The sequence below is a fragment of the Lipophrys pholis genome (assembly GCF_963383615.2).
Source record: "Lipophrys pholis genome assembly, chromosome: 14".
In the NCBI taxonomy this organism is placed as follows: Eukaryota; Metazoa; Chordata; class Actinopteri; order Blenniiformes; family Blenniidae; genus Lipophrys; species Lipophrys pholis.
Window position 1 is genome coordinate 12238995 of NC_137633.1, and position 70698 is coordinate 12309692.

The following is a 70698-nucleotide window of genomic DNA, read 5'->3' on the forward strand; positions in this document are numbered from 1 at the left end:
TACAGAAAGGCCAACCGACTTGACCCAGGGATAAAGCGATGAGGCCAGAGTATGAGCCAATCATGGCTTTTCACCAATTTATCACTAGAAAATTGCTCAATAAGATCATTTATTTCTTGAGCTCATTTCTGAAAGGTTGCTTAAAGGTTTCTGCTCCTCCAGTATCTTCTCTTAGGATTTAGTTTTCACTTCTCCTGTCAAACATATCGACCCAGTCTCGGAGTCTGAATGACATTCGGTGATTGACTGTGACAGGTTGGGCTTCTGGATTTATTCAGCCTGATGACATTTATTGAGACAGGTGGAAAAACAGAACCCCACCCCCCATACAATCAGGATTGAGCCTTTGGATTTTGAAACGTCTAATATAGTTAGTTTCTCTTCAATTAAGAGGTTGAGAGCTCCTCCCACCGCAGCTCAAACATCTGGCCTTATCGTTCAGTTACGCACAGTAAAGACCCTCGGCCCACTCCCACCTCCGCCCTCTCCATCCATCCTCCCTCTGGAGTGACATCAGGCGGTTCACAGCTGACACTGACACCCCACCTACACCGCTAGCTGTTTCTTCCCACCCCGCCCCACCGGGACCCGGTGCCAGCGCGCGCCCCCCCCCCCCCCCCCCCCCCTCCCTCCCGAGCGGAGGACGCAGCCATGCCGCGCGGTGACACTCAGCAGCCGGACCGCCGCCACCTCGCCTCGTCCATCTCCAGCGCTTCACGCAGCGGCGGGAGGATGCCATGAGATTTCCCACAGGCCCCCACTGGAAGCTGGCTGTGAGTGGACCGGGGGGAACGAGGGGATAACCGACGGCGGCGGATAATGACGTGATGGTTCCGGTTGTAGAGCGAGCGCAGCGGGGCTCCGGGCGCCTTTAATGACCGGAGCTGGAGGAGAAAAAACACTGGACTTTAGTGGAGCTGCGTTCAGGAGCACACCGACTGCAGATATAGAAGAAAAAGAAAAGATAAAGAAAGAGTCTCTCTAACAGGTTGCAGAGGTTTTCTTCAGTGGAAGGTAAGGTGATCATGCGCGCGCTCCTCATCGGCTTTGCGCACCTATTCGCCCGCTTAATTGACTGAAAATAAGGAAGATCAGTGATGTAACAGCGGATAAATTGACCTCTACCAGCCAATTCACTTCAGTCATGAGCTTAGAAAAGTATTGATTAAAGATTTTGAACCGTTTCCAAGCATAGTAGTTCGCATTACTTGTGGATCGACTGTATTCAGGTGTAACCTCAATCTTTACGATTTCAATTAGGCTGTATGCTGTATAAGAGGAAGACCAGTACTCAAGCTGCAAGCATGCTTTAATGTACACCATAAAAATCTCTTCTATCCTGGATGATTGTGGGCACTTTCACATTAGAGTACCTGAGCACTGAGAGTAAAAATAGGTGTGAGGACATGAATAAATGCAGTCGTAAAAGTGATGAATGAGTGGATTTATGATGTGAATGAAGATAGATTCACTGCCTGCCTTTCAGCCCCCACTACCATACAAAGGGGCTTATTTACTGTGGCTGCAGTGCTGACCACATCACTGCTGCTGGGGCCCCGGGCACCTCTTGAAATCACAGTTATAACTGATGTCATGTCTCTCGTTTATTTATTTATTTCATTGTTTGTTTATTGCTTTCCCAGAGGGCTTTGCCACACGCTGGAGGATGCCATTCCTCACATGGTGACTTCTACAAGCAAGGTGTGTTTTCCTGCATGTATATATGAATGATAACTCTTTCACACACTGTCTTTGTACCCGGTCAAAGGGAAAACTGCTCCAAAGCTTTTGCCACAAGGTTGTTCATATGGTGTCTCACATCCCACGTCTGCACCTCGGGGATCTTGCTTTGGGCAAACTGTGTAAGATAAAGTGTTCACTTGTGTCTCACCTCTTATTTCTTCAACTGGGATCTCAGCAGCTCAGTAGGATTTCAGCGAGTTCCCTATTATTGGCATACGCTGCACAAATGTCAACCTCGGCGAAGTTCGCCAACCCAGTTCCCATCTATTCGAGCAGAAATGATCCAAAATAAATCTCACCTTGGTAATTAGGACACATGATCACTGTCCCAACCACAGATAGAAACCAGGTAAAGTGTTCGTATTCTCAGTCAAATGGAAAAAGAAATGGATGACTGAATTCCGTTTAGAGTATTTCAAAATGAAATCTGCCACTTTCCCTCCCCCTTTTTTCTCCCACTCCTCGCTGCCTTTTGTTCCCTCCTGCTCCGGTTAGTGGGTGTCTCTGTCCTAGATGTGGATGTGTTCCTCTCCTCACACGCCGTGGTGAGTGCTTTCAGAGGCGGATGAGGCAGAAAAGTCCCGATTTCACTACTTGGCTAAATTGCCCTGTGATGGAAAAATATTGTTAAAGGAATGATACTTGAATAATTGAAGCCCCAGGGCTTTAAAATTGCAGTGACTCGCCTTGATTTTCAGCCACAAAGTTGGAGGCCACCTCAACGAAATATTCATATCATTATTTAAGAGTGGATGTATGAAGGAGCCACTCAGGTGCTGCCACCCTCTCCTGCATGAGCTCTTTCCATTCTTCTTTTAGTTTCAATTTAATTTAATGATTCAGGATTAAACAATTACTTTAAGTTGCAGGTTATAATGTTGCAAACCTTTCTTGCATAATTATGTTCTTTTTATCTGCTGTAAAATGCTACAGGATTAGATGATTTCTGAAGGGAATTTAAAGAATAGACACAACAGTATATAGAATATATTAGAAATACAAGTGGACAACACATAGCCACTTAACAACCCCTGAGCAGAAATCCAAAGATTTTAATAGTTTTTTGTTTCATTTCATAGTAAGATGCATACTTTTGTTTTTTGAGCTGGTATTAATACATTTTAAGGTTTATTTTTACCCCCTGGATAAAATGATTGTGAATTATATGTCCATGTTAAAAATATCTTTGTTTTACTGCAGGATAGAATTTAAGTCGAACTTTTGAGTGAATCACACCACAGATAATCGTGTTATTTATCATGTTTAACACATGACCACAGTGACTTTCAGTACAGATAGCAAGAGTGGCCAATGGTGAGAGGACGAAAAGGTAAAGTCTGGAGAAGGGAATAACTTTATTCTGAAAGAGCAACATGTCATCTGTTAGAATTGGTAAAACTGGCAGTTGTGAATTAATGTCAGCAGAGAGGTGATCATCATCAGTGAGGCTCTTCACAAAATGATTCCACTTCAATTTTAATGAGGAGCTGTTCTGCAGGCCCTGGTGTGCAGAGAAGAACTGTGAGGGGGAAAAAAAACAAATAAAAAAAAAGGAGCCGACAAGTAAACTTTGGGCACGTGTTGTAATAGAAAATGCACAAATTGACTATATGACCTGCTTTTATATTGCATGCTTGCTATAACTCATTGTTTCAGACCTACATGGAATCACACAAATGAATCAGCGATATGTGTTGACAGTCCATCCGTCCAACATGAGGTTTAATTACTTGCAGTTCTTAATGACGCCCAGTTGATTCTAAAGATTATGAGCCCATTGCCAAGTAACTTCAAGATGACACCAACAGGTCTCTGCTCTGCAACTTGTTGATATGAACCTTTAGATTTTGAAAGAATTTAACCAGATTAGAAATAATTATTTAGATATAGAACTGTGAATAATTAGTTTTACATTTGGTAGTCTGACTCTAGTTTTCTCTCTTTTATTTCCTACAAAGATGATCTGATTCTGGAAGTAGCTTCTTAATAGCTGAACAGATCTGGCATCACGTTGCTCTGAGTCTTAATTCCAGTGAGCCGATCCTTCAAACTGTAACACTGCTGCTTTACCTCACAGCTTTGGGTCCCCTCATTAAATTCTCCCTTCAAAGCTTCTCTAATTTCCACTGTTCACTCAGGTGTCACCTGGGAGGAAAAAAGCTCCTAATTTCAAAACGCAAATCTTCACCGTTTCATCCCACACAAAACTTCTGAAGGAAGCAGAGTTTTCTTTTTTTGTTTTTTTGTTTTTTTAACCACTTCAGTGTTCGATCTGGGATGTGTTTGGCCGTGGACGTGTGTGTGTGTGTGTGTGTGTGTGTGTGTGTGTGTGTGTGTGTGTGTGTGTGTGTGTGTGTGTGTGTGTGTGTGTGTGTGTGTGTGTGTGTGTGTGTGTGTGTGTGTGTGTGTGTGTGTGTGTGTGTGTGTGTGTGTGTGTGTGTGTGTGTGTGTGTGTGTGTGTGTGTGTGTGTGTCTCTGCGTGCGCGTGCAATTAGTGTTTGTGCACACGCACGCGCGCATGTGTTGTGGTGCATTTGCATTTAGCTGACTGCGAGGATCGTTTCATTTCCCACTGAGAAAACGAATTAAAATGTGACACCTCTCTCTCCTGCCTCTCATCTCCTACTTTTCACTGTCAAGAGATGACAAAAATGCTAAATATAGTCCTGCAAGTGGAGCGTGAAACCTCTCCACCTCTCTTAACAGCTCCAACTTTATGGAGGTCGAAGTAAGAGCATTTTGTGGTAACCCGAACAAAGATTTAATCATCTCACTGATGAGCTCTTCATGCGCATTTTGTATGTAAAGGAGAGTGAGGGAGGACTTTCCAAACAGCGTGTGTACTGTACACCAGCACAGTGAGGTAATTTGGTAGTCGTATGAAAGATATTAAAACCACTGCAAATACAGTTCAATGTAATAAACTACTCTCAGACTTTATTGTCAATATAGCAACACCAGCTCATGCATAAATGAACAGAGCTCTAAATTTTATTTTATGAGTACAGGTTGGATCATATCGGCTTTGTTCGTGAGGAGTCTCCTCTCTGGTGGACGGCTCTAAATACTTAATGAACTTCAGCCGCCATCCCTTTGAACAGGTGGCCAGAAACTGAAGCAACTTTTTTTTTTTAGTTTTAGTCATTATTTTCACGCTATAGGTTTTAGATTTGTCTTGTGTGGCACTGAATCTATTCCAGCTGCGAGATGTCTTGAAGCGTTGTAAACTCGAGGTGGCCGATGTGGTGCCCACATGTGCCCAGCAGTCCGCTGGCACCTTGTGAGTAGCCTCCGGGGCATGGTCTGAAAATGTCAGTACAAATCACGTAGTTTGAAGCTCAAATAGTTTGGGATTTGTGAAACAAGTAGCTTTAGCGGAAAACTCTATCTTCGCCTTATTGTTTGGTGCCACAGGAAACCTTTGTGAGAGTGTGCATAACTGATCGACACAGTTTATGATGTCACTCCTCCGCTTTAATAAAAGCATTGAGCACACTGTTTTCGATGGAGACCTGTGTCTATCCTCTCTGTATTGATTCTCAGTCTGTGCAGAGATGCATTTTAAAGATGGATGCTAGAACAATACTAGATTTTTGAGATTCCTCATCTGACTGGAATAGGGATATTTCCCTACCATGATGCTCAGTACCAATGAAGTAGCTCCCAGTTTCAAAAAAGCTGAGGACCCCTGTTGTAAAGTTAATCTGGACTATATTTCTTGTCAACATGCCCCCTGGAAAGCATAACTATTCAATGATACTTAATCAATTCCTTGTCAAACTGTAAATAACTGGATTCATCTATAAATATTAAAAATGTCAGACGATTATATAAATTGCAGCAAAGTACAAGATCTTGGCATCCGAGTATGTATTCTGATTAATGCCGTGTTGCTCAGTCATAAAGGTGGAACTTCATTATCGATCATGCACTGTGAAGGAAAGTAGAAAGAAATTCTCAGATTTGAAAAGGACAGAATTATTCTGCAGTGAGAGTTCTCACTCCGCTCATCTACACCCCGCGATTGTGACCGACTGGATCAGCTGATACTTGGCAAAAGGTGGGATACACACCTTACCTTCTATAAGCTAAAAGTTATTTAAAGTTTGGCAGTTTATTAGGTTCGTGGCATGTGACCTCAGTCATAATAATGCAGTTTCAAATGAGCGAGCGAGAAGAAACATTATTCTATACGGGCATGGATTACAAGCTTTCCTTCTATAACAGCAACCCAACACTTGTTGGTGCAAAGCGCTACACTGCCTTTTCACTTTCTGTCGAATTGTGTTCAGTGTCCGACGACTTGACGGGGTTTTCACATGTATTTAGCTTTCTGTATGTCTCCGTTTCACTAATTGCAGCTCTGACCTAAGATATCAACTTTAATGATACCTGAAACACATACATCTGAAAGGACGTCAACATTTTTTTTAATGAGAATCTGAATCTAGAAATAATAATGACAGAAAAAAGAAACCGCAAGCAGAATTTTGTGGTGTTTCTTACGTTTAATTGATTCATCAAGTAAATAATTTACCAATCAATTGACATGATTTTTGATTGTGGGCCAAATTGAACGGACTCGTTCAACACTGTTGTACAATCTCTAACATAAGAGTGGTGGAGGCAGAGGGTCTGTTATGCTCTCCTAGACAAAACACTTCACATCATCCCTCAAAACTCTCCGAATCTCAAGGATGCGGCGCATCGTTCGCCCGTCTCTCGTACTTTGAGGAAAAGGATCCTTTTACGTATTTGGGCTGAAGCTTCCTTGACAGTTACACATTGTGTAACTAAAGTCTGCTGGTCACCTGGGACCGGTACAATTTAATGACATCAAGGAGGTTTTGTGCTGTGGAAATCAGACGCCTGTTGTCTCCACTGAGACTCGCTTATCCCCCTTCAACCCCTTTCACTTGTCCACGTCGGCAGCTCATGGGGTTTCTGGTAGCGTATGTCAGGCCACCGTTAGATCTGAGGGTTTTATGCATAAGATTGTGTGTGTGTGTGTGTGTGTGTGTGTGTGTGTGTGTGTGTGTGTGTGTGTGTGTGTGTGTGTGTGTGTGTGTGTGTGTGTGTGTGTGTGTGTGTTTGTGTTTGCTCCTGCTGGTGTGTGTGTGTGTGTGTTTTTGGGTTGAATCAGACAGCTCTGAACCCGCTGGGAGTCACACATGAGCGGGGCTGGATAAGATACCCTGACAGCGTTAGAGTGGAATCTTCCAACCTCTGTCACTTGGTGTCTTTGTTTCTCCAGTCTGTTGGAAACTCACTAATCTGAGGCTTTACCTCGACGCTACCCTTTCTAGCATAATTTGGCTGCATGTTAGTCAAAATCTTTTTATTTTCGCTTCCAGAAAAACCCCATTGTTTTGTCTGTGTGGATATACATCAGAGGAGGGCATAAATCCTGCATTAAATGTGCCACGGCAACTTTGAAGAGGGTTTTTTTTTTTTAAAACCGATAAAACGGGAGATGCGATGTACAGTGTGGTTGAACAAGTGAACGAGAGGTGCACAAAGAGAAGTAAAAAAGAGATGGCAAGCATAAAGAGGATGAGGAGACATAAGGTAGTGAGCTACGGAGTGAGGAGATGGAGAAATGGGGAGCAGGAAAGGACTTCACATCGCTTTTAACGACATTATCGTGGCCCGTGGTGTATATAATTTAGTACTATGACGCAATGGAAGATAGTGCAGCAAGTGAGCTGTCTGAGTGCAAGGCTCGCATGCTGATTTCAACACACACGAGCAGGGAGAAGTATTTCTTCTGATGATGGGACCAGAGAGCCAAAGGTTTTTTTTTCATGTATTATAATGTGGTGGTTTTGAAGGGGCATCATCGCTCTATAGGAGGCTCTTTTAGAAACTCACACCAAAGCACAGATAATAAGAAAGAAGCAGCCTTTTAATTGGCTTGATTTAATGTTTGTTTGTTTGTTTTCTTGTTAAAAACATCAATATGTAGGAGAAATCTGTTTGCTATTTTAATTCAAACAATGAATAACTCTGCCAGAAATCCAGAAATACTGTATTAGGGTAAATTATTGTCACATTGCATTTTCATTCTCTCTGAGTGTATTCGATTGTATATTCCTGTCATTAGGTGTTTATTTGGCTTTTTATTTACGACTGCCGGTGTCAAGAAATGAAAGCCCATAACAAATATATATCCCATATATCTCCTGCAAGCAGCTAATTTATTGCTTTCTGTCAGATAGACTAGTTAATAAGGAGGCCTGTTTGAGGCTCGATGATGCGTTTTCAGTGTGCATTGGGGTAATTACGTGAGTGTATGTCTTGATTTCTGTTCACTTGCTCCTCTGTGACTCTGTGCCAATCAGAGTTTTTTGTTTGATTTTATTTACCTGCACATTGAATAAATCGCCAGAGAAATGTTTAGACCTCCTTGCAGGTAATTTTTAATGTGAGCGGCGTACTATGTTCGTACATATACAGTATATATAATATATATACTGTATATGCACGTTTGCGTGCGTGCATTCACCTGTGCGTGCATGTAGTGATAGTATGTGACAGAGAGACTAGGCAATAAATTCCATGATGGCAATTATCCCTGCAGCTGTAAGAGGTGCCTTTGTATCAGTCCCAGCGAACTCAAATGACAGTAGAAACATGTGCACATCACATTTATTATGCTGAACCTGCATTGCAGTTATGCATATAACATAATGGCCATATGGCCACTGTGCACAGTAGGTGTTGCTGCATTCAGCATGGTAATCTATTCACCCCCGAGTGTTTGTTTCTCATCCAAAAGCAGTCCTTTTGGAATTCTGCTCACAATTGTTGCTCATAAACGGCCTGGAAATAAATGTCTGCGCATTGCACCCTTGCTTTTTATGGATCTTACTGCAGGACCTGATTTTATGTCACATGAAACAGCAGGTGGGAGGCATCCAGTTGATTAATCTGACATTTTGGTTCGTCAGTATTGTAATTAGTTTTGTGTAAATCCAACACGCGAGTTAGAATTCCTCAAACGTCAGTGTTCACTGCCTTATTTTTTTTTTTTTAAATATATATAATTTCAGTGTCAACTAAGACTGCACAGTATGAGGAAAAACATGCAGTGTGAGTGTGGCGATAATGACATTGTGAGAGGGTGTGGTGTTGATTTCCCCTGCTTTGGATTTGTACTTCAACTGACAGATGTGTGTTTTCTCAAAGACATAAGTTCGTCTTCAGCCACATTTTCCTGGATCATCCATGTTGCTTCAGCTGTGACACTCACTACGCTCTCTCTCTACACGCACATCCACACTGAGGCAGGCGTCAAGGTCAATCGTCCTCCTTCTCACATGCAAAACATGAGCGCATAGTGCAACATACAGTTCATTGCAGCTCACTCAGTCTTTTGTGATTTTCACAACAACCGCTGCCCCTCACAGTGGCTTTCAGTGGAGTAGTGGTTAACACAGTGGGATTATCCCTGGTTTGATGCCTTCTCTCTGTACAGACCCGTTCTCTGGTTTCACACCGTTAAGGTCAGTGGTGACTTAAAAGTTACAGACTCAAGATTGCAAGTGGAAGGCTGCTGATTCGAATCTCTTGGGTCAATCAAACATGTGGACGTCTCAGTCCAGTTAGTTGTTGTTAGTAATGTGTCCCTGTGTTTGGATCTGTTCGCTATGTGCTCTAAACCTTTTGCCCGCCGTAAGCTGGGACTGACTCCAGCCCCAACAGACAGCTGAATACTACTGAGTGTTTGGCAATCACCTCAAACTAACTATACACAAATATGCTCTGTGTGTTGCAAGCATGCTTGTTCAAACAGGAAAAAACAAAGTAATTGCTCATGGAACTAATATTTTTCTCAGTATTTTTCTCTTGCTAACCATTTAACCTTCTTTCTCCACCTGCAGGAGCTCCAGTGAGACGAGGTTTTAAGGGAAACAGTCCACAGACCTGTCATGTTTTTCTATCCTCTCACATTCCTCCACCTCCTCACTGCCCGCTGTCTTCTAATGTAAGTTTTCATCTCAGTTATTAAAGGTCAATCCCCATTGTACTTTTAGAAGATGATTTTTTTATATATATTTTTTTTTTACTCAAACGATATAGGTGGGTAACTTCCTATAATTCTGAAAAATGAGCCTCATGCTGAGCTGCAGCTGGTTAGCAATTCGCATTAAGACTGGGGGAATTCTAACCTGGCCCTGCAATGACTTTAAATTTAGTTTTAATTGCGCTTATGACTCTTTTTAAAACTATCATTTCCATTTTGTCTGAAATGTGAAAGATATTATTTCTGCTATTAAGAGAGTTATATTCCATAGGTGCTTTAATGTCAGTGTGCTAATTAGTTAGCTTTAGAGGTGTTTAGAGGCACCTGAGAGAGAGACTTGTTTTCTGTTTCATCCACCTTTCAGTCCTAATGAGTCCCTCCAGGATCTCACAAACTTTTTGGGGATTACAGTTGTAAAAAAATCCAACTTTATTTTGCGCACTGATGTAGAATTACTTACTAATCGCAGTGCAATCTGTGGTGTTTGTGATTTGTTTAATAGTAATTTGCGGGGGGAAAAAAAGTCAAATCAAGGACAAAACCTGCAATTTCTCTGAATTGTCTATTTGAAATAAATGTTCCACTTTTTGATGAGCTGAAAAACAAACACAGGATCTAGTAAAAAATCCTGGGCAATCATTCGAGCTATATTTTCAGGAAACAAACCACAGCACAGCTCCATTCATGGTTATTTGTTGCTGTCCAAGCTGCTCAATGAAACCATTTTTTTATGCTTCGAAGTGAAAAGGTGTCCATTCAGAGAGAATCCCTGCTTGTTTCACTGCAATGGTGCACAGACTGCTGAATAGTTTCCTCCACTTTCGAGAGAAGCACAAGTAAACTGTTATACTTGTCAGCCGGATAAGAGCTTTTTTTTTCCGTATAGTAATTCTAAGACGTCATAATCCCAACAATAACAACAGCTATCGATTAATTTAGTAATCCAGTATTCAATGACAGCCCTGCAAAATGTTTAAAATCCCAAAACTGGACTTGAATGAGGTTGTGCATCTCTCCAGTGGAAAACTAGTTTAGTCAATTATTTTTTCTCGGAGTTCAAGTGACCGCAGACTAAAGTGCAAAATGAAAGTATAAAAACAGTAATTTTGCTCATTTCATCCTTGCAGGCCTCTATTCTGTACATCAGGGTATCCTTTATGCAGTCACGTAGTGTTGACGCTGCTCAAACGATGTTACGTAACGTCTGCAAAGAGTTTATTCATGATCAACACAGTTCAAGTAAATATGGAGATATTATATAACTCAACACAATCGACAAAAGACAATGACAAAGAGCAAAACAAGCATTACAAAGTACAACAAACATATAAAACACACCAGTGTTGTACTATGAAACCAGAGCGAGAGAGGAAGGTGCTTATCCTCATCGCCCCTTTGGAGTCTCATGGACTCGTGCAGAATCCCATTAAAGCTGCTCTGCAGGTTTGTGGTGGACCAACGCTTTTCTGAAACACAATGTAATTACTCATCTCTATCGGTGAGCACAGAAACCACTCATCGGTTTTAAATAGCGGCCGCATGATGAACCAGTTACAGCAGATTTCATCAGTTTCTGTTACATCACAGTTGTAAAGGAACAGACTAATTCAGCATACATTGGATGTCTTTTCAGGCATTATAGATACCTTTGTGGGATGCAAGTGCAATTTCTTGTGTCAGATTTCCTCTTTCCATTGTTCCCTCTCTCTCTGTATTTTCCCCTCTGAAGGGTTTGATGGAGAGCTGGTCGAATGTCAGCAGGAACTATTGTTATAACCGGAGGAATTCTCGCCGGAGTGATACTGCTGTGCATTGTAGCAGTTCTCTGTTACTGTAGACTCCAGGTATGGCTACGTGTTTCTGCTATGTGATATGTTTGCTCAGTGATCTTTGACTGACTTCCTTAGAACCTTTTTGTTTAATGCTACAAATGACTTATAATCTGAATTAGTCACAAATCTCCTTTAATTTGTAATTCCATTCATCTTTTGTTGTATTGCTATTTTGTATCATAAATGATCATCATTACTGTGAAATTGATGAAATCATTGTTTTTCCAGGAAGACACACACGCATTCAACAAGACCAATCACAGATTTCTGATGTCCACCAAAGGTTGACCTGGACTCAGAAATTTTTTTCTACTAAATATTACAACTTGGCATGAGACAAACCGGTTGGTTAGAGGGGCTCGTCCTCCCACGTTAAATAGTTTAAGTTGGTGTTAGTTTCAGTCAAAAGCAGGAAGAAATTTGCCTAATTTAACACAGAGCAGGAGAAACCTGAAAAACGAGCACTTCTAGACGGTGAAAAAAAAATCTTATTGCCAGGTGAAATTTGGAAGAAATTTCCTGTGTGTGCTATAGCTCAGTTTCCATTGACATGTACACATAGAGGTCCATATACAGCCACTCAATCAAACAAGAAAATGTGTTTTACTCACATCACTGAATAAACAGATTTTAAGCATTGATTAATGAGCATGGGAGCTATCGGCCGGACTTGTCTTAACCTTTGATTTGCATGCAACATCAAATTCTAATTAAAATCTTTTAATTATAGTCTTTTAGCCTTTAAATATCATGTAGGTCCAAATTTCTCATTTACACAATGAGTCCTTTATAATGAGTTAACGTGTCATTTATCCTGATCTACTTAACACCGTATTCCTGATAAGTTTCAGGACACTTGGTTTTTCAGTCGTGTGCACTTTGTTGTAGCGTTGGGAGATTTTGCCTGGTTGCAAGCACAGCAAGTTTTATGTGGGCGATTGTAAAGATGCTTTTCCTCCTTCCATAACTTGCTGTGGGCTGTCTCTCGAACAAACAAACATGACAGTAGTATCAATATCTCATCGACCACCCCTGGGCAAGAAGATTAATAAGTTCAATTCCCACAGTGCTAAATTGTTCCTTTAATATCCTCGATGTCGGCTCTACAGTATTTTATACCAAATACTGAGCTCTTTTTCTCCCTTTGTGTCTCTCCTCTGATGTCCTCCTGCAGTATTACTGCTGTAAGAAAAATGATTCTGAGGTGGACGTGGGCTCGGTGGTGGGAGCGGACCCTCTCTCTCACTTCCCCTGTAACGCCTGCAACGCCCTGGCCATGGACGGCACGGCCATCACCCCGGTATCTCTGGATCAGCTGGACTCGGGCTCTCACCACAACCACTGCCCCTCTTGTTCACCCTACCCGGTTCGTGCTGGACTCACAGACGAGCTGCGTAACGGAGGGGAGCGGCTGGGCTTCCACACGTACTACGAGAACCCGTCTGCGTCGCTCCCCCTGTCCGCCAACCCGCCGGGCTCCGCTCCTCTGAGTTACTATAACCCCCCGGACATGTTTCCTCCCCCACCGCGCCCCTACAGCACCCAGGTCTGACCTCTGCTTCATCACAGACACACACACACATGTATAGGCATAGTTATAGACCCTTATCCAGCACACTCCCTTTTGTTTGGGGAAGAAATTCAGGTAACAAATCACGATACAGCACAACTACACGACCATGCTCAGTCCAGTCACATACCCAGGGATGTGACCCATAAACTGAGAGCACTAATTGAGTCCCTGTGTGTGTGTAACAAATCCTTCCAGAAGCCCTGGATGAGGTCCAACAGCAATTAGATCAGCGGGGAAATGGTAATTACAAAGTACAACCTCAGTTTGGTTCACCCAGGACCAAACCACACAAGGTACTTTTGTTCTTGTGGTGGCTGGATCACATATATGTTCAAGTGTAGGCGCCAAGTGCAAATAAATTATTGTAGGCATTCAGGCCACATAAGAACCAGGGACACATGCAGATGTATTAAGAGGGTTGCTCGGCACAATAAATAGCAGTTAATGTAACATGCAGGTGGTTGGAGTTGCACATTTTGAGCAATCCCTGCAGGCAGTGGTCCTGGGGATTCCCTGTGCGGCCTGGTTTTGGTCTCCTCCTGCTGCAACACACTTGATTACAATGAGCGGCTCCTTATTGGGCTTTCTTAGGAGCTTGTGACGACGTCATCACTGAATTCAGGTGTTTTGAAGCAGAGAAATGTCTCAAACATCAGGAAATCATGATTTTTTAAATCTTTTTTGGTTGTTTAAATTTCTGAAATGATTTCAGTTCTTTCAGCAATTATTCTTTTTCAGTGTTCTTTGTTTTGTGTGTATTATGTAATTTAGGAAACAATTAAAAACAGCCAGTGATCCCAGCACTTAGCAAACCCTGTGAAGGATTTTCACGGAATCATAAAAGAAAAGTTTTGTAAAGTAATTTGTAAATTATGGTCTTATACACCATTGACGGATTTATTTGTATATGTCCAATACTGTAACAGAAAAGGTTAGGACAAGGCACTTTTATAAGATTTATAGTAGATTAATGTCTTTACATTATCTATTTGAAAATTTACCCTATTGGTCCCTATACAAGAAAAGATTTTAAGACGGTCGCCATTTTTACAAGGCTCAGAGATCTAAAAAAAAATAATTAAAAAGTTGTGCAGAACAAATCTTATTTATATGAATACATTTATTTAATTTTGTCATCTAAATCTCATAAAAAACGTGGGAATAAACATGTTGTTCACATTGATAATGGACCACAATAAACACTTGGTCACACCAGTGAGCAGAAACACAATTAACATGGCAACAGTTTTCTCATTAATTACAGTTTTTTATCCAGTTTCCAGTGTCTTCAGCCTATTCCTCACACAGAACTCCTGCCTCGCATTTAAGACGCAGCATTTTAAAAGTCTTTTTAAGCTCCGTTTGCACGACAACGTTTCAAGTGGAAATGCATTGTTTTTTTCGTTATCATTTCAGAAAGGTTTTGCGTTTACACTGCAGCGTTTTTAAAAACTGTGTCCGTTGACACAGAAATGGCAGAACCGCTAAAAACAATATAGTTTTTTATTTTTATGTTGGACCACTAGTGGGTGTTGTTGTTTGTTTATGTAATGAAATCACCCAGACATAAGCGTAGAGAACGTTATAATTAATAACAATGGCGGGTACACACGACTCATCTGTGACGGGGAGTCCTGCCACTATGGAAGCCACTCGTATTGTTATTGGCCGTCTACTCACATATGTGCAGAAAAACTATTTACTACGGCTGTGGCGCGCCTGCTCAGTAGCGGCATTACCGAAAAGTTGCATTTTCCCACCTTTCCACAGAGATGAAGTTGGAACGTTTTCGAAAAGGCTCAGAGCGTCACTGTTATGCAAACCCACAACCTAAAACTCAACGAAAGTTTTGCCTTTTCACTTGAAAACGTTGACGTGTTAAACACGGCCTTAAAATCTTGTTATCATTGTCAAGCACCTGCCGCTGATGGTCCACCCAGCAGATCGCATACAGCATGCTCCTCTTTTTTTTCTACTTCTCTAAAAAAAAACGCCCGTCTTATATTCGGATCAATACGGTTATTATGACCAATTAACTTTGATTGTCAAATGTTAATGAGAAAAACAACATAAACTAACAGAAATTCAATTGTTGCTACTCTTTTCAGATCATTTAAAAATAGATCGCTTTGAGTTAAACAGCCTTTCTGTTGTTAATAAACTAAATGTGGTTCTCCAAATCTGATCACACTCTAATAACATTTAAAATGAGGTCTGTTAGGAGCTGCACAAGTTGTATATCGGCGTGTTTGATAAAGCGCTATTACCCACTACACCATGTTTGTTCTTAATGCAAAGGTTGGCGGTTCAATCCCCCAAGTTTCTCCCAATAGTGTTGCGAGCACCTTGCATGGCAGCAATCACCATTGGTGTGCGTGTGTGTGCGTGTGTGTGTGTGTGTGTGTATGCGTGTGCGTGTGTTCGATTGTGATGGATCATGTAAAGTGCAATGCGACTGCTCAGTGTGTGCTATAAATGTGAAGTGAAGTCGTTTTACCGACGTTAATCTCCCTCCCCGCCTCCCTGGGTTTACCTGAAAGGGCCAAGTGATTTAGTGAACCTGCTCACCCTCCGTCTCCTCCAGCTTACATGAGGGCTAACTGTTTTTCTATTGGTTGATATTTGTCAGCTGTCAAATCTGAGAGATTCACACGAGGCGAGAGGGAGCAGAAATACCACGTTTCTAAGCCATTTTTGTGCATCTGGCATTTGTGCGAAGGAGTCTGATTCCAGCCAGGAAGGTGTAAATGTCTTGTGCTCTCTCGCTTAACTGTAATGAAACCAGTAGAGTAAAAAGGGAGGTTTGTCCTGCAGTGTCTTCCATATAAGTTGATATATTGAACTTTTTCATGTTTACAGACTGAGATGTTAAAAGGATGAAGTTGGTGTGATAAAATAAAATACCATGTACCATATTTTACTGATCTGGAAGCTTACGTTTTGTATCTATAAGCCATCATATCTGCTACAGTACAGTGATAAGATGCAGTGTAATTACACAGTATATGCCTGAAACTATATATATATTTTTAAGGAGTAGTGTAGTTTTGTGGGAGATGTCAGGGTTTAGGTTTGTTGTAGTGAGTTGAGGTTTTTTTTTTTTTTCCTTCCATCTTGGTGTTCCTGTGTGTTACTGACAGTTATAACACAACAAATGAACACAATGAAAAGAGACTGGAAATGTGTGTTTTGAAATAGAAATCCACTTTAAAATGTAAAAAAAAAATATATATATATATAACAATGTTGAGTAATATCAATCGAATATGATTGTTTAATGACATAAAAGATATTTATTCACTATAAGATCACATTATTTTGTTTCCACTGAGCTGTGAGTTTCATCACATCTCCTTCTTCACCCCACGTCCTCTTGTGGTTCACGAGTAAGTGCTAATATGTAATTGTAAAATGCCCTGATGTTTCTTAATTTCTTTAATTTCACTCAGCGTTGGTGTTCATGGCCTCTTTGCCAATGTGACCTAACTCAACAAATCTGATTTTCATTCTCTGATAAAAGAGGCTTCGTTTTCGTGCTCACCAGTTTGTTGCACCACAAAGATCACGACAGCTGTATCAGAACCGAAGTGTGCGCCTTTTTTTTCTCTCTCTCTCTCTCCTTCTTAAGGTCCTGTTACTTGTTCTGATCGTTAAAAATTGTATTTTTACTGTATGAATAGAATATGTTTTCTTATACTCTGATACAGTGATGACAAAAATCCACCGTGTTTCACAAAATGTTCCTTTTTTTTGAGGAGGAATAAATGTTTATTTATCTGACTGGAGTTTTTCTTGCAAGTGTTTTTCCCACGGTGACGTCGATACACATGATGTGGAAATCACAGTTTCTGGTGAAATTGGAAGAAAATCCCGGCCACGTGATGAGACGGTGAATGTGGAGGAAACAGTAAGGGGGTCACAGAGGGGAAAATCAGTGGAAAAACAGGGAAATGAAACTTGGAGGAAACGCGAAACCAAACTATCTTCAAGAGTGAGAAAGCAAAAAAAAAAAAAAAAAAGACTCATGACTTGAATGGATAAAATTAAGAAAAACTGCCTTCTTGATTTGAGAATATGTGTGTAGAAATGTGGGTGACATCTTTCGAATTTGTTATTGCGCCTTCATGCTTTCATTTTTATGACCTGACCTGCTCAACTTGTTTCCCTCGTCTGGCTGCTCCGCCTTCGACAATAACACGGTGACAACTCTGTGTCACGCCAACAGCCCGAGGTGAAACATCACACAAACGCCACATCATTTGCTCCTTCCTCACATAGGCAGGGATTAGTTAGCAGTCTGGCAGCTTCGCACAGCATCTGTGCTAAAGAAGGTGAGACTGTAATCAAAGAAAATCTGAAGAAATGTCTTAAAATTGAAGCGTATGGCAATCAAACAGGCTTTTGTGAGCTCATTAAATCAGAGTGAAGCAGGTGTCTTGAGTCATTAGAGAGGTGTAGTTGTCTCGGCTGTGAAACAGGTATTGCCTTTGTGTGTGTGTGTGTGTGTGTGTGTGTGTGTGTGTGTGTGTGTGTGTGTGTGTGTGTGTGTGTGTGTGTGTGTGTGTGTGTGTGTGTGTGTGTGTGTGTGTGTGTGTGTGTGTGTGTGTGTGTGTGTGTGTGTGTGTGTGTGTGTGTGAGCGAAAGAGAAAGAGTGGACAGGTGAGGTGACATGGGAAGGTGAGAGCTTGTGGGTGTGTTTGAGTCTCCTTACATAAGTTCTCCCAGGCCTGCGTAAACCCCGTCGGACCTGTTGCTGTCCACACACCTGAAACTTCACCCGACACTGGAAGACGCTCTGCCACTTATTCTGTCTTGAGTGCGTCTCAGCAAAGCCGCACCGTACCTGGGGGAGTATCTCTCTCAGTCATTCACCTTTGGACCATACACAATTTCTTCCTATCCGGAAGACTTGGACTTTCATCTGCATTTTCCTGTTGACACACACACACACACACACACACACACACACACACACACACACACACACACACACACACACACACACACACACACGCACGCTGGACTTACTGCTCGACTTCACCACAGCGAGTGAAAATAACCCGACTGCAAGCTTTCGAATTGAAGCCTCGTCTGTGATTTACATGTAAATTCTGGGACTGTTGGAGTGGGTGAAAGCAGCTTCTGCAGCTGCATATCAAGGCAAGATGATGGAGGAGGTCTCTATGAATATGGCCCTTGATGCCCATGCTGTTGAACAGATGAGCGAGGAGGAGATCTTTGCCTGTCTAGAGGCTGAACAAGGACCTAAATTCACAGTAAGGCCTGCTCGTGCATTGCTTCCTTTCGTTATATAAGGTTTCCCTCTTGTTTTGAAGCGTCGCACCTCTTTGTGGCATCAACAACTGAGCCACTGCCCCATTAATATTCAACAGTGGTGCCATGCAACTAAATATTTTCAATCAAGTACTGAATACGGGCTGTTTTGTGCTGCCACTGCTGAGTATTTCATTGTACATTTCAGAGGGGCGTACTGATGAAAAGTAGGAGAACGGCACAAAACACATTTTTCTGACAGATTGTAGTGTGCATTTTAGATGTTTGAGATATGGAGATTTTCATTTTACGTTTTAAGAGAGGCCTTTCCTGCTGTTATTATTCCTCCATGCATGCTAAATTGTAATTTCCCTCTGTGCTCAGCTCTATCTTATCTAGGTTTTATCCCTATCTGGATCTCTTTCGGGGGCCTGTTGTTGATTTGTTGCGCTTATCCACCATCCGGCGCAATATCTCTTTAGAGGAGATAGCTTTCCTCAGCTCAGACTAATGTGTCAGTTTTCCACATTGCTGTGTTGATAGGCCTTAACTTTCTCCCTTCAGGTTCCAACAAAAAAAGCTAAACGGAAAGAAAGCCTGCTTCAGATAATGGAGGACAAGGAAGAAGAAGACCCTCTGGATAAATACCTGGTCAGAAATCATTTATGAAACTTTTTAAAGCCCCTTTGTTCATTCAGAGAAGTTTAAAGCTGCACAATTGTTTCCTTTTTTTTTTTTTTTACTTCATTTCCATACATTTAGCTTTTCGTTTGCGTGCTGGAGTTTAATTCCATAGAGCCTGACAGATTTTGTTGTGGGTTGCAGAAGGAAAACCGTCGGCTTCAGCAGGTCAGCCACCGTCTGGAGCAGGAAAATGACAATTTGGCTCACAGACTGATCAGCGGCAAAGTGGAACTGAGGAGAGCTCTGGATAAGGTACGTTTAACCTCACACACATTCACCGGTTTGTAATAATTGTACATTAAGTAAACAATTCTGCTGGATGTGGCAGACACTTGCTGCCTCTCAGTGAGAATCTCTGGTTTAAATGTGGTTTGGACGTGTCTGCGTGGAGGTTGCATCAGCATCAGGTTGCCTTGTTTATGCCGAATGCTACATTTCTTTCACAGTGATGTCGTAGCATCAGTCTGGAAACACACAGACAAAACAAATGCGAGCTGGACCAACACAGCAATCTCCAAAATATGATGGGTGTAGCCAAAGATACACGAATCAGGACACGTTAAAAAAAAAAAAAAAAAAAAAAAAGTTTAAAAACCAACTTGAAAGCCTTGTTCTCCCTGTGCTTGTGTTGGTTCTGTCCGGGCATTCAACTTTCCACCCACAGTCAAAACACAAGCTTGTTATGTTAACTAGCTATGATAGGTGTGTGTGTGTGTGTGGGTGTGTGTTTGCCCTGTGATAACCTGGCGGCCCTGCCTTTTTAAACTATTGAAAGTTGTGATTATCACGAGTGTATAATTAAATGACTGAATCAAGCAAGAATGGGCACCGTATGCGTATTCATGTGCCATTGTGTACAGTGCAGTTTGTTTTGTGTCAGTAATAGAGGCATAGCTGTTCCTGTATTCTTCGAGTTTGCACCCACAGGCAAAAAACATCAGTTTGTATTTGCAATAGAAATCCTAATTTGTTCAAATGTATGAATGTATCACATTATGAGTTTACCTGAGGGGCTGCGTGGTGAGGTAGTGGTGAACACATTCACGTCACAGCGACATCTGGGCTCGGGTGCCTTTCTGTGGAGTTTGCATGTTCTCCCTGCGCACGTTTCCTCCCCCAGTTCAGCTTCTTAAGGAAAACAATGTGTTAATCATGTCAAAATAGAGGAATAAAACAGGAAAACAAAGAAATCGTAAGCCATTTGACTTGCTCACAAGATTACCAACTTGGCTTTACTGTCATTTCTTCAACTCACTTGCCATATTTCTGATGCTATTGTCTGACACATGAAGAGTTAATTGGTGGCCTGTAGGAGTCAATGGGAGTTCTGCCGTCGACCTCAGACCGGTGGGATCAACTCCAGCCCCCGGCCACCCTGAGGTGGATAAAGCCGCGTGGAACTCTACGCACGCCAGAACAACATCTTGATCCTGCTGAATTTTGTATTTGCAGGCAGAGGAAAAAGTGTTTGAGCTATCCAGAGACCTTCTGCAGAGCAGCAAACAGCTGCAGGCAACCGAGGAAGAGAAAATATTGAACGAGGAGGAAACTGCAATGGTAACAATTAAGATTTATAGCTGAACGGTGGAATCATACCTCACAGCCAGGTGTAATAGCTATTGATATGTAATTGGAGGCATGTAGAGGTAAAAGATGTTTTCTCCTCTTGTAGCTGAAGGACGTGTTTCGGAGAGAGCTGGAGAAAGCGGAGCAGCGAGTCAAAAGGTCATCGGGCATCGTTGAGGACTATAAACAGGTACAGATGTGTATATATATATATAAGTGTGATGTAGCTGTAATAGGAGGTATTGCTGCTGATTATGTTTTGCTTAATGATGCTCAATTCAGACTCCTTTCCTCTCAGATCTGCTCTCAGCTGACAAACCGCCTGGAGAGGCAACAGGCCGCCCACAGAGAGGAGGCAGACTCACTCAAGGTGAATGTGGAGCTTGACTGTCATCTGTCCTACTTATACCTCCGCCACGCTTCTTCTTGAATAGCATTGTTTTAACGATCATTTTCTTAAAGCTCTCTCAAAACCGGTGTCACTTATTTTAATGTCTCATCAGATTATGCAAAACAGCGGGCAGATGCTGGTTTGTGTTTGTCTCATTTTCTGCTTGTTGTGCTGTTTTTTTTTCCTTTGCAGAGTGCAATGAAGTCCTGCGATCACTGTCGCCGCGCTGTCGAATTGAGCGCACCGTCCTCTGCAGAAGAACAAGTGACGACCGAGAACGGTTTGGAGGGGAACAGCACAAGGCCGACGCAGGGAGAGCAGAGGAGGGACGACGGGGAGAAGGAGTCCCTCAGGGCTCAGATTGGGAAGCTGGAACGGGATCTGGCCCAGACCAAACTCCTGATGGTGGAGGCCAAGTGCAAGATCCAGGTGAGAACCAACCATTCATTACGTGCAGGACACATCTTAACGAGTTTATGGGACAATTATTAACACTCCCTTTTCAGCATTGTTGCTCTGTTTCTGGTACCAATTCTGTATTATCACATAAAATAAAAATAATTACAATAAAATGTTAAAACGTGTGTTACCTACATTTTCAATATTGGATATTTGAATATATTTTGCATGTCCTCATTCATTATATTCAGTGGCAGGGGAGCAAAAGTGTCTCTTTAAATCATGACGTTTGCAGGGCCCTGAAGAAGAGAAAGATAGATTTGGCAATTCATTTATTTACTGTATGCTCTGATATTCTGTGTTGTACCGATCTGAAACAATAACTATTCTACGGTACAGTTGTAGAATATTATAGCTCTTAAAATTCGTAACTTTTTACAGTACAGTTTTCAAGTTATCTTTATAAGACTGACTTGTATAAAGCTACTATTTCTGGGCCTGTGCCAGCGAACACTAAAACAAGACATATGGCTCAAATTACAGAAATGGACATGAGATAGTTTATAATCCTTATCTGACCATGTAGTTTATCCACCGGAGAACCCTGACAAGTTGATTTTACTCTACAAAATATCTCGTCATTTCAGTTGTTGGCCGTAGTTAAATGAAATCACCAAAACAAACACAATCGTCTGCATTTTGAACTTATTTTAACTCATCATTCCTCTGAAATCTTAAGGATCTGCAAAAGTATTGAGGGAAAAAAACCAAACCCTGACCTCTACCCTGAGAAACTATTAGCTGTGACGACTTGCCCCAGTTGAAATTTATTAGTGGGCGATCAGTTTGAAGTGTCTGACCGAGGCTTTGCCTGTTAACACGCAGCATCTTCAGTGAGCATAATCCGGTGAAGATCGGAGATAGGGCGGTGTTTGAGGAGAGCGGGTTTGACAGCGCCGTAAAAAAGGAAGTGACAAAGAAGATTAGTTCAGGAAGACACTGCAGACATTTACTCAGAAAATAACAGAGGCAACATATGAGTGGGGAGATTTCACTTGGTGACTTCCTCACGGATTTTCCCTTCCTCTATTTTTAAACTAAATCTTAAATGACAGCACAAATCTGACTCTCTGCCGTCCCAACTATGGAGGTTTTCATGAAACCTTTCCTTTTTTCTTTTTTTTTTTTAACAAAAGTATTGAAGCATAATGTCCCATAATGTGCTTGAATGTAACAGCAGTATGTCTTGTTTTTCTAATATAATACCAAACTATTCATAATCAGTACATTTAAATTATGCTTTGATCAAACTTAAAAAAAAAAAAAAAAAGCATTTTACAGGCTTATACACATTATAATCCTCAGTGAATTCATTTTTTTTAAATGTGTTTATTAATTTAGCACATTCAAACAAAAATAAATATCACAATTCAATAAATGGCTCAGTGCCAGAGAAACTCTTACGATTATTTCGAGAGTGTATCCCTCAGCTACAGTGCAGACTTACAAGTTAAATCATGTATATGCATTATGTATATCTAGTAAAGTACACAGTTTACTTAGCTAATTTTAATTATCATGCATCATTTAATCGACACTTAAAATGATTTAACTACTGGCTCATAATCATAAAGCTGAGCAAATGTATTATGTATATTTAAAAAAAACAAAAAACCCTGATATATTAAAAGTACATTCAATAATAGATCTAGGAGAGTGAGTTTTACCTCATATTCAATTTTAGTTTCAGAGCATCGCGAGTGTGAAACGCAGAAACATGGCGGATGCACAAGTACTGGAGGACATTTGGACTCCTGCTGTATTTGCCCTCATGCATCCTTGTTCTTCCTGCAGGACCTGGAGCACCAGAATGGGATCCTGGCTAATGATCTGCAGGAAGCCAAGAACAACTGGATCAGTAAGGCCTTCACCTCCCTGCGGACCTCCAGTGGGGGGGTTTACAGCCTCGGCCTACCCAAAAACGCGGCTCCCACAGCCAGTTGGAACCTCCACAGCGCCGCCTTCTCCAAGAAGCTGTCCTGGCCTCACAGTCACAATCCAAAAGTGTCTGACGACGTGGACTCTTGACATAAAACTGGAAGATGCATTGAGGCGTGAGCTCAATCGGTCCTTGTGCACACAGTGCACTAGGTGGCAGTACAGAGCACAACCTGAACCGAGGGAAGCGCCTGAGAGCAGATAGGTGATCTCACAAATGGGCCTTTTCTTTCCTCTTTACAGTGGACTGTTTTAAAAATCTGCAAATTGTTTATTGTTTGTTTGGCTGTTTTTTTTGTTAATAAAAGTATTCCCCTAATATGTGCTATAGATTTAACTTTCATTTGTAAAGGGATATGTGGCAACATTACCACAAGTGAGACACAAACTTCTTGTCGATGACGTCAGGAAACCTGACACAACAACAGAAACACATCGGTTCCTTCTTCATGAGTTTGTTTTTTTCATTTTTTTATATTCCTGCGATCCACCACAGTCATTGTTCCTCTTTCATTTTCACCGCCGTGGCCTTTAAAGAGCTGATCAGCTGCAGCTCAGACGCACACCGAAGAGTCGTTGAGTGGCTTATCTCTGAACTTTGAGTCCGATGGAATAGGCTCCCAAAGAAAGTAGAGCAAAGAACAAAGGAACAATAGACAGAACCGTCGTTATCCTGCACAAGCCAGGCTCAATAGATCTATAGCCACGGGTTTAGTTTTAGCTTAAGTTTTTTTAATTTATATCCTCCAGGGGGGAAAAGTGATGGCTGCATTTTTTAGCCATGTGTGTGTTACTGTAACTTTCCTTACTTGTGTTCTTGGAAGTCAAACACTGGAGCTGCTGAGAGCAAGTGCAACATCTGGGAGTGAGTACCAGGGGAATTACTGTTACTATTGCCAGTCTGTGCTTGTATGTCCATGAGTTTTGTTGCAATATGCATAAAAAAAATACATGGAATATGTATTTTTGATATATATTTTAGATGGACAAAATAGGTTGAATTGATAGTTTTTGTGGATTTGACTTATTCTATGTCATAGAAAGAGTTTAATTTTCCTAACTGTTTAAAATGCTCATTTGAGTTTAGTATTGGTATTATGCTAATATTATCCAATAGTATTCATTGTATAAATAGTTTTGAATCTATTTAGAATATTCTTATTCTTTATAATATAATACTACTCATTTACTTCTAAATGTTGCTAATTGTAGCTCATCATATGTACTTTTAGTCACAAGAAAAAAAGCAATTACAAAAACAACTAAGCAATTAAGTAAAAATTGAATATTAAATCATGACTTTCATGTGGAAGTAAGAAATCTTTATGTTTCACTCGTGTCTTACAGAATATCTATAAAAAAAAAATATTTTAAGGTCATTTCCACAATTGTGAAATAGTTTTGGACCTCAATGTTGATAATTATGACCTCCAGCTGAAAATGAACTTGAAAACTATCTATGAAACATTTTGACTGTACTTTTGGGTCTCAACATGCTACTAATGAAAGTTTTTTCTCCCTTCAGATCCTACCTCAGTTCCCGCAGTGCTCTGTCGCTGCGCCGTTTATCCTAATGTCACTCTCTGTACCTGGCCTCAAGCTTCCCAGTCGTCTCCCACACATTACATCGCCAGCTACAGGTAAATCTGTCCTCTTACCACCTCCTTTTTCTTTTTTCTTTTGTTTTTAACAAAACAGGCTTCATTTAACAAGAGCCATGTGAACGTTTGCATTGAACAGTGAGAGACACAGACAAGGAAACCCTGTGCAGTGCCAAGTTATCCCACCTGGGTCTTCATCCTCCAATCCCGCTTCAGCACCATCCTCTTCCTCAGAGAAGGTACCACTCAGGCGTTTTCCAAAAAGGTCCAATATAATCTCAGCCCAAGAAAAAAAAAAAAAAAAGAACTCTAACAATCCATGGTGGTTATTTTATTAGAGGCATTGAATGTTATGCTGAAACTGTTATCTGAAATCCAGTGAAGTGCAAATGCATTGATGACGGCATAAAAGCTTGTCATGTGAGATTAAGAGGAAATAGAAGTTATGAGAGAAATTTAGGACCTGATTGCTCATCATAGCTGTCATTTTACTGGTTGAGGAAATTCCCTTTTTATTATGAATAAAGCCCAACCCTCTATTCTCCCCTTTGTGCTTATTCTTTATTGTATGATTCCTTTAGTTAATTCATGTCTTAGATAATGGAAACTATCTTGATATCAATATAAAATTAGGGAAATATTGTTTACCTTTTTTTTTTAATATTATTTCTAATTATTAGTTTTGTATGTTTTCCCTTATTTTGTTCTGTTTTTCAGCTCTGGCATTGCTACCTGCCCAACCTCAAACTTCTCACCAACTACATCATCAACGTCACAGCGGTTCATCCATCAGGGAGCAGCTCCCATCTCTCAAGTTTCATGTTGGAGGATATCGGTGAGAAATGAACTTATGTAAAAACAAAACAACGTGCATGTGTGTTGCAACTGGAAGCTGCAGCGCTACCTGACGTGTCGTCCGGACTGTAATTGCAGCTATTTTTATCTGGAGTTCTGCTTTCTATCTCTGTGCAGTGAAACCAAATCCTCCTGTCGACGTTCGGATTTCCCCTCGTAAAATACGAGACCTGCTGCTGGAGTGGTCTCCTCCCCCTACGTGGGACAACCTGGACATTTTCCCCCTGAAATACCACATACTTTACCAGTGGGAAAACAGGGGCATCCCAAAGTTTGTCAAAGTAAGAAAGTTTAATTGCAGCAGCTGCATCATGAAATATAAACTCCACATCCGACTGTCCATGTGCGGTCGTTACCAAATATTTTAGGTGACCTCCGAAATCTTTTGAATCTTCTTGGGGAATAAGTAAATTCTCATTTGTTGGGTAACTCCAATCTAAACCATGATATTGTATTAACTTCTAAATAGTCATCTTAATTACATTTTTATTAAATGTTTTTCTGCGATGTAAAAAGTCATTTTCTGGGAGAGGTGACCTCATGGTACCTGCTCTGAATCACTGGACTAACAAAATGTGACAATTGTGTGAGTTAAAGCTCCCACCTAGCTCCATTCTCACTACCACCACTGTGAGCCCTTGAGCAAGGCAATAGATCTCCCTTCTTCTCTTTGGATGCTGCACTGCTAATGTGCAGTGTTATATAACTTAGAAGTAGTAGTATAAACTCAAATTATCTGCCAAATGAGACAAAAAACAACAGTCCCATTGTCAAAGACTGCTGTTAGTATACCAACCAACCAATCAACATGTTTAGCCAGGAAGTACCAGTTTACACCACAAGGTGTTGTCTTGAGTCAATCAAAGAAGCAACAGCAGGAGGAAAACTTGTCATCCCAATGGCCAAAATGTTTTGTTACTACTACACAGTGGGATTTTCAACCAGGTACATGTTATCTACACACTAGACTCAGTCTAAAACTCTGAAACTGAAAATTAGGAAGAAAAGCCAAAAAATCTCAACTGAAAGTCAGGTGTTAAAATGATCCAACGCCATGGTTTTACAACATGTCACAAATTATATATTTTCCATGCACTTTTTTATTTCTGATCATTCAAATGACACAATAAGGGGAAAAATTGTTTTTAATTGGGAATAATGCAGAGAAAACTTGTTAATTTCGAACATTAATAGCCCTAATCAATACATACCTGATGAGCATGAGCAGAAGCATGAAAATCAAGAGGGAATGACCGAGAAAAAAAAAACAAAGTGTTCAAACTCCTCTACTTGTGACATATATATATATATAAATATAAATATAACTATAGGTATAGGTATAGATATAAATCAGGTTGGTTCAATTGCAGAGAAATAATGCTCCAAGAGGGACCAATGAATGAACTTAAATGAACTTTTAGGAGTTATTTGAACTAATTTTAATTCATCATTGCTCTGAAATGCTTGAACTTTCCCAAAATATATATATATTTTTAAGTTACATTGTAGAAACTATTCATATTAACTTTGAGCATTATCAAATGATTTATTAACTGATAATAAATGCTTCAATTCCTCATATCGTATAGAGCAGAGAACAAAACATTTCCAATAAGCAAAGGTCAACTTATCGATGGAATTGTGCCTTGCTCTTTGTAGAGCTGCTAACTTTTGCATCGGCACATGGATCTGGGCAACATGTTGACGTTTAGCATTGAATAGATATAAATTCTATGCATGCAAAAGTCCATAATCTCACTTTTTTTTTTTTTTTTTTCAGCTGGGTCCAGTGGAAAACACTACAATCAAGCTGAAGGGTCTGACCCCCGGGAGACACTACTTGTTCAAGGTGTGTGCTACGGAGCTGCTGGGTCTCGGTCAGTGCAGCGCCTGGAGTTCACCAGTAAAAGTCACAATACCAAAAACCAAACTGTAGAGACTCTGTCTCAGATCCTCATTTATGTTTTGCCAAGTCTTGGGAAGCTATCAAAAAATTAAGCATTTTATTGCTTTAACTGCACAAACAATGCAAGCAAAATGTATTAATATTAAATTTTATTTATAAAGGAATAAATAATGTAATTTGTACATTGTGGAATCGTAACTTCATATTAAGTTTTTTGGGGGCCTATTTGTATTTTTGTAATGCTGCTATTTTGATGAGGCATTCATATTTAAAGAGCAAATATTAATATATGTGTAAAATAAAAAAAATTGTGAAGTGAATCCGGAGTGGTCAGTCGGTTATATCCACCACGAGTGGAGTGACAAACTCAGTGTGTCTGATGCCCAGAGTGAAAGACGGCGGCTTGGGGAGGTGAAGGTGAAACTTCTCTGGGCTGTATGAGCCCGGTCCGGGGTTGGCAGAGGAGTTACTGGGTCTTTTAGTCCGGCTCTGCATGGTGAAGGAGGGCTGGCGCTGACGGTAGATGTCCGGGTGGGTGCTGTTGTACTTCCCTGGTCCGGGACTCATGGCGAGGTCTTCGGACGGAGCGCCAACCTTTCTACGGGCTGAGATGGTGTAACTGGCACTGGAGGGTTTGTTGGGAATCTCACTGCCCAGCAGATTGGGGAGGCTGTAGCTGGTGGATTAAGGAACAATATTTAGTTTGACATAAATACGTTTGAGTCCTGATTGTGTGTGTGTTTATCGGTGTTTGCCAACATCCATCCATCTTCTATTTTATCCAATTTCGGGTCGTGGGAATGCTGGGAACCAAAAGGCAAGATACACCCGAGACACGAGGACAACATAGAGACACTCATGCACACACTTATGGCCCAGTTCGGGTCACGAATCAACCATTGGATTATTATTTCATCACAGAAGGGTAAAACTGAGTGTGTACAACATATGTGGTGTAATAAGATATAAAGCATACTGTGTGTATGAATAATAAATAAGATTCATATACAAGTAATGATTAATAACATAGTCCGTGTTTTTAGTCTGATTGTTTCAACATATTTTGTTCTGAATTGATAATCTATGTATTTTTGACCAGTTTGGTCAGGAGTACATTCCTGTCTTTTTTTTTTTTTTTTCTGCTTTGGTGAAAGTAGGATTAGAGTTCTACTACAGATTGTTTTGTTTTCTGAGGCGGCATCTGGACTGGAAGAAGCAGGCCTCCAGGGTGGACACAAAGCTATCAAACTAAAGACAGTGGTTTGCCGACTCCCCGCCTGTGGCTCTCGTTTCAGGTTTAGGATTCAGTTAAGTGACAAAAAATCAGATTGTCGCATTGCTTTCACCTTAAAATCAGTGTCCTCTTGCTTTTACCTGTTGGGTGCGGGTACTGCATCCACAGAGCGGTATCTAGTCCGGGCTCCGATGGTGTAGGACGGAGGCCGACGGTGAGAATTGACCGGTGGAGCCTTCTCTGGACTATAGGCCCCTGGACCCGGAGTCTGGAATCCCACATCTCATGACATGAATAGAAATTGGCTTAGAAAAGTTCATTTTTGGTGCATTTGCGTCACATATTTTGGATGATTTAATGCCTCTCCTGAACATATCACCTCGATCACCTGCTCAAGGTGTATGGCTCACCTGCTTAACTACTTCCTGTGTAGTTTTCATTTCTATTACCTTTATTCACAATTCGCCTTCCTCTTCCCAAAATGGAGTAGGACGGCGTTTCCATCCGGCCAAACCGGGTGACCTTGGCGTCAAAGTGGTACCTCGGTCCTGGACTGGAGTCTACAGAAACCACTACAGGAGGCAAAACCCAACCAAAATCAATCAATTTGAATTCAAACACCTTCGCATTAACGTCAACAATCGATATAAAACATCCATCTAAACAGATGTAAATAAAATAACATTACACCTCAGTGGCCAAAAATGTATCACTGCTCACAAGTATAAGACAAAACAGCAGGTTTTCTTTGTAGTGATTTTGAAGGTGATTTCTCCAAAACTCACTGGCACTGCTCATGCGGCTTTTGAAGGAGTACGCAGGGCTGCAGGGCTTGGTTAAGTCATGATTGACGTATCCAACTGTAGGGGGCAGACTGTAGCGTCCGGGGCCTGGGCCTGACGAGGAGGAGGAGGAGGAGGAGGAGGAGGAGGAGGAGGAGGAGGAGGAGGACAGTGATGAAAATGATGCAACAGATTTCAGCTCCAAGCAGCAGCACAGAAACACCCACTGCTGGCCGGGGCTGCATTGTCTCTGATGATTTCCATATGGAGCTCTTTGACTTATTCTCTATGGTTATGCATTTTAACGTTCCTCCTCTGCTTGTTTGGGAAGGATTTTTAAACAAAGTAAAAATCTTAAACAAGTATGGAGCAATGGCTGTCTAACCCTGCAGGAGGTTTTTTTTTTTTTATTTTTTTTTTTTAACAGCAAAACCTGTTCAGCTATGATACAGTCCATGTGGATGCACACACACATTCAGTACTTCTCAAAAACTGACCTCTTTCTCTCGCAGAGATAATCGGCCTCCTCTTCACCACCTCCTCCATTCTCCACCAGCTTCCTTCTCCCTCCTTCCTTGTCCTCTGCTCTTCCTCTCCTTGTCTTTGGTCACTTCGAGCACATCCTTTTTCTTGTGTGGCTCCGTTCAGGTGAGCAGCAGCCTCTCAGCCTGAATTATTCATGACCATGAGGTGAAGACATCCTATCTTGACCGAGGACCTGGGACGGACCAACTTTGTTCTCCACCTCTTTTTCTCCAAGCTTCCCTTCCAAATCGTACAACTGTTACCGTCAGAAAGTCAAGGCTCAAACGACGAGGCTCAGTGATAATTATTGATGAAACAGAGCTTCAGTAAAAGACAAATTTAGCAATCAATTAAACACTTTGAGGGAATGATCCGCTAAAGATGCATGAAGTCCTGTGATTTTAAATATGCCACTAACATGTAATGTAAATAAATGTCATCCTACTCCATGGCATCAGGTTAACACACTGCATTATGTGAGGGGGAACTTTTCAGGTAGAGTATGTGTGCTGTAAGTAACAGCATCGGAGTAACCGTGCTATTAAAAATGAAAGGACTTACACTCGTCTTCTGTTGCAGGTGGACATGTGACGACCAAATTGCTGTAATGAATACCATCCACTTGTAAGGACTATACATCAGCTAGTGTTTTGTGTATTTTTACTGATTATATACATGCCTTTGAAATACTTACTTCAATAATTGAAGAGAGAACTTGGCAATTTAATAAACTTGAGTTGAGGTGGAAAAGAGAGTTTATTTTTATATTTATATTTTAGAAATGAATCAAATTATGTCGTCTTTCTGATTTCTAAATTAACAGGCAAAAGATATGAATAATTAAGCCTGATAAACCCACTCACATCCTGGAACATAGATGATTCTGAATATTCCCAAAGAGCACACTCAATACCTGTGGTAATAATACTATCTGTAAATTTCTCAAGAAAAGTCAAGTAAGATCAGATAAGATTTAAAAAAGGAACACCTACTCTGCACTTACATAATCCTTAATCTGTGATCATGTACAAGTCAAATTAGATGTTTTAGCTGCTATGCAGTACTGCTGCTGAGTTTTAAAGATGTCTTGTGTTTACTCTATGAGATGTTGATTCCTGAAAATGATCATTGTGTGACCTAAACCGGGTTTCCAGCCATGTTGACTGCTCGGTTAGCATCCAGACACCATCTGAAAAGTGTCAACTGTGGCAGAAAATCCCAGAGGAGGATTATCTACCCTCAGCTCAAAGTTCACTCTTCACTTTGAAAAAAAAAAAAAAATCACCCTTCTGCTCCCCCATTCTGTTACTTCTGACCCCAAACGCAGAGGTAACTAAAGCCTTAAGAGCAGAGCCATGACCAAGAAAAACCCCACGCTGGTTAAATATTAAGCTGACTGAGTATTCACCAGTGCAGTAACAAGAGTCTGCCGTGTCACCAGAGGGATATGAACTCGCTTCACGGTCGGGTACCGACAGGAAACACAACCAATGTCTCAGGTTTCCTGGATACACACACACACACACACACACACACACACTGAGTGCAACACACATCACTCAAAGATGTCAGTCGTTGTAGTTGTGCTGCTCTAATGAGAGACTCGCCGAATTCCCTGAGTAAAATGTTAGCGTTTTGTTGCCTGCCCCACTCCAAAGTGTGTTTTGTGTTGGTTAGAAAGAAGCCGACTGACAGATCAATGTGTTATGTAGATGAGCGTTGGGCCAAGGCCCGGAACAGAAGAATTAGGAGCAGACAGCGCCCCTGCATGGCCGTCACTTGATGCTGCCAAACGTTTCTCATGAACATGACCTATGAGGTTTGGCGGCCTTTTCTGATCCAACACACATCATGTCCGTTTATATTCAGAACATCTCTTTTCTCTGGCATTTTGGTGATTTAATGCTCCTGTAACAGCCACTGCCATCACACAGGTTGAACGGTTCCGTCTGCTTTGGGTGCATTTGTCCTGCAGTGGTGGGCAAACTGTTCTTTTTGTCTTTCTGCTCTGCACTCAGTCATCGTAAAGCTCCTTTCCCATTTCAGTCAGGAATCACCTGCAAAACAGAGCTTTTACACCCACTTGTTTTTCCACTCCCTCCAGACATGTGGGCACTTCTTTGTTGATCTTTTGTTCTTATTTTCTGCACCATGCAGCACCCTCACATTTTCTCCTTATACTGTATGTACACTTGGGTACTTCAGTGTACCAGTTTCCGTCCACAATCCAAACACATACTGTACACGCCCTGCCGTAGGCCCAGTGTCCGCTGGGGTTGATTCTGGATACATCCCTCAGCACTTCCTTACATTCATAACTGACCTTGAATTTCATTTTAAAATAAGTTAATTCTATTCTCTTATTAAAAACCCATTACCATTACCAAGGCTATTGTGTGTACCTCATTTGTTTGTTGTGGATTGCACAAACAGGTCACTATAACTTCATATTTGGTCCGGTTTTCTTCCGGTTATTAAAATATTGTGTGGTTAAAATATCTGGCATTCATCACAATGATCCTTGAAGACATTTGGCAGATTCAGCACTGTGTAACTGGGTTATAAAATCAGCTTTACCCTGTACCTAAACTGTAGTGTTCCCAGAACTCAGACGTTATGCACAGTATTCCTCTGTGTATCCAACCACTGTGTGTGTGTTTTATTCAGTTTTTTGGGCCCAATTTCAGATCAAATGTTTCCATGTAAAACAACAAAGTGAGACTAGTGCAGGTTTGTTGTAAGTGTCAGACATCTTCAGAGTTTTTTTCTACTTTGACCCAAATGGTCCTGCACACCCACACACACAGTATTCTGAGTAGGTTTTCCTCGATCTTCCCTGAAGAGGTTTGACTCCACCGTTGCCTTCATGGTTAAATGTTGAACCCTTATTCTTCAGTTCATAAAGGATACAGATCACCTTATATTCTAACCATTTTGAGCCTGATCACACACAAATATCAACAATATTCCATGTGTCCAGATCAATAGTCTGACTGGGCTCCTACAATTAATTTCGAAACTGCGTCACAAAGTGGTTCATCGTGGTTCAAGACTCCTCATGGGAGGACAAGACAGTTCCCTTCAGTCCTTTACCTTCATATGATTGTCGACTTTCACAAAACCTGCTCTCTGACAAGGGCATTCATCATCATCCACAACCCAGACAGTCACCCCTGGACAGCAGGTCACACAGTCCTGCACCACAAACCTGGAAACTAGTTTCTTATTTATACATTGAACACACGCCTGAAAAAAAGTCTGACATGAATTGTTTTATGTCTCAGACAGTAGGAATCCTTAAAGTTTCTGATGCATCCAATTAAGTCTGCTGTGAAGAAATAATAGCTGTAAAATGGAGCAGCTGAATAGAAACTTACTAATAGTTTTATAATTCTGATACATGGGAGTGGCTTTGTAGTCGTTATGGCTTCTGCTATCTTTTCTCTGTGTTAAGGAATATGTTAGATTCTTGTTTTCTTAAATGATGCAACATTTTATTTAGTTTGAAAGTAAAGCAATAGCAACTTTCATTTGAAGTTTGTAAATAAACTTATTATTGTTGTCTGACCATTGACATAATGACAATGAACATGAGTTTGTGTTTCTGTCGACACTTTTATAGAACAACATTAGAGCTTGATAACAACTTCAGTCATTGTACAGTCTTTTCTAACTAAACATAATTTAAGAATTTAAACATAACTTTATACTTTAAATATGTTGGTACATTTCAGTACAAAAATAAAGGCAGTGAATGTTTCCATACACAAAAACACCATCAGTCACATACCGTCACTCAGACACAGAGGAAACCTGGATGGACCAGTTTGGCACAGCATGAATCGATATAACAAAGCATGAATTACAAATACTGTATGATAATCTTTTAGTTTTTATATCAGGACCCCAGTGAGACAGGAGTCTCCACAGATGCCGAGCAGCCACTAGATGGTGCTTTGAATCCACAGGAGACGCCTCAAATTGTCCCAGAATACTTTTAGATGCTTGGGCAACACTTCTGGTTTGTTTTGAATCTGATCGAATCGACTTTGTGCGCACAAACACACGTCTTTACCGGCGTCCAAGCGGTTCATGCTACAATGTCAAATGTGAAAGCCGAGAAGTTCACATTGGTCTCTGTCCTTGCGACGCGGTCATGCCTTTAAGTCCATGATGAGTTCACCTTCTCGCTCCTTTATGTGCTCAAACTGACTGGAAGAGATGCACAAATGGAGAACATCCCGCAGTTTGCCTTCAGGTGTCCTCTTGTGGCCACAGCTGGTATCCACACAGAATGTTCGGAGCAAATTGTCCTTATGGGTCCGTTATACGAGTACAATCTTTTTCTCATTTCTCACACACACATAAACAGAAACATGAATGACATTCTCTCAGTTCTTTTCTTGACTTGTTTTCTGCTTGTAAAGTCAGCATGTGCTATGATTTATCCCCTTGGAGAACCTGAATTAAAGACAAAAATCTGTTACAAATCAACATTTATAAAACACAGTGTTCTTTGTGTCTGTGTGAGTGCGCTGCACATGTATGTGTTTGTGTCATTAGATTGGAGTACATGTGTGCATCTGCATGTGCTTCATCCCGGCATTAGTGATGCTTACCTACCTGGTTGCGAGCTTTGTGGGATTTCTGCATCAACACTCGCCACTGGTCGTACAGCTTCATGGACATGCTGCTGCAGCCGTACGCGTGTTTCCGCACCCAGCCGAAGAACTGCTTCAGCTCCCTGCGCAGGGTGGAGTTCGAGTCCCCACTGGACTTGGAGTCGCAGGACCCAGACATCAGTCGCTCTGCATGGGGAGAAAACAGGGAGCAAAGTGTGAGAATGACCATGATTAGAACTAGCGTTGATGATTTTGGGAGGGAAAGATGAGATTTGAACGCCTTTGTTTACAAGTTGTTGCATACAGTGCAAAAAGTGAGAATTTCAACAAGCATATAGATATAAATATTGTATATTTCCTGTAGGGTTACACGTGGTATGAGATTCAAATGCCTGATAGGTATGATTTTAATGAGATATACAGATTTTGTTTTATTCCAAAATTGCAATTCCTTATCTCTGAATAAACAAAACCAAATGCTTGTCAGGAATAGAGCAATGACATAACGTCCATAAATATAAGCCTGTCTGATTAATCCAGCCATTAGAAACTAAAGTGCATTAGTAATTTTTCATTTACAAAAAAGATGATTAAAACAGTACAAGAAACCTCAATTTACAGAAACCCACTTAGAAAGCAAAGATGATTGTCTCATGTACTGAGTATGTGCCCATAAAGATGGCAGCATGGCAACAAAAACCTTTCTATTATGTAAAGGCTTATTAGCCTCTACAAACAAATGGATATAATTATAGGGCTTTGTGTATCTGTATAAATGTGTGGAAGTGTTGATGCATGTGTGTGCATATTTATAGATATACCACATAAATGTGTGTGTGTCTGCAAGCATTGTTGCTCATTTTAGGATTTTTGTCAATCTTTTTAACTGCCTTAAAGTGTTATACAAATAAAACTTGATTTATTTACTTCAATTTGCCGCGGGCTGTAAAAAGATGTATTAGGAGGGCCGATGGCCACTAAAATATACTGCTGTAATTTTCACTCATTACTCAGTTCGCAGGGGTTAACAGTAGTAAAATGAAATAAGTTATGTTGTTCACAAGCACCTTAAAAATCCTTCCTTGCGTGAAAGTAAGTGGTTACACTTCACCAACGGGGAGTTACGGGAAAGAGAGATGAGAGAGACAGACGGGAGCGACGGAGCAGAATTAAAGGAAAGCAAACAAGAAAGAAGTGAGAACTGAATGTTCCCAGAAACCCCCTTTTTTTCTTTCTTTACCCCGATTAGTGATTTCTTCCTTTTATTAAATTTTTTTTTAAACTTTTCCTTGCAGAATTCTTGGCAGAAAAATCCAAGTTTTTATAAACTGGGTTTTGTTTTTATTGTTGCGGTCTTTATTCCCATCAGTTATGATAACATTTTATACAGCAGTTATGTCTGGGGAGGCACAAACCACAAGAACCCAAAACTTTGAGATATTTAGCTTCGCGTGGCAAACAGCTTGTGGTTTTTTTTTGTTTTTTCCCTCTTTCCGTTGGAAGGAAGTCATTTCTGTTGGAAGCTTTTGAGACAAAGTCTAATCAAAGGTTGTTTTTTTAATTTATTATATTTTATTTTTTAACGATTTTGCTTGATGACAATTCTTGACTTGATTGTCTTGATAAATTCAACAACAAAAAAAATCGCCAACGCAACACAGAAAAGAGCGCAAGATTGCCCGGAAAAGGGGAAAGCGGCACCATCTTCTTCTCCTGTTCGGCTGGTGGTTTTTAGCAGCGGGAGAGAGCTGTGGGATACGCAGTACACCGTGATATAAAACAAATTCTAGTGCTGCAAATTGCCTCTTACAAATGTTCTCAAAAGCTGGGATTAACGGCAAAGAAAATGCCTCCTGAGTGGATTTCTGACTGTGAGTGTGTGCCTGTGTATGCGTGAGCTCACCACTGTGGGGTGTGGAGGCAGCTGTGGGGTGGCTCCATTCGCTCCAAATCCCAGCTTTGCGAGAGCCGTAGATGCCCACAGGGTTACAGCGAACCTGGAGACAATTCAACATCAGGCACTACGCAACACCAACCGACTCAACAAAACATACGTGTGCTGAAGATACATTGCCTGAATTGTACATGATTACAGGTAAAACAATTGTTGTGGGAAAAAAACAAAACGCCTTGAGTAAAAATCGGACTGACTACTTTTTAACGGCATTAAATGGCATTGAAACGACTCAAAAAGTACTCTTCAATTACAATTCTGTATCTGTGATGTGTTACTCTCACCCCGATCACCACGCACATGCTGTATACACACAAACACATACCTGCACAAAATATACTGTTCCGGGTCTCAGTCCAGCGAGTCTGCAAGATGTCTGATTCCCAACGTCATCCATCACCTACACAAAAAGAAAGAAAAAAAAAAGAGACACAAACACAGAAAGGCTGAGTGCTGGTGGTCTGACCGCAGTATTAAATACCAATGGGCAAAAACTTAAACACCGGGCAGAATCAAGATGCAGAAAACACAACCGCAAACCACATACAGACCTAAACATGCATGAACACCACATTGTTTGGTGGCTCCTGATCTGCATGTTTATGAAACTATTTAATGTAACTATGCCTGCTGGGTAAAAATCTGTTCTCCATTATTTATTACAGACCTGAGTATGCTGGGACACACACATACAGCGCTCAGGCGCAGGTACTCATAACAACAGTCAAAAACTGTTGGATGGACAGAAGGACAAAAATATGCCCGTTAGAGTTAATCTTGTCTCCTGACCCTCACTCTCTGCCCAGTATCCGGTCTGTAAACACTTGTTCGGAAAGACTCCAACAGAAAGCAGAACACTGAAATTACAGGCATCAGAAGGCTAATGATGTGATGTGACGAAGCCAAATAGGCAGACGTTACAGCTGAGCGTCTTTATAGCCATATTGAAGACATTAACAGCTGAGATGTATCCCTCCATTCCTCAGCATGACCTCATGATTAGGGCCGGTTCAGCGGGAAATGGCGCTTTGTTTTCACCACCACCCCTGAAAAGCCACTTGGATTGAAGTCTGCATTCTCCCTCCTTCGAAGCGGTATCATCTCTCCACACCCCCCTCCTTTTCTTTTTCCACTTTGCAAGTAAAGACTTGCTTATATTACATTGGTGTAATTCCCCCCTAATTACAGGAGAATCTTCACTCTAACCCAGAGGAAAATGATTTCTTGGAAGTGCCGTTGCTGCACGGGTGAAGGTTTTACACGGTATTTTCATCTATTCGAGGCCTGTATGACAGTGCACACGGTGGCTTTAGCTTGTGTTTTCCCCCCTGATCAAAACCTGACTTGTAGAGTCATGACTTGGGGAATAATTTCGACTGGCCGAGCTGATAACTCATCTGGCAGAGGAGGCCTCAATCAGACCAGATTAGAGGTGATTACAGCATTAGGATGAGAAACAGCTGTGCGGCAGTTATGTACGGTGCGGAGGAGAAAACAGAGAGCAGGTTTATCTCCTCGTGTGGGTTTGTCCTTTTACCTTCCAGTCTTGGCTGTCCTCCAACCTGTAGCGGATCTGATATTTGGCCTGAAACAGGAAATCTTTGAGAGCGGGCGGGGCTTCCCAGCGGACGCTCAGCTGGTCCTCCAGCTGCCCGACACGGCTGACGGTCACACCTGAGGGGGGGTCTGTGGTCACTGGGGGGGAGAAGACACGGAGCGGATTATTAAGTGAGCAGATCTGGAACAATGACAACGATGTCAAATAACCAACTCTTATTTCAATGAAAACATTTGGCCATTTTTTTGGTTTTATTGGATCTTTGACTGATCATTTTTTTCCCCTCTTCACAGCTTTTAAAAATACAGATAAGAATACACGATAATACATTTCTAGAGCTTTTGCAGTCGTAAATTACTGCCTGCGTCACCAACAAACACTCATTATGTCAAATAACACGTTAGAATAATAAGAACACAAATGAAGAGACAAGTTGTCCGTAAGTGATATCAAACCCAAAGCATCCTCTGAATGTCTCTCTGATGAAACTCTTTGCAAAGTATCATTATTAAACAGAAATTACAGTCAATAAACTTCAGTCATACTTAATTATAATGAACAAATAGATATTAATATTTTATTTACGTTCTCTTTTCTTGAAATTGAATGAAATAAAAATGTTAAATAAAAACACTCCTGAGATGAAACATCGGCCACGCTTTTTATCACAAAAAATGTAATTACCTAATGTCTATTAGATTTTTTTGAAGTATACACACATTTCTATATTCTAAGAACTCACTGCTATTTTTTACCTCATGTATGTATGTATGTATGTATGTATGTATGTATGTATGTATGTATGTATGTATGTATGTATGTATGTATGTATGTATGTATGTATGTATGTATGTATGTATGTATTGTTACTCTGCGTTAGACACAGTTTACAGTTTGTAATCTATTTTACTACTTTTAAAATCATCCATTTGTTACTACTGATCACTCTCAATATTTAAAGAGGCAAAGATCTACACTTTATATCTAAACGTGTTTACCATAGCTTCATTTTAGTGATTTCAATAATTAATATGGGATATTTAATTCATTGTCTGGTTTTGACAATGAAAATTAATGGAGTTGAAAAGTAACTAATATTCTAAGTAGACTAGTCGAAAACATTGCATTTTTACTTAATTATGCTTTCACAAAAAATTTACAGCAGTTTACAAATCTTCTGTCTTCCTCTGGTGAATGCTGATTTACTGTAATCCAATGTTGACATATAAAGAAAATAGAATAAAATCTGAATAAGGATTTACAATAATTCGTGTGTTGACAGTCAAATTAAAATCAAATCATTTAATGAAGGACTTCTGGTCGCAGCTAAATGTGGAAAATGTAAGAGTTGGGACACACAGCAGTTAACACTTCCTCCACTGCTCACAGTAGTAAATAAGAGTGTGCGTTTGAGCCTCTGTGTTTGTCCTGTAACACTGACCCGAACAAAGGTGAGGACAGATTAAGATAAATGTTCTTGTCTCGAAATGTTCAAATTTGTAAAAAAAAATTTGCATTGTTGTTGTTGTTGCTAAAAGGTTACTTGAAAAAGAGAAACGCAAAAGCAGCGAGGCTCCAAAGAAAACAGCAAAGTTACCGACCACAGAATCAAAACAATGGACTCAGTGGAGCTGCCTCAACTGTACAAAAGCACAAATTAGGAATTAAAAAAAGCAATTATGGAGATGATGATCGTTCGCCATGACTCTGAAAGTCCATTGCTCCGGGGGCCTTTTCTCCACGTCGGGAGTTTCTGCTCACAGGGGTCAGGAAACCCATTCAAGTTATATTTAAAGCGGGAGGAGTGACGTCTTCATGTGCAGCAGCACGCTGAAGGATCGCTCAGCGTTGGCGGAGGTTTGCGGTCTCGTTCCTGACGCGTTGGCCTGTGCGAGTCGCAGAGAGAGGCTTTGTCATCTGACAACAATTATCTTTTCAACAAACAAACCGTTATTTTAACTCTGCTCGCATTCTGTTTTGGATTTTTTTTTAAAGAATTTTTTTCAAGATCATTTCAATATCGGTTCTTTTTCAGAACGTCCTCCCTCACCAGTAAACAAACGAGACGACCCGGGGGGGGGACGAGGAAGACGGGAACGCTTCAGCGGAGGGAAAAAGTGGAGGCTGACACGAGATTTTTTGTTTGTTTGTTTCTGACCTCCAGGAGTTTAAGACGTAAACCCAACGGAGGAATGACGCGTCAGTGAGATTTGAGCAGGCTTGTATTTACCTTCTCAGGCTGTGAGGAGGCCGAGGTCTTCACTCCGTCACTGACAAACGTTTAGATTTGTGACTGAAACAATATGCCAGCATAATTCTTGCGTTTATTTTGAAATAAATAAGTGCACTTTTATACGTAATGCATTCTTGCATTTTTTTTTACATTTTTGGCTACAGGATGGGACAAATTATTGATTATCAAATTGGAAATCTGCTTGTCATGTAAATTAAAATTTTAAACTATAAATCATAAAAAAACATAATATAATATTATAATATTTATTTTACCCAAGATTTTTTCACAAAGAAAATAAATAAATAAATAAATAAACAAATAAATAAATAAATAAATCGATAAATAAATAAATAAATAAATAATTAAAATATATAAATAAATAATTAAATAAATAAATAAATAAATAAATAAATAGCACACTTTTTTTTTTTTTTTTTAAAGGGAAACAGAATGTCGCTAAAAATGTACATGAAGTGTACGGTCTTAAATTCAAACGCTCATCACTGAGGATGTCATTCGTATGAAGTATCATCATTACGTGAAACAAGTAATGAGCCAGTTTCTAAGGCTGTAAAGAGTAAAAACAGATTTGTGTTTTCAAATGTAAACGTGAAAAGCTGTCACAAAAATAAATAGTCAAGTACAGGTAAAAAAATGCTTTAAATACAATAACAAAGTGCAAACCCTTTGCAACTTTCTGTTTAGATCCCAAATATCCCAAGATAATGAGTTTGTTACTTGTTATTTTGAAATTTAATGATTGAAACCACAGATGATCAAAACATCTGAAAAGTAATAGGAAAAGTACTTTAAGTGGAAGTCATGATGAGGTGCAAAGTGTACGAATAGAAACAATTATATCACGCATCGCCTGCATCCGACATTAAAACCAATGAGACGTGACACATCACCACCAAATGACTGTGAAACATATGTCATTCCTCGCTACGTCATAACAAAGTCAGACAGAAATACAAGTTTCCTCTAGCCCCTCGGTTTACAGAGTTTCCCGTGACGCAGGAATGCAGAGAGAACTGTAGGTGTTCCCACATTGGTAAGTGATCGTACGTGACCGTAGACACGAGTGACTCAGCTCCACACGCAGGTGTGGTTGCTTTGTTTTATGACCCGCTGCTGTTGTGGAAACTGCTTGGATGAAAAGGCCGTCCAGGGCAACTTCAGCGTAACACGAACACAGACAAATCCAGAAACCGCCCACACTGTGCTTGCCTCTCTGTTTCTATACTGTTACCAGGCCCTGCCCTGCCTTGCCCTGCCTTGCCCTGCCCTGCCCTCGGGGTGTGTAAACAGGTGTGTGCGTGCATACATTAGGCAAAAAGGAAAAGGGATTAAGGTGTGATGGACACTTGCTTCCTTGCAAGTGTACTCTATACGGTCTCACCGCGGTATTCAGCCATGTTAGGAGTGAACCAGGTGAACAGTTCCAAGATAATCAGTTTGTATTATTTCAGGTCCAAGTCTCAAAGCCTCAAAGCCTCAAACTGCTCAGGCCTGCGGGGTCTGCAGCCGCCTCAGAGACAGGATTAAGGTCGAGGATCATCCCGGAACATTCCTTCCCTACACAAAGAGGACTTAGCCACTGTTTTCTGTGAGTGTGTGTTTGTTTCTCTCAGTGTGTGTGTGTGTGTGTGTGTGTGTGTGTGTGTGTGTGTGTGTGTGTGTGTGTGTGTGTGTGTGTGTGTGTGTGTGTGTGCGTGGGTGCGTGCGTGTGTGCATGTGTGTGTCCAGTGAGAATGAGTAAAGGGAAAATGAGCTCATCAAAAGAAGAGGGCGTTTCCACTCGTCACACACCTACGCCTGTCCAGGTGTGGGCATGTGTGTGTGTGTGTGTGTGTGTGTGTGTGTGTGTGTGTGTGTGTGTGTGTGTGTGTGTGTGTGTGTGTGTGTGTGTGTGTGTGTGTGTGTGTGTGTGTGTGTGTGTGTGTGTGTGTGTGTGAGGGAGAGTTGGAAATAATGAAGAGGAGAATTTGGTCTTGTTGCATGCTCCGCTTGCTTAAACCGCACTAAGCTCGGCAACGGACCACATAACAAAGCTTTAAAAGGGAACAGCACTCAGCTCCTATCAGCCAGACGAGTACTTATGAACAAATTTCTCAAGACAATTTCCTGTGTAAAGATTATTATATATAATTAAAACACAGATTTTAGAAGTGCAAATAATGTGAACGATTGAAAACAGAATCACAATTATTAGAAAAGATAAACATTAACGCTAAACTGGCGTCTTCTATAAAGATGTGTTTGACTTCTTCCTATAAAAGACTCAGTGAGGAGTCATAAAGTACTTTTTTTTCTGTACTGATCCCAAAAGCCATTAACCCCAATAACCACAAGTCCAGAATTCAGCCAAGAATCACAACTTAACATAAGGCAAAGCATGTGCTGCATGTCAGTGTAGAATTAATCATGTGAGTTTTACCATCACTGTATGAAGGTCTGCGGCTCTGCTCCAGGTTAATTTTATGTTTTTTTCATTCTTCCACTCTGCTTGTGAAGTCAATTTAATCGCGATGCAGGACTGATATATCATCTGGAAGCCAAGGTATGTATTATTGTACCGTTTGAATTATTGACATCCAATTCAGAATTGGTACACACTGACTGACCCTATCAATATGCGCCGTATTTTCCAGACTATATGTCGCACCTGAGTATAAATCACATCTGTCAAAAAAAAGCATTGTGAGGAGGAAAACACATATATAAGTCGGGGTATGAGATGGATTTGTGTTTCATAACTTCACTGCTGATAAGATTCGGCCGGCAGCTGCTGTTATCTGTGAATGTGCTCCTCCAGTTTTGTCGTGCTTTTTCGCCCAGGATCAGCCTTTCTTTGTTTTCATCGCCATGCTGACAGTTTCTCTGCCTCTCGACAGTCCCTCACAGATCTCTAAGATCCACCGAACGCTCTTTCTGCTGATCGTCTTCAGTTTGCTGCTGCATATTCTTTTCAGAATTCTAGGTTTTAATTCTGCAGAGTAGCTTTTTGTTATTGGCAACATTGAGCTTGCACCGTTGGTCTAAAATGGTAATAATGGAGGTTTATTTTGGTGGCACTGTAGCCGCCATCTGTTGTCATACAGTGGCATCTAGTGGGAGGCCCAGTTGGTGTGAACTGGTATAATTTGACATTAAAGTTGTTTCTCAATATAAATCACATGGTCACCCAAACACCTACTGTCGGAAAATATATGTGTACAATCTAAAAAGCATTAATCACGTTTACAGATTAATTTGTCACATTGTACTTTGTCGTAGTATGAGCTGGACATACTTTTCCGAACTCAAAGCCTCAAAATATACGTATAGTTTATTAAATCCTGGCTGATGAATTCAAGTCAAAGTGGAAATTGGGGTTGTATTTGTTTTGTTGTCAAATGTTTTGATGCAAACAGACAACTTTGGATGTAAATGCCACAGAAAATCCCATTTCAGTCCTGCTTCACTAATACACTGCCCTGGATTGTTTTATCTGTTCGAGGCCTCATGAAATTTGAAACCCAACACCTTTTTGAGATGTAGGACTGAAGATCAATACCACTGGGTTTTTTTTTTTTGTCAAATCAGTGTGGAGCTCCAGCTGCGAGATATTCAGCTTAGTCATGATAATGACTGTAAACAGACAAATGGTTGCCCTGGCACCGCGAAACACCTGAAAAAAATCTGGCACGTTCGCCCCTGTGAAACCACAAATTGTCATCGTTACACGAGTATTTTAAATGGATTTAACGAGCATGATACGACGTGTTAATTGATAACTTCTAGAAGTGCTGCGGGGCGTGTTTTTTTTGAGTTTCGTCAGCATGTCTTCTCCTACTGACATTCTCAATGCTAAAATAAGAATATTACCCCAAATGTAGAATAATTACAGTGAACGACTCCTGCAAGGTTTAACAAACGAAACACGTGGATTAGGTTGGATCAATTGTAGAGGTTTATGAAACATGAGTAAAAAGAAAACAAAGTCACACAGACACCCAGTAGCTGAACCTCACAGGGCGGTAGATGTATGTAACCTGGGGTCGGGGGGGGGGGGGGGGGGGGGGGGGGGGGGGCAGGAAGCTTATATCCGCGATGGCAGACTACAGCCCGAGGGCCTCGTTGATACTGAGATCTAAGCCCTAAAAGTAAGAGGGTCAAAGTTTGCCTCTTCCCACACTCACCCACGTCTAGGATGTCGAGGGTGATGACGTCAGAGGTGGCCCGGCCCAGCTGGTTGGAGGCCTCCACCCAGATCTCGTAGGGTGTGAAGAGGTGCAGGTCCTGCCTGATGCTGCAGGAGTACGGCTGCGTATGGGTGTAATCCTCGCACTCTTTCTCTGTGCCGTACCATCTGGAGGAGAAAAAAAAAAAAACAACCACAAGAACTCTGAAATGACTCTGGAAAACATTCAGTAACCTTAAATAATGCCTGTAATACGCAACATATTGTTTAATGTGTTGCTAGTTAGGAGTTTATCTGGCACTAGAGTTTTTATTAAGTCCTTATTTCCACTAATCCAAACACAATGAGTAATCTCCTCCCAGTTGGCCGCCTGGTGGGTACTGCATGTCACATCATTTCCTTTTTGGTGTTTTAAAATTGTTGATTTAATTATTTAGAAATGTAAATAGAGCTTGCACTACATCTGAAAGTCTTTTTTTTTTTTTAAATATATTGTTTCCAGCTGAATCTATTTTCCTAGCTCTCATGAAATGTGACTTTCTTTTTTTTTTTTTTTTTTACTATCGAGTGACTTTCGCCCTCTGGCTACTGCTCGTGTTGTTTTTCCTAAAGAAAAATAAGGTCTGCCAAAAAGATATGGTATTTTGTTCTGTTTCCACCTCCACTCTGGCTTGCTTCTGGGGATTTTTCGAGGCCTGTCAGTATCTTGAAATGTCCTGTGAAATGAGTTGATCTGGACTGAACGCAACAGTCTGACCGAGGTGGATGTCTTACTCCTCTGAAGCGTTGGTTGTTGGTTTTTTTTTATACCCGACTCAAAAACCAGCATGGGTTCATGTTTGATTTGAATAATAAAATAATAATAATAATAAAAAATGAAAAAATATATATATATAGGAAATATCATGTATTTGATTCCATTCATCAATAATTCATATTGAAATTTAATGATCCCACTGATCCAAACTGAGATTGAAGGACAAAGCACATGTGTACAACCTGAACAGGTTTCCAGTCAAACAAACACGTGAACAACCGATCAAGAGTCAGAACTTAGCCTAACAAGCACATCATTTGATTGAGGGAGGAAGCCAGAATACCTGGAGAAAAATCCACCCAAACTGAAAAGCAGTTCAACAGAACGAAGGGTCACCACAGTGAATCATCCAACATCCAGGGTGATAAACATATCAGTCAATTCTTTTTTTTTTTCTTCTATTTTTCAGAATATTACTTCATGAATATATCATGAAGAATACCGTAGTGAAGCAAGGGACTTACTACAATCAATGTTTGCTGCACTGTGGCTGCAGTCTGGGTGTGTACCTGAGCTTGTACTTAAGCTTGTACTGAGTGCTGATGTTAGTCTCTCCTCTGCCGCCGGGAGCCCAGCTGCAAGTCAGGTCTTTGGTGTTCCTGGACCAGCAGGTCAGATTGACCGGCTTCTCTGGAGGCACTGGGACAGAGCGGGGTGAGGAGGCAACGAGAAGGGTGAGGGAAATGGATGAAGAGCACGGAGGGGAGAGGAGAGCACAACGGGAGGAGGTGGACAAAGAAGGAAGGTGGATGAAAAATAAAGATAAGTGGGAGAACAAAGTTACTTCCAGGTCAGTATTTCAAACCACAGTGTAATCTACTCGCTGCTGATGTTCCTCTGAAATTGCAGCTGGTTTTTTTTCTTCTCTTAATTGCTGTGTGTGTGTGTGTGTGTGTGCGTGCGTGCGTGCGTGCGTGCGTGCATGCGTGCGTGCATGCGTGCGTGCATGCGTGCGTGCATGCGTGTGTGAGATTTGGGATTCCTGCCAACATACTTTGTCCTTCAGAACACACGGTGCTCAAAACCAGTGTCACACACGGATTAAGATCCCAGATGAATTTTCGTCTGTGTGTGTGTGTGTGTGTGTGTGTGTGTGTGTGTGTGTGTGTGTGTGTGTGTGTGTGTGTGTGTGTGTGTGTGTGTGTGTGTGTGTGTGTGTGTGTGTGTGTGTGTGTGTGTGTGTGTGTGTGTGTGTGTGTGTGTGTGTGTGTGTGTGTTTTTTTGCCACCTCTCACAGCCTCAAAAAGTCAGTTTGCCAGTTTTGTACTCATACATTTTGTTTTGTTTTTTAATTTCCTGAAATTGATCATTCTCCTTTGAAAGAAAATAAAATCCCCTATTAGAGCGGCTGTAAAGCAAAACCGAGCAAAATTTTATACAAATTATATCCGATTTTTTTTCAAATTAAATACAGGTCCCTAGAAGTACAGAAGTATCAGCATATGTGTTAAATGTCAGGCCCACACCCTATGAGTGATAGTGCGAGTAATGGACCACACAGGTGGTTAAAGCTTCTCACAGTGACATACACATCGAGGCCTCTTGCTGGGCCTTAAACATAAAATACAGGCACAACTGTGCAGGGACACTTAAAAAATCTGCCCACGACTTCCTTGTTTTTCCTTCAATTCCCATTTCCTTTTCATTCCGCTTTCTCTCTTTGGCGAATTACTCCTCCCAGCTCTCTCCTGTACTTCTTATTTAATGTAATGATGCTTTACTTTGACATACTGCATCTTCACACGTGAAATCAGATTATTTTGTAGGAATGCACTTACTCCCCACGTAAATGCAGGAGCCAGCCAATATGTGCCCTTTGTGGTTGTGACAGACGAGGTTGTCGCCGGATGTTTGCCTGGAGGCGTTGAGTCCGGCCAGCGTCACACTGAGGTTGGTCGGGCTCAGCACTCTGTAGATGGAGCTGGGCAGCTGCTGACCATTCAGTGTCCAGAACAGGGAACTGGCATGGACGCCGAGCTCAGGGTGGATCCAGCAGCTGGCCGTCAGGTTGGACCCGATGCGGAGCACGGGGTCCTGGGGGTAGATGATGGCTACATCTGGAGGAGGGCAAGAGGAAGATGGGAATTAGGGCTATACAGTAGTTAAATGGTAAGTGGAGTTCACTTATATCTCACTTTTTCACTGAATGGCAGCCCCCAGAGCACTCTACAGTGTTTACAATGTTAATCGCATTCACACACACATACAACAATGGAGGAGGGCGCCTTTGTCACATTGAAAAGGTAAGATGAGGGATTGAACCACCAACTGTGCAATTGGAAGGCGCTCTACTGGAAGGCATGATTGTTTGGATTTTTTTTTTTTTTTAAATTAAGATATATCATTAAAAAGATCCAGTCTTCCTTATAGGATCAATCCAGAAGTCAAAGCTCATCATCTGGTCATCAATAATTAAGTACTACTACTGGATACCAATGCCATGCGCCTCATCTCTTAGTATTTATTGAAATCACCCGATGATTAGGCAATAGAATTTTCACTGACAATACTTCGATAACCAGGATCTACTTTAAATTTGTGTCCCTTAAAATCCAAACCCAGTGTCCTAAACTAGAAACTTTGGATTTGTGTCTTCTGAGCAGGAACTGTCGTTATACAGAAAGCCAAGAGGTCAGCTGGTTCTAATTGCAGTGTGGATTTGGGCTAACATCTGTTCCATTTCCAGTCAGCATATCCAACAAACGTGATTTAGTACTCTGTCGACTCTATTTTTGTTTGTCCTGATTTCTCACAATTGCTGTATTTGACTTGTCTGATTGGGTTTTGATTCTGTGACATTCATCAACATAATAGATGCACACAATGGATAAACACCTGATTTTGCCACACAATTAAGGGCTTTAATTACTAAGATCCTGCGTAAAGTAGGGCTGCATGACAATCGGGTGAACATGTGATATGCAATGATGTTATTGAGTATTGTGATAATATGATGTTACCTTGTTTGTGCCCTGAGGTTTGAGATCTTTGCCTCTCAACCCATTAAAATAGTTTAATTAGGTACTGACAGTTTTTGTGAATTGACTGACAAAGGCAAAGCTGTGGGAAAGCAAAGAGCCACACCAGCAATTCAGAAAACATTGCAAGACTTACGAAGAGGCACAACATTTTAAATAACTTATAATAAAGTCTACAAAGGGAAGTTGAGGCGAGCCAGCTGAAAAATGCCTCTCACCACTATAACGAGCAGACACGCCTCCTTTTCAAATACGATCAAAACAGACGCGATCATGAACAACACAAACATCTTCAGATGCCGTGTGTCACAATACACATCTTACATTAATCTATCAACATAAACTACTCCCAGCAGTTTGTTCGATGGCTAACAAACACCTGATATTCCATATTTATTAAAGCAAACATGATATATCCATAGTGTCTGCTATTTGTGCAGATGTGACCCACTGTGTGTCCGACTACTAGACTCCACATGTGTGTTCGTGCAATATCTTGGTTGCCCCCATTCATATACACCGAAATCTTTAGTGGATCAGCCACTATATCTACAACCATGTTTGGCCACTAAATAACTATAGGCCAGTGCCTTCATCCTCACAAACCCCTGGATGGGCCTCATGATATTGTACTTGTGGTGGATTTATCACTAAGCTCCCTCACAGTATGCCATCCGCTTCCACACTCAACTCCTGCTGTCTTCTCACGTTAGGTTTCGAGGAAGCTTTTTACACCCAGAAGGCCGCTGATACAAACTACACAGAGTGGAGTCCAGTAAGCGTTTGTGTCCTCGGTGAGATAGCATCGCTCAGCTTTACATGGAGTGGTAATCGGAGGGCCCTCCGATGGAGGTCTCAGCTGCCATGTTTTAAGCTCCCTTTAAACACCAATATAGAGTGAATACTGTTTAGTAGTGTCTTCTGGTGCTGGTGTGGCTTTTTAAAAGGTCTGAAAAATAAAAGCCGATCCTATCATGTCGACGTTGAAGAAGGTTAACTTGAGTTAGGCTTCAGACTTCAAACACAGGGCAGCGGGAGGAACTACAAATAAGGCTTTGAGTGTGATTTGGGTTTGATCAAAGGATTAATTCTTTGAACCTCCCGATTTTATGCGTTGCGCATGAAGGCCTTTTCTCAGAGGCCTGTCTTTGGAAAAAGTGAAACAAATTGGATTATATTAAACATTGGCATTCAAACTTGAGCCAAAATATGTTGCTATACTTATTCAACAGGAAAACATTCAGGACAAATAAAGGTGGTCGGCCCTGAAGTCCCAGACGATGAAGCAACTGTGAATGCAGCGGCAGACCAAAAACAGACTCTGTTTAATGATTTATGGAGGATTTGAGGTGGCCATGTTGATGTGCACTCTGGATTACAGTAACATGGGTGTATACCTCAATTTACAATGTGAAAACTCTTGATATGCGTGCACTATTTTGGGCTAAAAACATCAATCCCTTTTGAAAATTGCATCGTATTTTATTTTGTGCACAAAATCTGTTTGGCAAATAACAAGAGAAAGTGGCTAAATGAATAGAATCAGACGGCTGGCTTTTTTTCTTTCTGTTTCTGACAGCTCAATGTGAAATTGCAATTGCACAAGCACATAATGGGGAGGCTTTTTGATCCCACAACAGGTGGATGAAATGATAATAAGACAACATAATGAAAAGAAGAGAAGAGAAGAGAAGACAAGGAGCATCTCTTCTTCGGATGACGGATTTTTTAAGTAATATTGCTCGACTACGTCAATCTCTCCATGAAAATAGGCAGCTAAGATGATTTCTGAGGAGAAAAGACGGAGTGAGAGCGTCAACACTTTGTCAGACCTCTCCAAATCTATGCCCGGGGCCACATCCATTCAGCTGCCAGCCACCTTATGCTGACAGACATTGCGAGGTCCTTTATGAAGGAGCCGCCTTTGAAGACGTTAATGCAACTCTAGCTCCCCTTCGATATTAATGTCATAACCTCATCTCAAGCTCTGGCACAATACTTCCACACTTTTACGCACACACAAACGCAAACAAGCACACGCACAAAGGCTGGCTGTCTTTGTCACCGGATACGCTGGACTAAAGGCTGCTGTGATTAGCCAATAATATGCTGATCCAGCTGAATAACAAGCAGTGTTTATGTATTTCCAGGCGCTGGGGATGGGACGCTGCCCTGGAGCGGGGTGCGAAGCCACTCCAACACCAGTTTCTTCACAGTTCAAACATTACAATGATAGACACAATTACTGCTGTTTATTGTCTCTGCTCGACACGCTCACTGAGGGAAATGGCTTGTAAAATATTATTTGTTTGGAGAGGCTGAGGCTGCTTGAAGCGCAGTTCTCATCAGGGCATGCAATGAATTACACCCAGCGATAGATGAGGGCAGAGCGACGGGGTAAGTCGGAGGAATATGCTCAACTTTTGTCTGACAAGGGAAAAGTGTCCAGTGACTTAATTTAAATCGGCGATGGATCCATGTTCAAAGGTGCATGTCATCCTCTCCCTTAGCTCAAGAGCTCTTTATTCTTCACTCAGCGATACAACAGTTCCAAGAAGGCCCCTACTTTAATCTGTCGGCCTCACAATAGGACCTGTGGACATTTTCTGAGGGGCCGCTGTGGACGAGCAAAGTGGAAGAAGTCACGCAACATTTAGTTACAATGAGCCGTGCGGCGTTATCTGAAAAGAGCCTGAGCAAACAGCACTGACCAGTTTTGTCTTATTTTGTTTTCATACGTTTACATTTTAGGCATTTAATAGATGCTTTTCTCTAAAGTGAGGAAAGATTATCTTGTCAAGCAAAAATAGGGCAAGCACAGGCAGGTGAAATGTCAATTTGTGGCATGTATTAAAGTAATTTTAGGTTATAAATGTCTTTTAGGGACATTTTCATTAGTTCAAAAATCGAAATATCCGTCTCACATGATCATAACCAACTTAGTTATATCATTATTGACTAACATGACATGTAAAAGTCAAATTTATGAGATTATGAGCTGCACTAAAAACTAATTATATGTTTCTAAGAAAATTCCACATTTACTTCAGTGGCATCTATAAACCACAACACACTGAGGGAAAGGGAAGCACCAGCCATTATTACAGTGAATAAAACTGTAATGACCGATTAGGCCCTATAATAAACAGCAGGGAAGCTTATGATCGAGGCCCATTGTCTCCTTTAAGCTCCTAAAACTATACTTTCTTTTATTGGTGCCTTTCAAACAGGATGAATAACAGGAGATCCTCTCTGAGGAGCTGCTGTTTGCCAGTGAGCCGGCCATAAAAACTAATCCAGCCACTTAGCGGGTGAAACGGACATAACTTTGATTTATTTACGTTATTGTGCATTAAGCTGGTGGTTAACATTCTCCAAAACCCCAGCAAATGATGTCACTGTTTTGATGCGGTTTGTAAAGCCCCCATGCGCCCCATGTGTTAAACGAATTACGGCCCTACTTGTTGAAATTCAGCCTCATGGGAGATGAGTTCTCTCTGCAGGGATACAACCAATATAATACAGCAGGAGCACATCAATAACAGGAGCTGTCAGGCAGACAAAGTGGCATTTTTACTTTTCAGCCACAGTGGCTCCAGTATGTGTCCCAAATAAGTTAGCTCCAATTATGTAAGGCAACTTTGGAAGGAATCTGTGGTATCAGAGACGTCCTTTGGAAGAATGAACTGTTACTGGATGAAAGTCCACTGCGACTCTTACAAGTCCCTACACATGGTTTACATACTTTCTCTTTTGGATACATGTGTAATGTGACGCCTGTAAAAGTGGTGTAGTGTTTTTCTTACTTATACATTTTGCAAGAAATTATACTATTTGTTGGATAGTAGATGTACCTGATTACAGAAAATAAAATATAATAGTGTAATACTATGGGTTTCAAATGTTTCCATACTTAGAGCAAGACCAAAATTCAAAACGCTCTTCAAGTTGTGTAGTTTTTTTGTTGTTGTTGTTGTTGTTGTTGTTGTTGCTTTGGGTTTTTTTGGTGTGTGTGTGTGTGTGTGTGTGTGTGTGTGTGTGTGTGTGTGTGTGTGTGTGTGTGTGTGTGTGTGTGTGTGTGTGTGTGTGTGTGTGTGTGTGTGTGTGTGTGTGTGTGATGCAGTTAAGTTTACACTGAGATCTTTGGGTGACAACTCCGCTGAAGCAAACCGTGGAGACCCAAAATGCAGTGTACTTCCCAAAGCCCCCTCTTTACCCAGCGAGAGCGAGGCTTTTTGCGCACCGATGGACATCTGTGTGCAACTTACGTGTGGACAAGGACAGCACGCCGGGAGTGTGCAGCATGAAGAAAACCAAGCAGAAATCCAAGACGCCTTTCATTTTGTAACAGTTTGATTTGTCTGCCTTCACTCTTCGTCCTCGTGTTGTTGTGGTGTCGTCTCCTCTTCGCTTCTTCTTCTTCTTTTTTTTTTTTTTTTTTTTTTCGATCTTGGATCCAAATTACGCACGGCAGAGGAAAGAGGAAAAACTGCCCGGGTTCGAGCTCCGCATTTTATTAAGAAAGACAACTCTCCGGGTTGAAAGGAGTGCACTAGAAAAAGTGTGACCCTGTGGAAAAAGTCACTGTGTAAGAAGCAGGCGACTTGTCCTTATTGAAGCTCGAAAGTCTGCGCGTACCACGTCCTGATCGCAATCTTTCCCCTCTTAATGCTTCCTGCAGCTAAATCATACACAAGTTCATACTTTCTAAGCCCCTCCTCTCTCTCGCTCTCTCTTCCCACACAGTCGCCAGTCATTCCCCCCTCTTTCCGTCCTTTCCCTGCTCTTTTTTTTTTCTGTCTCTCCCCCTTTAGTGATGGGTAGGAGAGTCAGAGCCATTCACTTTCACTGAATCACTCAATCTCTGAGTTTCCGTGCCTCAGGTCTCCTCTTCACAATTCTCCACTATAGGAGGCAGCTGAGTCACTGAGTGTTACAGGAAAAGTTGCCAAATCCCAAGTGTCCTTTTCTCTCCCCTCTTTTTTTTTTCTTATCTCTTTGTCAGTGATGAATGTGAGACAGGGAATCTTCCTCTTTTATTTATTTTTTGTCTTTTTTTTAAATAAATCCCCCTTTTGTTATGCTTTGAATGATATTCTTTCAGTAATCCTCCTTTTTGAATTTCTTGATCAGATATGACAGCTGTATTATGATGTGATGAATAATTTCTGGCCCTAAATCTTATTATTATTATATATATCCAAAGATCTTTTCATGTGCCGAGAGTTTGTATTGAACATGCCTCAGGAAGCACATCAAGTTCAGCCTGAGGGCGGGCAGGCTGGCTTTTTACAAGTAAAATATGTCTTTGTTTGTTTTTTCTAAATTTAAATTGGACTTATCCGACAGCAAAGATTGGCTTTACACTCGACAGGCCTTTCTGCACATCGGCAGGTGTTAACAAAAGCAACATGGTGCACCTTTAACTTGAGAATTGGCATTCGAGTCTTTTGTTATCAGCAAACATAACAATGTTATTCTTTCTAATATGATTCATGTGAAAGATGAAAAACCAATTGCTCTGTGTTTGCACAAGCTTAGCACAAACTAAACAGCTACACTGACATGAAGCGGCATTACATTCAACTACTGTCATTAAAGTGAAGATAATCGCCCACATTATATAAGTGTCTTAATTTAAAATGCAAGATGACCTCACTTGGTTCATTTTACATTTAATCAGTATGACCTTTCAGGCTACACCAGTGGTTTCCGACTGGGTCAAGTACCTTCTTGAGTAATGTCAGAGGTTGCTGGAGGCGGTTGAGGATTTGTTTATTAATGAGCCCCTCAAATTCAATTTCATGTTTCATGTTATGACTTCATTGTTATCCTTAGGTGAAGTTATTTCAAATAAGATTAAGACATCCCAGATTCTTGTCTTTTAAGGCGGCTGTTTTTGTATGACTGCAGGGATCAGGGCTGCCATTGCCTTGACGGACGCGGTGTCAGCCACAGTTTGGTCCGCAGCCTTTCTTAGAGGCGATATTTGAGGACTTGAGGGGGAAAAGAGCTGGGAGCCATTGATTCTATTTATCGAATTCTCAATGCAAAAACAAACAAACTCCGGAAAACACAAACGCACGATTGAAATTCCAACTATTTGACCCCATTTTGTAATCGCGGATTTTTCTCTTTTTCCCCCCTTGTCGTTGTGAATTATAAACATGTGTTTTTACTTGAACCAATCTTTTATTGTAGAATCTTGGTAAGCCGTTCAGTCCAACGTGTACTTTTTTCTTTTTGACATTGCCAACCTCTACTGAAACTGAAAGAGCGACACGGAATTCACACTTTGTTCTTTTACTGTCACGCAGTGACTTTGTCCACATATTTCACCACTGTGGGAAGTACTAAATTAGTTTTTTGTTTTTTTTTGCTCAGCATGGCGACATGATTTGGAATTTCATATCATCGTGGTGACATTGGTGTAACTCGGGCGATACTAACTATCGTGAAAGAGTATTTAATCAAGACCATCCATCCATATTCTAGACCTGCTTTGAGCTCTTCCCAGCTGACCGTGGGCGGAAGGCAGTCTGTCACAGGGCAAACAGAGAAACAGCCACGCACGAAAATTTAGAGTCACCAAATAAACCAGACAAGTTTAAATTTGTACCGTGGAAGAAAGCTGAGGGGCCCCAAGTAAAACCCACGCACACACAGAGAGCACAAACCAGAAACGAATCCCTGTAATGACAGAAAACCAACGGCGACAGCACCGCGCGGCCCAAGCAAGACGTTCAGGCAACATGGAACTTTTAGTTTACGGATCAAACTATCACCAGACCGTTTGAACGAATGAGAAGATGAACAAACAAAGCACATTTTGTAAATGCGTCGAGACTCATTGATAATTTGATGGATTTATTATCGCATGAATGCACTGAAGTAACCGGTTAACTTTTCTGCTGCATATACATGTCAAACATGACTTTTGAGATATTCAATGAGTGTCCATATGAATATTGTTCATAGAATAACTACAATCGTGGGAGTTAACATATTTGTGCAATGTTTCCTATATAGGTTTGCTTCCTCAGCAGAAATCTGTTTTGCATAAAATGAAAAAGTTTTTTTTTTTTTTTTTTTGCTTTTTAAACAAGCGATTCTGATTCCTTGTGAAATGTTTGTCTCAGAAACAGTTGCAATCAGATGATATCAGCCAAAGTTAGGATAAAGTAGCTGAAGGATTTGAACACATCTTCTTCACAAATGGAACCGTTTCTCCGTAGAGGGAAGCGTTGCCCTCGGGCAGAGACGTTCTGGTAGCATTTCTTCGGAAACCAGGCTGGATCTCAGTGGGAGTTCTCTGTCGCGATTTCATCCAACAAACCCGCCAGCCGTGACGCCAACAGATGCTGGAGACTCGGCGGAGGGAGGAAATGCAATCACATCAGGTCAGACTGTGATTGAGAAACGCACATTTGGGCCGCAGAGGGCGTCTGGTGAACAGAAGCCCTCTTCGTGTTTCTCGGCTAAACGGCCACTGTGACTAATATCTGACTAGCGTGTTGCACGAGAGATGCACAAGCTAGTCCTGGTCGCCGTCCTCCGGTCTGACCAGCCGTGAGTCAACAGGGGTCCAGGCAGAGGGTCAGCCTGACGGCCATGATGACCTTCGGGTCCTGGCCTACAATGTGCTCCTTTCTCCTTTCACTCAGACGGGACTCTTGTTGGAGGGGGCAGTTCCCGCCCGTGCTCCGCAGTTACAGTCCAGGAAATGTGAAAAGAATTTCGTGACACTGTTGTGACCGCCGTGTCACTTCCCGGTCGTTGCACTACTTCGCCCATTCACAGTGTCATAGTTAGATTTATGAGAGTCTGTCGTCACCGTCTTGGCTCTGCCAGTGAAAATGTGGTGTCACTGTCTCGGCTGGTGGCGTTTTATACCGCGGTTGTTTTACATTTTTATAGCCAAATGAACATGCGAGCATTTTTGTATGTGTAAATACAGATTTAGAAGCTGCGTTTCTTCCCTCCTACACGTGTTTTCAAATCAGTAAAAGAACAAAACTCCTTCTCATACAAACACATAAATATTTGCACATGGACTGCGGCACATTAAAAAAAAAGAAAAATGCTTGCATGCACACATACACACAGACCTACACGTGTTGTGCCTTCATGAGGCGACATTGCATTGACTTACATTCATTTTCTGCAAACTTACTACTGAGGTTAGTCCAAACTTAAATCAAGTCTTCACCTCAGAATGCAGGATTTCACAAGAAGGTAAGTGTGAGTTACATACAACAGAAAGAAATGCACACACACACACATATGCGGCTCCTCGTCCTCTCTGCAGTGGCTCCCAGGCGCTTCCACAAAATGACTGGTGGATAAACAGCTTTTATTTGAATTCTAATTTTGCAGCACGGCAGACAATCTTTCAGAGGGACTCCTTTCCTGCAGCTTGAGGTGAAGAATTTAACACTTGAAAAACATTTTGAACATTTTGTTAACTAAAATATTTACTGCCATAAACATTGTGTACGCACATTTTCTCCCCCTAAATGGATTCGCGTAATGTTTTTATGTTGTTGTTGCAGCTGCTGTAATCAGACATGTGTACCAGTAGTTTGCTATCAATCTTTTTTTTTTTTGCTTTAGTATTTTTGAGTTCGACACAGCTTTGTGAAAAATTAATTAGACGGAGGCTTCACACAAGCCCTCTGGGTTTTTTTCCCCCGCTATCTTTAATGCATTTCATCATTTATTTCTTTTCTCTCTTTTCTTCTTTGCTTTTTGTGTGTTTGAATTGTGCAAAAATTAAAACCACAGATTAGGTTCAAGGCATACAGTGGAAGTTTCTGTTCAAACTGGACAGACTTATTTACAGTGACTTCTTCATTTCACAGGACAGGTGCAAAAATATGAATTATTTTGCTGATTGTCGATGTTGTTCTCGCCCCAGACAAAAACAAGACCAAACTCAGACACATTATGTGGATGATACAATCAAAAGGTCAACCAAAACCAAAGTCATATTTGAATGCAAGAATACACATACAAAGAATTCAAAGAACACACGCACACATTAACCCGAAACACCACAGTGAGTGAGAGCTGAGGACAAAGTATTGAGAGGCAGTGAAGCAGAGTGAAGACAAACAGTAAGACATGCGAGTCAGAAGGATCAAGGCAGCAGCCGGGAAGGTGCTGAAGTTTGATGATGACGCCCGCGCTGTAATAATCCCTGTTGTGTAACGACAGAAAGTTCTGCTCTCTACTGTCGAGACCACAACAAAAGAAGCGTCGGGCTTGGTGGAAAATAATGGCTCATGTTTCTTTGGTTGTTTATCTGTAGAGAACTGACGAGAATAAAAACAATCCTGGGTGGTGCTTTTTTTTTTTTTTTTTTTAAGTTTCTTCAACACTGAAAGGTTGATTTTGAACATTATCATCCTCAGAGATTCACGTGCACATTCAGCCAATCATGGAGCAATTTCCTTTAATCTATCGTTAAGTTTCTTTTCTTTTTTCCGTATTCCATATGGCTGTAGGAAGCGCCAAGTATTAGAATCTGGTCTCATATCCTCTCTCAGACAAAAGGCTTGACGCAGCAAAAACTGAGGAAAAGAATATTACCTTTGGGATCAGTGTTTAAATGTGTGTTTATTTTAAAAGCATAGTTGTTTAATAATCTCCACAGAACTGCAATGGAATATTCATTTTCTCAAGTTTTTGGTAACTTTTTTGCTTTTTTGCACTTTGGCCCATTCAGATCGATCCTCACTGACGCAGTCGCCTCTATGAGACTTTTCTTATGGGTCCCTGCAACAGATGCACTGATCACATGTGGAAATAAGGTTTGTATGTGTTTTTCATGCACATATAGACATTTAAGTTGAAGGCAAATCCCTGGCTTTGTATAATGATAATTGTAAAAGACTTTGGAACTTGAGTGCAAAAACTACAGTCGTGGTTTGCATTCTCACCTCACAGCAAGAGAGACCCCAGTTCATGTCCACATTCACCATTCTGTGTGGTATATGCATGTTCTTGTGATTCCCACCAAAACAGTCCTAAAGCAGTCATTTTGAGATTAACAAATAACTTTATTAGTCGGTATGAATTTCAGAGGAAGTGACATTTTATCTCTCTGTGTTTGACCTGTGATGGACTGGTGACCTGCCCAGGGTCGTCACCAATATCCTGATGGGATCAGCTCCAGTTTCCCCACAAGCTTAAACTGGATAAAGTTGTGAGTTGCAAGACATCCAAAAATTATCATAACTAATAATCAGAATGTATTTCTGTATTTAGTTTTATGCTGATTATAAGTGGCATTTGTGTGGGTTTGCAACTGTGTTTGCAATTTTATGGAACTTTGCTGCAAAACATTTAATTTTAGCATGTAAATAAAACTCCAATCTTGTTGTATAAAAGGAAAGAAAACTGATAATTACAGCCGAAGAAAACATATCATGGTGCGTCTTTACATATTCCTGCAGTACACATGTGAAGGATTTGTAGACTTTACCACATTTTACTGACTGAGCAGGGTTCCTTGCCAAGAAACTGGAAAACTCTGAATAGTAAACCAGGGAATAAAAAGGATGGATGTAGACAAGAGAAAATACAGTGACGAGTCAGACTGAGGCAAGGAAGAAAAGTTCGACATTGGGTTAGAGACAACAGAAGAGCCAGCAGTCACTGAGAGAGAGAGAGAGATATTTGAAGAGAGACAGTGAGAGAGAGAGAGAGAATGAGCGGGGGCAGAAACAGGGGGGATAAAGAGAAAGAGAGACAGAGGGAGAGGGAGGGAGTAATCAAGGAGAATCAGGACGTTTCCTCTGTAATACCCACAGGCCTCGGCTGAGCCCCAGCTCCACAATCCTCCCTGATTGGAGGGAAGGGTTTGTTTGAAGAGGAGGTCAAGACCATCAGTACCTTGTTAAGGAAAAGTTGTGTCCAGAGGAATGAAGAAGGCTGACTCCTTCCTGAGGAATTCATCGGGGGATCGTGTGTGTGTGTGTGTGTGTGTGTGTGTGTGTGTGTGTGTGTGTGTGTGTGTGTGTGTGTGTGTGTGTGTGTGTGTGTGTGTGTGTGTGTGTGTGTGTGTGTGAGTGATGATTGCTCGTGTGCAGTGTGGTGTGTGGACACAGTCACTAAAAAGGAGCGACTCAGAGGAGGAGGAATCAGACCGTGATTTAAGGAGGTCCCATCAGCCCCCTCCTTACATAGTTTCTAAAGCCAGGATAGCAGCGCTGGCATTCGCCGCAATAATGCATGACAGATGTACATCAGCCGTGCTCTCTCTCTATCTCTCTGTCTCTGTTTCTCTTTCTTTCTCTCCTTTCTCTGCCTCCTCCCATCTGGACCCAATGTGTTGTTAGTGATGGGCATCACACATCAAGGCATAAACGGCTATTAAAATTGAGAAAAACAGGATTACGATCTTGTCTGAGGGCTCCTGCGCTCCTGAAGATGGTAGAATGAGTCCAAAGTCTGTGATTGTTTATTAAAGCTGCCATGACATAGACGTGCACTCCAACAATGCTTTCAGCTTTTGGACCATGCAGTGATGGCAGAGATGCATCCCATTATATGTACAATATCATTTCTTTTTCAACTATGTCTTTGAATTTGTTAGTTAATTAATATAGTTTCTTTTATATTTTGTATTTGTTGCCATTTTTCTTCTATAGACTCAACTTAACTTTATTTCTAAAGCACAATTAAAAACAACCACAACTGACCCAACGTGTTAAATAGACATAAAAGCCTAAAAACATAAGGGGGAATCAGTAAAAAAAAACCCAGTGAAATACAACAATTGAAAAACAATAAACTACAATACGGTGGCAACACATAAAGCAGGAGCAGGATCTTGAGCTGGGTAAAAAGCCACGGAATAAAAATGGGTTTTACGACGGGTTTTAAAAATGGACAGTCAAGGGGCTTGTCTGATGCGCAGTGGTCGCTCGTTCCATAACTTTTAACTATCCAGGATGCCAAAACGGACCAAATCCATGATGATTATTTTTCCCTCATCGCAGGATCAAGTCTGCAGTTTTACATGCGTCATTAAATATTTGGTTTAAATCTTCTCCAGTGTAATGAACTTATCCCTGAGTCCGAAGAATAACAGAACATTCATGTGTCACACACATTCTGACTGTTTAGGGCTGTGAGGCAACACAAACCTGAAGCAAAAATACTTTGTTGACGTAGAAACACATTTACCTCAATCAAATTAGATAAATATGTCAGTATAATTTTTCTAAAACTTAAAAGTCACTACATTGTTCAAGGTTTCTTTAGATTATCGATGTGATTATTATTATTTTAACTCTTCTAACTATAGTGGGTCTCGTAGTTTTATATAAACCTAATCAAAGCCTATGATTTCCCAAGAAGTCATGAGTACATTTTTTTAAATTTCAAGTTCAGTAAATACAAAAAAAAAAAAAAAAAAAATCATGAACCGTCTTTTTTGGAAACACCAATTCCGTGAGGTAACAATTACCAGCTCTGCTAGCCAAGGATCTAGACGCAACCAGTAAAGCATTAATGGCCAAGAAAATGAACAATTTGACCATTTTAGATGTAATAGAATCGAACTCAATGGAACCCCGGGCCTTAAGATACAAGGTCTGGTCTACAAAGAAATACATCTTTTTTTGGTTGTCAATCAATAAACATCATTAATTATATGAAAGTAAAAAAATTGTACTTTTGAGATTGTGCTGTTGCACCATCAGGACTATTGTAATCATCTCCAAACACTGGGTAAACAACTTAAATTCTATTATTATAGCATAAAAATATACTTAATCATAGTGTCTCATTGACGATTTGCGGTCTTCTCATACTTCTACTACTGCACTGATTCTCACATCGCCCTGCGTTTCTGATTACAAACAGCAGAGGGCAGCACATTCACAACAATGAAGTCAGTATCCTTAAGCCTGGAGAGGAGAGGAGAGGAGAGGAGAGGAGAGGAGAGGAGAGGAGAGGAGAGGAGAGGAGAGGAGGGGAGGGGAGGGGAGGGGAGGGGAGGGGAGAGGAGAGGAGAGGAGAGGAGAGGAGAGGAGAGGAGAGGAGAGGAGAGGAGAGGAGGGGAGAGGAGGGGAGAGGAGGGGAGGGGAGGGGAGAGGAGAGGAGAGGAGAGGAGAGGAGAGGAGAGGAGAGGAGAGGCCTTGTTAAAGAAGAAAACAAGACAAGGGATCTTTCTCAGAGAAATAAAAAAAACTAGGCCAGCTTTGTGCTGTGTCATTATGCAGTTGTACTTTGCTTTATTACTTCCTTGTAGCCATTTAAAAAAAAAAAAGTTCTGAGCTTCAGGGTAACAGGTACAAACAAACACAGGTGGTGAAGATGCAGAACATATCAAGTGAATAGAAATATTTAAACAATGTATATACTTTAAAGCTATGTAAAAAAGTTGAAGTAAAAAAAACAACAATTCACAAAACAACATATAGAACTGACTGTAGAAGGCTCTAATATGTTGGTAGCAAATACAAATGGAGGAAAAGAAGAAGTCTGTGACGCTAAAACATAAACACTCATCATTTATAGCTCAAATTGAATTTCTAACTCTTTATCTGTGTTTTATCACCTGTCATTTTGAGTCACGCAAGAGTGCGATAACAACTAATATGACTGTTTATGTTGGCTGATTGTAAAAACAAACGCTAATGGCAGAGTTATGCAATATCCCTTCATCTTTCATCTTCTTCACTGAGGCAGGAGTCTCCCTCTGGAGGCATCAATCACAGAGACGCAACAGAGAGTCACAGACTCACGTTTCGGGTCACCAACTCATTTGCGTGTATGTGGAAAGAAACCTGTAGAAAATCGTACACACAGGTCCCGTCAACCCAACCTGGACTCAAACTGGGTAGATTCTCACGAGAGAGGGCTAACCACTCCAACATTGTGTTCCGGCAGGGCAACATGCAAATTTTAGTTTTAACCAAGGCTATAAAAAAAACAAAGCACAGGGGAGCAGCATGACTGGCATCGCTGGTATTTATGTGCATGCAGAGGTTCCTCCTTTAAAGTCACTGTTTCTTTTAGCCTTCATGAGTTTTGTAGCAGGTTTTCGCTTTAAAATGAATTCATCAAGCTTCACAATTGCATTCCTCTGTGTTTTGGTGCAATTTCACAGGTCTTATCGAAAGCAACGTTTTGTTAAGCATAAAAAAATAATCAAAAGGAAAAATTTGAAAAAACGTTAATTATGATGTTTTTTAGCCGATGACAATATAATGGCATAACTCAAATATTGTATTTCCTGTATAAAGTTCCCCTTAACAAACCCCATAAAGCAATCATTTGTCTATCTGCGTCGTGATCAGAGCAAATGTGTTTCTGAACTTGGGGCAAGTTCACAAGACGCACACATGCACCACTGTAAAAACCTACTTACCACACCCTTAATTGCATATTATGTGTCACAAAATGAGTCATCACTCCACACAATGAGTTTATAGAAACCAAAAACATTGTACCGCGGAGTTATGTCTCCTCTCCATAACTCAAGACCTTTGAAGCATAATTGGACTGGGAGCATCTCAGCTTGATAAAGAGCATTATTGTCTGTAACAGCAAACTGAAACACAGATCAGTAAATAGACTAAATTCTTGAGAAACGCAGGAAAACTACTAAAACAACTTTAGGAATTAAACACTGAGTGAAGAAGATAGAATATCTAGCAACACATTTACGCCAAAGAGCATCACAATAAAAAGAGTTATACTGCCAAACATCAGCCTCACTCATAATTTCCTGTTGGTCACTATGATTACTATGATCATTCTCCTCACAATGGATTATTTTCATGTGTGTGATTACAAAGAATTGGCTGCGGAGAGCCTTTGCTCCTGGGTGTGGTGCGTTGTGCATAGATAATATCATCTTGAATGTCACTTTGGTTGACACAGTCTGAAATATGTGGCCATGTTAACACGCGCTCATCTGTAACTGCCTTTGGACTTGGAATATTTTGAACGAAATCCCGAAACATGCTGGAGACGACATTTGCACACCTGCATAGACAAACCAAAGTTTATTCCTTGAACATATAACGCAGAATGTAATCTGCAGATTTGGACTTTAATTTCACACCTGATCAAAGAGGAGCTTGATTTGTGTGGGTTTTTTTTAAAAAAGAGTGAATATTCATGCAATTTATTCTCTTCTTCCTTTATCAGAGATTAAAAAAAAAAAAACACCAACTCATTCAATGTTGCTGAACAAGTCTGCATAGTTTTCAAAACAAAATCTGCAAAGCTCTTCCAGAGATGTTTGTCTCTTGTAGGCGGGTTCAGGTTTTTGCAAGTCACTGGTCGCCCGTAAATTCAGCCTGATCACTGTGTTTACTTTCTTCAAATCATGTCTAGCATGTCCAGAGTGGCCATCTGCCAAGGGAGTGGCTTGTCACCTCCAGCGTTGCACCAGGAATTAATTGGTAAGATATCACCAAGCGATCCAAGGCCTGGCAGTGTTTGATGTGGGCAGAATGAAAACGTCTGAGTCTGAAAAGGTGGCCCAAGACAAAGAAGAAAAAGGGTCTCAGGTGAGGAAGGAGTAGGACGAGTCGATGAATCTCTGAGATGACAAAAAAAAACAAAAAAAACAAACATGAAAGGGTAAAAAACAAACAAACAAAGAAAACAACCTTCTTGCTTCCTTTTCCCTGTAATAATCTCTTTAAACGGCCGGAGCTGTCAAAGTGAATATTGAGTGTGAGACTGACAAATTAACTGGCTCACTTAATCAGATCAGTCAACAGTGAGAAGACCGCATGAACTGATGCAACAGACCGTGAAGCTGAAGAGTGAAGACTACACGTTTATCTTAAGGTCGTCTCACTAAGCCATTTATGTCACATTACTTTTTGTGTATCTAAAAAAAAAAAAAAAAAAAAAAAAAAAAAGTAAACAAAATTTCTAGCTGCAATAAAACACATTTCTCAGAAATTCCAACTTTTCTTCTGGGATTTTTATGAGTTACGAACATTTCTGTGGCTCAGCAGCAGAGCCCATGGCAGCTGTGCAGGTTTTTTTTTTCTTTTTCCTTTTAATACTCAGCTGGGCTGTTTTCTTTCAGATGCAGCCAGAGGTGCAGAGGTGTTGGTTCCCTCACACCTCAGTCAAACAATGCCCCATTCTCCTTGAAGAGTGATGAAACTGAAAGAAAGCTCTTTCATCATGCGGAACAGCGTGGATCTGATTTTCTTCAGGTCGAAAACAGACCGGGAAAAGTTCTTGCTTATTTCAAAACAAATTGTAAAAAGAGAAGGTTTAAAACTATTATGAATGCAGCTATAATTGTATGTATTAAACACTAGAGCAGGTGTATTTACTAGAAAGATTGTTTAGAAAAACCAAACTGTTTGAGGGCACGGTGTGATTCAAACTGACCCTTGGTTCTGGATGAAGGCGAGTGGATTGATACAATTATTTAGCTTTTACCAGCAAAAGGTGTTTATTTTTTGAAGATAAATTATGATAAGTGTGGAAATAAGTGGCGTTTTAAACTAATACTTCTTAAAATGATAAAATAAGAAAAAGTCTTTATTCAACTGGCTCAGACTGGGATTTTTGTCGTCTGTGGGCCTCGACAGTCTTTATTGTGTCAGACAGTCATAATGACGTGTTCATAGTTTGGTGATGTTTTTAGAAGCTGTGAAAACAGGAGTGCAAAAGATTGAGCAGACTCTCGCGGGAAAAGGCAAACTTTAAATCCCAACAGGGTCCAGTCTGTCCAGCATGGCCCATCCATCTTCTATAGTCCTGCTCTATTCAAGGCGCTGACTCCAACCCCATTTTATAATTTCCAAAGTCAGAGGACAATCTGGGTAGATTACCAGTCAATCACAAGACTCAGAGAAGCAGAAATTTCACACGCATTCACATTTAAGACCAATTTAAAGCACACTGTTGTTGTTTTTTGGAGCGTGAACGTGCAAACGCCACACAAAATAGTCTCCCAGACTGGATTTGAACCAGGATCTTTTCGATGTGAGGTAAGAATGCTAACCACTACACACTGAGATACCAATTACTTTTGTGAGATGTGTAAATAGAGCACATATGGATTAAACATCTCGTTTTATAATGGCCCCAGAGCACAAATCAAACAAGTACAGTCACTTACACAACATACTGTTGGATCATGTTCACGAAGGCTCTGATTTTCCATCCGGTCCACCCAGCAAAACAACTTTCAACAGAGTTATGATACAAACTAAAAGGTTAATTAAGTTGTATAGAAACGTGAATGATCACAAGTCATAACTGTAAACAAAGGCAACAGGACGAATGGAGCTGAACAACAATGATTCAGAACAACACCAGTGTCCGTAACAATGATATTTATCAAGTCAATAAAGAGATGCAAATATGTAATCACTCTGATTGAGGTACACCCAACTTATTCCTCAGTTATTACAACGCCAATGTCAAAATATATGTACAAGTAAAACTTTTCTGTCTTTTTAAAATGGATTGTGGGTTTTCGGTCCTTAATTGTTGAGGTCTATATTTTCGGAAGTATTGAGTTAAGTGAAGATGATCACGTTTTAAAAAGATAAATAAAGTGGAAGCCCTTAATAATCTCACGTCATCTTCTGTGAGATAAGTTGTTTTTAAAGCCGTGCAATCCTCTAAACGCTTCGTGTTTTTGTTGGACTTAAATCGTTGCTGATTGACAAAAAACACACGCCGGCCAGGATGATTCATCGGGGCAGAATACGGAACTGAAAAGGGCAGATCCTGCATCTGGCTCTTCTTCTCCATTGATTCATCAAACAAACTCTACAGGACAGCAACTGTTGAGAATTTCCTCCCAAGTCTGGATCTTCTGCTGGGAGCGCAGGAAAAACAAACAAAAGCGCTGCAGCGGGATCAACGAGGAAACGATCCCCGGGTCTCTCTCCCGGGAAACACCTCGCGCTGTGTGACTCTTATGTAATTCCAGAAGCTGCCCCTGAGCCGGTGGAGGTTCAGTTTCAGTTTGAGGAATGCCGCTTCTGACTTATTAAGTGCACGCGTACTGGCCGCGCGCGGTGGCTTGAAAAAAGTTGCACAGTCATGTTGGTGCAGAAACTGCTCTCTCCTCCTCCAGCGTCGCTGGACGCCTGCACGCAGCGACGCGGAGCAGCAGGAGCAGTTCACAGGCTCGTCGTAAATCGCCCCTTTTGACGTGGATGACTGCTGATTTTTGGGTTTCCCTCCCCCGGGGTGGAAAGAAACTCCCGACTGACCCGAGGACGTGCTGCGCTTTTCTTTTTTTTTTTCCCCCGGATAAGCCGTGCGTAAAAAGACTCCGGGGGGAAGGTCCCGGTTTCGCGGTGGTGGGATCACACACGGTTGTTCACGTGTTGGGACAGCTGTCGGTTTCAGGTGAGTGAATCTGCAACTGGACGAGTCCAAAAAGTCAATATCATAGAGTGAATGGACGCGCCCTTTGGACAAAAATCACCGTGGAACTCACTGACGGTTCTCGTGAAAACACTCGTGACACTGCGTGTTTATTTTTAATCTGGAATATTCACAGACACGACCGTTCAAGTTGAGCTGTTGTTTGCCAATCTACGCCAGTGACGCGTCCGTTTCCCTGCGTGCGTGAACTCTTTTAAAGGGGAATTAAAACTTTTCATGGTCATTTCCTTGCTTAATCCGTCATTCACTGCACGGAGATCAACCGTGTGCTCCTTTTTTTCAAGCCTGTCATTGTTCCGAAACCGACTCACGAAAGCTTAATCAAGTGTTTCTTCTAGATGAGTCAGTCCACCGATCGACATTATCAGTAACTTCACATGTGACGCTCTCTCCATGTGTGGAATTTGACTTTATTCTCATAAAAACACCTTTCGTTCTCCAATAAACGCGTATAGTATGAATAATAGCTGGATGAAAGGACGTTCACGCTTTAAAATCACCTGTGAATTTTTTTTTTAAATTCAAAAACGGGTGGTTTTTTTGTTTTTTGTTTTGTGTTTTTACAAACTTTTATCTGCAATTTTCTAATCATGCAAATAATTGAAAACTCTTTAACTTCAACCAACCTTCAGTGGACGGCAACGAGCCAAATTTCTCATTTTACAAGACTGTAAAATCTAAGAAATGTCCTTGGAAAATCTGCAACTATCAAATACCTGGTGTTTTTTAAATTCAGAATAACAGCAAATTAAGTGGGGATGAAATTAGGTTTAATCAATTCTCTAACTGATTGGTCTCAAGTAGTTTGACTCAGCTGGTGAAACAAGCCAACGTTCAGTCATCCATTCTTAAGACTACACACCTAATAAGTTTAGATCAACAGAAGCTCACTATTTCATTCCTCTAGTATATTTTGCAGTTTACATAATATATGGGCTGTTTTAAATATAGCAACATGGATACTGATAATTTGATTGGCCTTGATAACAATGAGAGTGGTGTGGTGGTTGAAGCTCTGGCTTCACAGGTTCTTCCCAGTTGGAGTCGCGTCTGGAGCTTTTCTGTGTGGAGTGGGAATCACTGAAGTCAACTGGTCTCTCTCAACTGCCTACAGGTGTGACTGATGTTTGAAGGCCAGCTGGGTTTAGCGCCAGCGCCATGCGACCCTGACCTGAATAAAACGGTATAGAAGGTGAGCGGGTAAAGCACAAGACATGTCAGTAAGTCAAAGAAAAACAAATTGGGGACTTGGAAAAAGTCCAGCTTTGCACAAAATGCATGCTGTGTCCTATAAAGAGCAACATTGCATCACTGTGCGAGTTTTGTCGTAATCAGCAGACAGGGGTCAGTTCATTGTGTTCCAAAAAGTGTGTGTGTGCCCACTCTCTTGCAGATAAAGAGGTGTTTTCTTTGACAAACTGACATCATCTGTATTTAGTATTTCTGATATCCTGATGTTTTCACCAGGAGACTCTATTGAGCAATGGTTGTTCCATGAATTACTGTTGTTTTAGGACATGTAGCATGAGTTTGAGGGTCTCTTCAGCTGATGCTCAGGCTTAAAGTAAGAGGATCAGATGGTATTTCAGACCTGTGAGTGTCTTTCAGGAAGCTGATTAGACTGTGGCGTGAGCCTTGAAGACAAATTGTCTCTCTAATGGAGCCTTTTGAAAGCAGAAACACTTTTGTCAGCAACCCAAGTCAGTAATATGATATGTAAGATGACATGGCAGAAAAGCATCTGTCGGGGCTGTTGCACAATCATGCGATCATTGCAGCTCAGCAGTTTTAGGCAAGATATTATGAAAGGTTAAGTGAGAAGATCGTCACGCATACAAAGTCCAGCAGTTGGTCCTACGTCACAGGGCAAAGCTGAGTCTGCAGACAGATACTCGTTCCTGTGTGCGACTTTCCGACAGCAACAGTTTGTCAATGGTTAACATTACTTCTCTTTGCCTCACTTGCTTCATCTTATGAGTTCTGCATTAATCAGATCCTGTGATTTATAAAAAACAAACAGCCATGGTGCCAAAATCAATGTTACAACAGTTGTGCCATTGTTATTTAACTAAACTGGAATTTTCTTCTTAATCGGTCTCATACATCCCGTGTGTGAATTTACAGTCTCCTGCTGTTTTGTCCCAAGTAGTTTCCATATTTACTCATAACAGTCATTATTCATATACATTGGACTGGCTGACAACCAGCTGTTTTTAGTCCCTATACTCAGCCAGGCCTTTCCAAGTCAAATACTGTATGCATCCAGTGCACTGCTATGGTAGACTGAACCAATGCTTTATGAGTGACCATGCTTTGCACACTGTTTACACAGTAATTCCGCCGTTAACCCCCTTTAAAGCCTGCAGTAATGAAGGACATGCCGATAGATCCAAGCACAATGGCTCTTTATAGTAAACCACGTGGCTCTACTTCATTTTGACTCATAGTCCCTTTTCTCTGTCTTTTGCTAATTATAACCATTTGTCTTTTTGTTTCCAACATTGATTTCCCTCTTTTACTGAGCATAATGTTCCCCTAAATCTCTCTTTAGTCCAGCAGTATTCCCACCCTCTCTGCCTGAGTCTGGTCATATGACTCTTAGGGTGAGATGTGAGGCGGCTCGGGGCGGATTTGATTGTGCAACGCTGCAAAGCTGCACCGCTTCACTCTGAACCACCACTCACTTTGCTCATGAAAACACCCAGAAATGGGGCAATAACTCAATTTTCCATATTGGTGCTACGGAAAGCAACCAAACTGTGCTCTTCAATGAAGAATTTAGAAAGTGTCTGCATGGTTTGTCGCTTACATGCTTGAAATTCATCTGCAGCATAAAGGGATATTGATTTTAGTGGCTCTTACACAGATAAATGCACTGTGGCTAATGGGCAGGATAAGAAGCCCTTTCTTGCTCTCCTGCTCAAGAGCTGATTTGTTCTGCTGCGAGCTGCGGCAGAGAGTGACATTCTGTGGAATGCAGAGGTTTTATGATTGCTGGACAAGCACTCGGTCTATATTCACTGCTTACTACAAAGAAGCCACCTTTTAACGTAAATATCATGTCAATTAGAAGGGCTATACTCTACTCTTGCGAGTGAGTACTGTTTGTGAAGCCGATATCTTGAGTATTCCCAAGTGTCTAATGAAAAGTGCTGTATTTACATCTTAAAAGCAGGAACAGACGGGTTGTCTTATACGTTACTACAAATTAACAATTGATTGCAGTTACAAGATGTTTTAAAAGTAGTTAAGCTACTTTACTGTAAATAAGTCACTTGAGAAATTAACTCCAATCGCATGTAACAGTCTTCTCTATATAATAGTATGCATATCCTTGTATTAGTGTAGTGTTCCTGTGTTATAGTCGTCAAGCTGTCAGCACTGTGTGGGTCATTCCAATGATCTATTCACTCACTAGGTTTTGCTAAAGTTAACGATTGTCAGAACATACTGCAAAATCTAGATGTTGGTGGTTTTTAAAAAAAAAAAAAACTGGATCGTGAAATCATCACAATGATAATAAGCATGAACTGTGGGGAAACGACCAACAGTCAGA

At 41.0% G+C, this 70698-nt stretch overlaps 6 protein-coding genes across 11 annotated transcripts in view; 4 read left to right on the forward strand and 2 right to left on the reverse strand.

Moving 5' to 3' along the window:
* Window positions 1-11520: 11520 nt before the first annotated feature.
* LOC308119344 (protein FAM163A-like) lies at window positions 11521-13153 on the forward strand (the record flags this gene model as incomplete). Its single annotated transcript, XM_080479294.1, has 2 exons — window positions 11521-11613; window positions 12776-13153. The coding sequence occupies 2 exons, from the start codon at window positions 11521-11523 to the stop codon at window positions 13151-13153; spliced, it is 471 nt and encodes a 156-aa protein (XP_080335420.1).
* Window positions 13154-17415: 4262 nt separating this feature from the next.
* LOC308119799 (rab GTPase-activating protein 1-like) lies at window positions 17416-23812 on the forward strand. Of its 2 annotated transcripts, none has more exons than XM_080480012.1 (8): window positions 17416-18450; window positions 19013-19099; window positions 19274-19384; window positions 20585-20689; window positions 20805-20888; window positions 20997-21068; window positions 21282-21518; window positions 23343-23812. In XM_080480012.1, exons 1-8 carry the CDS (start codon window positions 18340-18342, stop codon window positions 23574-23576), a joined length of 1041 nt encoding a protein of 346 aa, XP_080336138.1. In that variant the 5' UTR covers window positions 17416-18339; the 3' UTR covers window positions 23577-23812. The 2 variants fall into 2 exon arrangements, with proteins under 2 accessions (XP_080336138.1, XP_080336139.1); XM_080480013.1 differs by having other exon boundaries at window positions 18191-18450; window positions 19316-19384; window positions 23343-23803.
* Window positions 23813-24046: 234 nt separating this feature from the next.
* Window positions 24047-31135, forward strand: ebi3 (Epstein-Barr virus induced 3). 2 transcript variants are annotated; one of them, XM_080480267.1, is made up of 7 exons: window positions 24047-24351; window positions 25012-25126; window positions 25227-25326; window positions 25805-25922; window positions 26060-26223; window positions 27723-27791; window positions 30969-31135. In XM_080480267.1, the coding sequence occupies exons 1-7, from the start codon at window positions 24249-24251 to the stop codon at window positions 30978-30980; spliced, it is 681 nt and encodes a 226-aa protein (XP_080336393.1). In that variant the 5' UTR covers window positions 24047-24248; the 3' UTR covers window positions 30981-31135. The 2 variants fall into 2 exon arrangements, with proteins under 2 accessions (XP_080336393.1, XP_080336392.1); XM_080480266.1 differs by lacking the exon at window positions 30969-31135 and having other exon boundaries at window positions 27723-28166.
* odf3l2a (outer dense fiber of sperm tails 3-like 2a) lies at window positions 28179-30410 on the reverse strand (the record flags this gene model as incomplete). The annotated part of the gene is made up of 5 exons (XM_080480268.1): window positions 28179-28524; window positions 29223-29364; window positions 29532-29654; window positions 29868-29978; window positions 30362-30410. The coding sequence occupies 5 exons, from the start codon at window positions 30408-30410 to the stop codon at window positions 28179-28181; spliced, it is 771 nt and encodes a 256-aa protein (XP_080336394.1).
* A 2733-nt stretch (window positions 31136-33868) lies between the features above and the next one.
* crlf1a (cytokine receptor-like factor 1a) lies at window positions 33869-53542 on the reverse strand. Of its 2 annotated transcripts, none has more exons than XM_080480835.1 (9): window positions 53009-53542; window positions 47541-47819; window positions 46272-46401; window positions 44944-45113; window positions 38503-38660; window positions 37291-37365; window positions 36915-37008; window positions 35013-35197; window positions 33869-34850 (listed from the first exon to the last, which is right to left on the reverse strand). In XM_080480835.1, exons 1-9 carry the CDS (start codon window positions 53079-53081, stop codon window positions 34827-34829), a joined length of 1188 nt encoding a protein of 395 aa, XP_080336961.1. In that variant the 5' UTR covers window positions 53082-53542; the 3' UTR covers window positions 33869-34826. The 2 variants fall into 2 exon arrangements, with proteins under 2 accessions (XP_080336961.1, XP_080336962.1); XM_080480836.1 differs by having other exon boundaries at window positions 33987-34850; window positions 35009-35197; window positions 53009-53423.
* A 12896-nt stretch (window positions 53543-66438) lies between these two features.
* The window catches only part of keap1a (kelch-like ECH-associated protein 1a), a 20391-nt gene continuing 16131 nt past the window's right edge, over window positions 66439-70698 (forward strand). The window contains exons 1-2 of one of the 3 annotated variants that reach the window (XM_080480570.1): window positions 66439-67103; window positions 68257-68334. The gene's annotated coding sequence lies outside the window, so the exon portion shown is untranslated. Of the gene's footprint in view, window positions 67104-68155; window positions 68335-70698 lie in introns of all 3 variants that reach the window. The other 2 variants (XM_080480569.1, XM_080480568.1) reach the window with 2 other exon arrangements.

Bases quoted from the DNA above. Each gene is read 5' to 3' on its own strand.
- crlf1a (XM_080480835.1), bottom strand. From the start codon at position 53,081: ATGAAAGGCGTCTTGGATTTCTGCTTGGTTTTCTTCATGCTGCACACT. The intron at 47,820-53,008 runs GTAAGTTGCACA...GCCCTCCTCCAG, and splicing joins CGTGCTGTCCTTGTCCACAC to ATGTAGCCATCATCTACCCC. The intron at 38,661-44,943 runs GTGAGTGTGGGA...TCTCCCCCCCAG, and splicing joins CCTCGACATCCTAGACGTGG to TGACCACAGACCCCCCCTCA.
- ebi3 (XM_080480266.1), top strand. From the start codon at position 24,249: ATGGCTGCATTTTTTAGCCATGTGTGTGTTACTGTAACTTTCCTTACT. The intron at 25,327-25,804 runs GTACCACTCAGG...TCTGTTTTTCAG, and splicing joins CATCCTCTTCCTCAGAGAAG to CTCTGGCATTGCTACCTGCC. The intron at 26,224-27,722 runs GTAAGAAAGTTT...TTTTTTTTTCAG, and splicing joins GCATCCCAAAGTTTGTCAAA to CTGGGTCCAGTGGAAAACAC.
- LOC308119799 (XM_080480012.1), top strand. From the start codon at position 18,340: ATGATGGAGGAGGTCTCTATGAATATGGCCCTTGATGCCCATGCTGTT. The intron at 20,690-20,804 runs GTAACAATTAAG...CTCCTCTTGTAG, and splicing joins ACGAGGAGGAAACTGCAATG to CTGAAGGACGTGTTTCGGAG. The intron at 21,069-21,281 runs GTGAATGTGGAG...TTTCCTTTGCAG, and splicing joins AGGAGGCAGACTCACTCAAG to AGTGCAATGAAGTCCTGCGA.